This window comes from Dendrobium catenatum, unplaced genomic scaffold (assembly GCF_001605985.2).
Source record: "Dendrobium catenatum unplaced genomic scaffold, ASM160598v2 fragScaff_scaffold_1203, whole genome shotgun sequence".
NCBI classification, from domain to species: Eukaryota; Viridiplantae; Streptophyta; class Magnoliopsida; order Asparagales; family Orchidaceae; genus Dendrobium; species Dendrobium catenatum.
This window is the reverse complement of record NW_021319665.1, coordinates 261,219-333,307: the sequence shown is the minus strand read 5'-3', so window position 1 is coordinate 333,307 and position 72,089 is coordinate 261,219. Positions and strand designations below refer to the sequence as shown.

Genomic DNA, 72,089 nt, shown 5'->3' with positions numbered 1-72,089 from the left:
ATCATCCCGGCCGATAACTTTTTTCGTCCTGGCCGATGCATTTATTGGTAATCATCCATCCGATACACATGTTCATCCTGGATGATACACATGTCAGCACGTTTAAAATCAATAAATTCGCCCGGGACGATCCATTTTTGGACAATCGTCCTGGACGATCCACTATTCATCCTGGATGATATACGTGGCGCATGATTTAAAATGTTTTAAATTCGGCCGGTACGATCCATTATTGAGCATCGTCCTGGACGATCCAAGTAATCGGTCTGGACAATTTGCTTTTCAACGGGCGTCCGCCCTGACTCCTCGGGACAATCACCTGTGTCTAATCGTCCGGCCGATCGGACCGCCTTTTTGACCAATCGGCCAGCCGTAATAATTGCACCGGATCTACCTGGCTGATCCTGCGATCGTCTTGGACGATCCGGCTGATTCTTTAAATTGAGCCCAATTCAGCCATTTTTCTTCACACCTCTCCTTCGCTTTGGCTTTCTACTTCATGTTCATTGCTTTTTCTTGCTAATGGATGGCGATAAGCATTCTTGACACACATCTGGAAGCTCCTCGAGGGGCACGCTGGACCATCATTTTCAGGAAGCAGACGATCAGGCTGCCTATTATCGCTACAAAGAATGCAGCATTACTCTCTCCCGAACAATCAATCCAATCCACCTCTCTTATCCGGTACTCAAACGTTTTACTCACACATCTCTGTGCTTTATTCTCACCCTCGCTGTCCCCTTTAATTCTGAACTTCTTTTTGAATTTTATGCCAACCTCCAAATCAATTCTGCCTACACTACTCTCACATCGTATGTGAATCGATGCCCAGTCGAGATCACATACCAGGATTGTGCAGAATTACTATAGCTTTTCACCATTGGGGATAAGCTGCATACCATTGTTTCTGATCCTGATTTTAACTGGGCTACGACCAATCACTTTCTTCGTCACACCAATGCCCCTTTTCATGTTGGGGAGACTAGCTCTTTACTTAAAGATGCTAGGACGATCCAGCACGTCCTTCGCACCTCTGTGATTTCCAAAGCCGACGTCCGTGTCCATATCACTCGTCTTCTTTCACTCACCACTTTTTACATAATGGTCAATCGTGAATTCAATACAACCGACCTGATTTTTCGCTACATCGAATATTTAACTAAAATTCTAGATTCATGTCATAGAAGGAAGCTCAATCTTGCTCTATGACATATCATTACATATATTCTAGAATCTAAATACAACCTTCAATATCCTGCTCCTCCCGACCTTCAGCTACCCTTCTACTCAAATAGTTCCTTCAACGTCCTTCACAGTACTCATCTCCACCCCGGGGATGAGGAAGCTTAGGTGGCTGAGGAGGAGGAGGCTCCCACTTCTTATCCTGCACTTGTTCCTCTCCGCCAGTACTCTCAGCTGGATCAGTTAGTGGAGAGATTTGATCAGTGGGAGACTTGCTTTGAGGCCTACGTTGTTGTACAGGAGCAGCAACATACTGAGGACATCATCAGCATGTAGCACTAGAACGACCAGGATATGGCCTGGTTCGGATCTCAGTTTGCCACATTGACTAGTTACTTTTCACCACCACCTCCTCCGTCTGAGGATCAGGGTCCCTCATTTCTTTAGTTTTCTTTGTTATGCTATTTTTCTGTAGTTTGTTCTTTCTTATGGTTGTTTTAGTTTTTGTTTTATGTAGTTTGTTTTTCTTATGGTTGTTTCAGATTCTGTTTTTTAAATTTTCTCCTCCTTTTTGTGATGTCAAAAGGGGGAGTAGTCTGATGTATCTTGTAATGTGATTCTTAAACTTAGTGAACTTTTTTTTTTGTCACACTGTTTTTATTAAACTATTGAAACTACTTGAATTTTTCTGATTGTGTTTGTCATCATCAAAAAGGGGGAGATTATTGTGAATATGAGATTATGGATTAGACTTTTGATGATAGCAAACATTCAAGTTTTTCTACGGCAGCCTTTCCTACTAACTTTTTAGGTCCATATGATCGAATGCAACTCAAGCCAGCTCAAGATTGGGTAGATTTAGGTTGAGTCAAGTCTGTAATTTTTCCTTTCTTGAGTCAATTGTAATAATGGTTCCTGATGCTAAGTAACCTTGCACACACACACTTGAGGGATTTTTTGTGTTTTTCTATTTTGAGTACATCGGTCTGAACGATGTTCATATCGGCCAGGACGATCCGACTAAAAATAAAAACCCTAATTAGGGCATCCTAGTTAAGAATCCATTATTAAGCACATCGTCCTGGACGATACTTGTATCGGTCAAGACGATAGGCTCAAATCAGAAAGAATCAGCCGCCATGATCAATTTAGGTATTCTTTATTTTAGGACATCGGCTAGGACGATCTCTAGATCGGTGAGGATGATGCAGCACAATTATGCCTAAATTAATCTGGTAATTATGAAAAGCAATTAAGGATGATTTATATGATCACATCGGCCGGGCCGATCGTAGGATTGGCCGGGACGATGTCCTGGACGATTAACATCGGCCAGACTCCATTCCGGGTGATGTTCAGGACGATTGTACTCGGATTTGAACTAATCGGCCAGGATGATATTGTGTCGGCCTGGACGATGTAACCAATTTTCTTCTGATCATCCCAAATCGTCTCGTCTGATTGAGCTTATTTTGTACTGATTGACCAGGATGATATTCCTATAGTCTTGGACGATAATGTTAGTTCTTGAAATTCTATTTAAAGGATCCGAATTTTCTCATGCAAAGTGACCTTTAGCTTGTTAATGATAGTTGCTATTTACATGTTTTACATTCTTGCAACTTATATAATTTTGATGATTCCAAATATTATTGTTCTTTGTGTAGTTATCTCCTAACAATTTTTAGAAGTTTTGTATTTGCTCTTGTGTGTACTAACATTTCAGGTGAATCAAACTCTCAAACATGAAGAGTTCAAATCAAATTCAGTAAGAAATTCTTTTGAATTTTGAAGTTTAAAAATATCATTTTAATTGAGAGGGAGTGATTGTAATTGAGTGAATAAAAACATACACACACACACATAAGGAGATCATATAAATTTTATACTGATCGTACGGGACGATATAAGTTCGTACAGGACGATCAGACAGTTATCTCCTATTAAGATCACATGGAACGAATAGGAACTTGCTAGAAAAATTTTCTAAGTCCTATTCGTCAAGGACGAAATTAAATATCATCTGGAACGATTTGCTCTCTGTAAGAATTTCATCCAGACGAGATTAATTATCGTTCAGGACGATTTGCTCTCTGTAAGAATTTCGTCCAGACGAACCTATTTTCGTCTAGACGATATAATCGACTTAGGACAATTTTTCTATATTCGTTCTGCAGTTTTTTGAACCAACCTGGTTATAACCGTTCATACCAGACGAACTTCATTCGTACGGGACGATCTGCTTGTACGAAATCATTTCGTACACATATACAAACAGGTTCGGTTCAAGGCTTTTAAGTAAAATCGTCTGGGATGATTTTCAATCGTACGGGTTGATTTTGTACATGATAACTTGAAATTTGCCGTTTTTAGATGGTTTTTCTTGTCTCTTCTATAAATAGGCTATTCTAAACTGTAACTTAATCTTTTTGGTCATTGATCTTCGTGCCTATTCAGAAGAGAGTCAAGGAGAGAGTGTGAGAGAGCAATTGAAGGAGATTTCTTGCCATTGGAGCGTGAAGGTTTCACTTGGTACTTAAGGGTAAGTGTTTCCACTTTCAAGTTTGAGATTAATTCACTCTTCTCTCTTTTCTTTTAGATTGGACTTGTGAAGAAGATCTTGAAAAAAGATCTGGTTCTATGCCGACACTTGGAAAGTGTGAACAGCCGAGGGTTCTCTGCCCACACTAGGAGAGTGTGAAAGGACGAAGGGTTCTCTGCCCACACTAGGAGAGTATGAAAGGACAAAGGGTTATCTGCCTACACTTAAAGGGTGTGAAAGGACGACGGTACTCTGCCAACACTGGGAATAATGTGAAAGGATGAACGGTTCTCTGCCGACATCGTGTGAGTGTGAAAGGACGAACGGTTCTCTGCCGCACCGGGTAGTAGTGAAAAGAGTTTGTAAAGGCTTCTTCGCCTTGCTGTGGGTGCTAAAGGAGAGTCACTATTGGTATTAGTGCAATACTCAGAGGGTGCCTCTGGGGAGTGGATGTAGGTCTGGTTTTGACCGAACCACTATAAATCTGGTGTCATTTATTTTCCGCTGCTTATTTACTTTTTGTGTTTAAAACTTTGTGGTTGAAAAAATTTTCTAGAAAAATTTACAAACTAAAGTTTTGTTTCCATTAAATTTTCAAAGAGGGTTAAAATTTTTAATTACCAATTCACCCCCCCCTCTTGGTTAGCCTTGGGATATGTAATTAGGCTTAACATCCTAATTCTTATTGAACGAGTTCCAACATAGCTGCTGTCTGACCTGAGAGAGCCAAGAGGAGAGGGAGAGAGAGGGAGAGAGGGGGAGGAACTTGTGAGAGGGAGTTTGTGAGAGGGATTCACAAAGGTTGCTCCAAGAAAGGTTCGAAGGCGTATTCTCCAGTCTTCATCCTTCGTCCTTGAGGGCTCAAGGGAGGTAAGCTTCAGCAATTAGTCGAGGTTCTCTGCCTGCTTCAGGAGGGAGCAAAAGGAGTTGGGTTCTCTGCCTGCTTCAAGAGAAAGCAAAAGATGTTGGGTTCTCTGCCTACTTCAGGATGAAGTAAAAGGAGTTGGGTTTTCTGTCTCGTTGGGGTTGGCAGAAAGGAGTTTTTGTTAGGGCTTCTTTGTCTTGCTGTGGGAGCAAAAGGAGAGTCACTTTTATAGTGCAATACTCGAAGAGCGCCTCATGGGAGTGGACGTAGGTCGAGTTGACCGAACCACTATAAATCCGGTGTGATCTTTCTTTGTTTTGATTTCTGCATTTATTTTTCCGCACTTTGATTTTTGTGGTGATTTTGGTTTATGATTGTGCTTTGATTGTAAGAAATTTTTTTTAAAATACTAATTCACCCTCCCCCCCCACCTCTTCGTTAGCCTCAGGCTAAGTTTTTAAGGGCTTAACATCCCTAACGAACTTTCAAAACCCTATCAGCTCGAGTATACATAGTCCTGAAATCATCATGTGTAAGTGGTTAAAGAAGAAGAATGTCTAATGGCCATTAATGATTGAGGGCAAAAGGATTCCACCGAGAGAGCGTCTATCCATGCAGCATAAAGGAAGGAAATAAAGAAGGTTCCACCCAGTGAGCATAGAGGTGTGACACCTGAACTGCGTATTTAAGTATCCACTCCTGAAAGGTCCCAGTGTAAGGGAAAGTAAATCTGGAGGTCGAGGCCTCATGAAGAAGAAAGAAGAAAAAAATTTGATTCGAGCATAATATATGGTGTAACTTTTTGAAGTTCTGCCCCTACCAACAAACAACATCAGAGGTGGGTCCAAAAGAAGGCCCATGATGATGTCTGTCCTGATGTTCGAAACCTTAGAGAATCCTCTAGGGGATCCCGTTATTTGCCAACCCCATCAAAGAAAGACACCAACTTTTACTGTAGCCCACAGGTCAAGAAATCTTCCTACCCAATAATGATTTGGAAATTCAGTGGCGCCGCTGCTCGAAGATTCAAGTGCAAAAAGAAGAGGAAAATAAAGATGATACCATGAATGTTGAAGTAGTCTATATGGTAAGGCATGAACATGATAATGAGGGTGGTGATGAAAATGATCGAATGCTCAAATGGATACAAAGACGCCGCTATGGGTTGTGTCTGTTGCTAGCAGAAGTGGTCACTCTTCGGAAGAAGAGGTTGAGGGGAATCCCCTCCATGTTGAAAATGTCACACTCATCGATATGTAAAGATATATGAGGCAACAAATGAATGCTAATGACAGAAAAATCTCTCAATTGTATGAGAAGATGATTGAAATGATGACCTAAATGGTGAAAATGATGTAGATGATGCAGAGAATTACTGATGCAGATCTCATGACCAATCCTCTGGCCGATCCTCCAAATCTCTAAATGCCTTAAATTTTAGGAATAGGGCGCTCCTGAAGGTGGTTATAAGGTTTACACCGTTACTTGCCAGCCCACTTCGTAAAATATAGTCAGTACCTCTGAGCCTGTGATGGTTACACAGTTGGAGGGGATAATCACCGAGAGAATTAAAGTTATTATAGATGTTGATCATGCGAAAAAATTGGTGGGCAAATGTCGCATGTATCCCGCTGAATACGACCAAGTTCCATATTCAAAAGGGTACTATGTCCCAAAGTTTAACACCTTCAATGGTAATAACAATCTTATACATCACTTGGCGTAATTCAATGCCAGTTACAGGAATATAGTAGGTAATGATGCATTACTATTCCAATAATTCATTAGCAGTTTAACAGCGACTACTTTCGAATGATATGTTGAACTAGCAAATGACTCTGTGAAGACATTCACAGAGTTATAATCAATATTCGTGAATAGATTCGTCATCATGATTGAAAAGATTACAATTGTTGACCTCACCCTAGATAAGAGAAAAAGGGACAAAATAATAGCCAAATATATCAATCGTTGGCTAAATTTAAAAATGAAATGTGAGCATTAGCTTGAAGAACCGGTTACTAATGGGAACCATCAATGACAAGATGTAACCATTCTTATGTATGATCACAATCACCATATTTTAAGACCTGATAGATAGAGTGATAAAGTTTGAGAAACCAAATCTTTCAAAATTAGAAAGTAACTCTTATAAGCCCAAGAAACCTGAGACCTTCAATGTGAAAAATGGTCAAATCTACTCTACATCCTCTCTCGGGCCATATAAGGGAAAGCATGTGGTTTATAACATAGACAAAGTTAAGTAGCTGATGTAATATGAAGCCAAACCAAAACAGGCCTATAACCATAATCCCCAGTCGAAGCTAATACTCAAGGGAAATGATAAGCCACAAACTTTTCAAGGTGGAGGAGATCACCTAAGATAAATAATGAGAACTGGTGATCGAACATTCCCGTCTCTCAAGAACAAAATGAATAAAAAATATGTATTTAAGAGGGCGGGCATCGCCAAGTTATTTCAATGGGCGTTAAAAGTAGGCTTAAAACTGCCTTAATGCAAGAGGCACAAGGAGTCTAAACATTTCTGTGACCTAAAGGATTGGCCATACCATTGAATAATCAGTCATATATTGAAGATTACTACATTTTCAAGGATTGGCTTGAAATAAAGTATAAAAGAGAAGAAGTCACATTGTCAAACAATATGTTAACACACCCAAGAAAAGAACGACTCTTGTGGTCACGTCCTCTTCTTTACCCCCAGTTGAAGAAAGAAAAAATGAAAAAAAAAAAAGTTAGCCCAAGAAGAGCATTGGGAGACTGCTATCTCCAACAAAAGGGTAAAAATGCTAAAACAACTTAAAAGAGTTCCGAGGGTGAAGTTGAAATATCAAATTGAACCATTTCTATATCTGATGGCATTACCTATGGCACTAATGTGTACTTTTGAGTAGCATCCTAACCAAGCTAGTTCTTTGAAGTATAGAAAAGTAAAACCTTCCAAAAGAAATATCAAATTGAAAAATCCTAAGGAGAAGAAGGCAGCAATGCAAAGATCTATTAATAGTTTGGATGAATACTACCAAATTGCGAGACATCCCGTTAAGCTCTCTGATTTTATGATAGAGCTCAAAATTGATGAAGCAGAAGAGGTGTATGAATACTCTCTTCATGTATAAACTTGCTAAGTCATTTCGGTGATGCCAATGGTTCTGACAAAAGAAAATGCGCCAAAGAAATAACTTTTGAATCCTATATGATAGTGTCACCAATGGACTGCAATTTAGAAGAAAATTTATACTTCTCAAATGAAGATGAGTCAGAACACGATATAGCATCGCATATGGGGCATGTGAGATTGGAGGGCGATTTAGAACACGAATATGAGTCTCTGGATGCTATGATGATTAACTCTAGGAAGATGCTCCATCAAATGAGTTTGAGCCAAACGAGACAGCCCAATTGTAATTGATAAGTGACAAGATGTTACCACATTTTCCAAAGGTGAAGGTCCCCAAAAAAGGATAAGGGGAAGGTGATAGTCGTCAATGAAGACATCATTCGCAAAGACCTTCAGCTAAGAGGATAGATAATAGCATCATATCCCATCTAAAGAAGATACCCGCGCAACTCAGCACATAAGACACTCTCATAATGTCCAAAGACCTTCGAGAGACTTTGATCTAGACTCTTAAGGACCCCAAAAGATACGAGGAGTATTTTGTTAAGCGTAATATAACAGTGGTTCTACAAGCTCGGAATGAACTAATCATTACCTTCACCGAAGATGACATGATACTTAGAACAGCAGATCATAACCAATATTTGTACATTACTATAGAGAGTGACGACATTATAACCAGCTGAATCTTAGTTGATCCCGGATCCTCCATAAATCTTATAAGCCTGAAAACACTGAGATCACTATGCCTCAATGTGCAGTATCTCGAACAATATAAAGCAATGGTGCATTGCTTCAATAAGAAAGGGCATAAGACTATGGGATCATTTGTTATCTCCCTTATGTTTGGATAACTTCATAGAAAGGCTAAGTTATATGTGATTAACGTGGACATCTCGTTCAAGGTGCTATCAGGTCACCCTAGCTACATGAATAATGTATTGTTCCATCAATCTTGTACCAATACATGAAGTGCCTTAGGGATGGAGAAGAGTTTAGGATCTTTGTCGACATCTACCCTTTACATTCCATGAAGTAAAAATTTATAAAGATGTCAATTACTTCATTTCAAAAGAGCCCAGGTCATCAAGCTCTCTTGATGCAAAGACATTAAATTTAAAGGGTGTAAAGCGGCCCAAACAAGAAAGTAAGAATCAAGTTGGGAGAAGGAAATCAATACTGATTCTTCCCAAAATAGCTACCACTTCTAAGCAAAGAAGAGATGTGTCTCACCTAGGGAGTGACACAGATGAAGATGATGCCATCCCTTCTAAATCCAAGAAGATATGCCAGTTAATGGTCAAAGGAAAAAAAGAAGATGAAATATTTAGTTCTGATTATGACCATGAGTCTACCTACACAAGTGATGTGCAGTGCATCTTCTAAAGAAGAATGGGTAGCTTGTCAATCTTAGATAGCATATTCATGGTCATGCATCTTCCCCCGTGACACTTTAAAGAAATCTCCCATCGAGACGTGCATAATATTGAAGAGATCAAAACACTTCATATGCCTCCTCTTAGTAAAGAAACTAGGCTAGGAAGTCTACTCTACAAAGTTGGAGAGCGTGAAGAAGAAAATTTTGACTAGCTTATCGAACTCATTAAAGATGGAGAAAGAATGCCTTCAATGATGCCCAGGTATTGCTCCAAAGGTGCTCGAAGAATGATACGGAATTGAGAGCTCATGTAAGCACTATTTAATGATGTGCTTGTTTCCACATCAATGGTACTGAAGAAATCTCCATGCATTATAAAGAAAGGATATTCTTACAAGAAGAGATTTTGGATTCATAGTGCAGAAGTACCCCCAGAAGGAGATTCTCCAAGCAATCACATGCCGGGAAGTCAAATTCGATGACGAGAGCAATGAGGAGATATATAAAGTTGACACTTATGATGATCAATCCATAGAAGCCAAACCTACACCAAAAAAGCTTGAAGATAGTAGACAAGTGGTTACTATGGACGAGATGAAAGATGTCAACTTGGGGACGGAAGAAGATCCTCGCCTGACCTTCATAAGTTCCCTTTTGCTCGAAGTGTCAGTGGAGGAGATAAAAAAGCTCCTCTGTGAATTCAGGGTTTATTTTGTTTGGACATATACTGAGATGTCAGGTCTATCCCATAATGTATCAGTTCATAGATTGGTCATTAAGCCAGACTAAATGCCCATCAAGTAAGTTTGAAGGAGAATGAGATTGATGATTGAAGAATAGGTGCTTGCATAAGAAAAGAAGCTTATATATACATGCTTCGTATGAAAAGAAAAATATGTTGATTTGATCGCCAACATTATTCATATCAAGAAGAAGAACAGTCAGATTTGCATCTACATCGATATTAAGGACCTCAATAAGGCATGTACAAAAGATGAATTTATGCTCCCAATGTCAAAACTCTTAGTTGATAACACATCCAACTGTGACATTTTCTCCTTTATAAATGGATTGTTGGGCTATAACCAAATTAAGATGGCACCCAAAGATGAAAAGCATGCACTGTTCAAAACATCCATCAATATATTCTATTACACGATCATGCCCTTCAGCCTAAAAAATATTAGTGGGTAATGACACATCTTTGATGAGTTAATACATCAAAAGGTCAAGTGTTATGTGGATGACCTCATCATCAAAAGCATGGACTAAAAAGATCACCTAAATGATCTGTGGATCATATTTGAAAGAATCAGAAAAATTGATCTGAAGATGAATCCTCTCAAATGTACTTTTGAGGTCTCTTCGATGGAATTTTTTGGATACATTATTCATTATTGAGGAATAAAAATTGACCCCAATAAGATTAAGGTAATCATAGAAATACCACCGCCAAGAAATCTTTGACAACTCAGCTCATTGCAAGGACAAATGGCTTTTATTCGATAATTCATATCGAATATGTCATGTAGGTGCCAGTCATTCTCAAAGCTAATGAAGAAATATGACTTTTTCAACTGGGACGAAGAGTGTCATGAGGCCTTTGAAAGTATCAAAGGATACTTGTTAAGCCCCCCCATTCTTACAGTACTAATTCTTGGGAAGCCTCTTACCCTGTACATGACAACACTAAAAAAATCCATTAGAGTATTATTAGCCCAGCAGAATGAAGAAGGCAAAGAGAGTGCACTTTACTACATCAATCAGAGGCTGATTGGAGAAAAAGTATGATATTCTCCAATTGAGATGTCTAGCATTGATTTTTGCGGTCCAGAAACTCCACCACTATATGCCCTCCTATAAAATCACGTTGAAATCAAAGATCGATCCGCTGAAGCTCTTGATGACAAGACTAATGTTGATGGGTCACCTAGCCAGGTGGAAAGTGATAGTACTGCAGTTTGATATCACGTACATACCACAAAAGGTTTTGAAGGTGTAAGCCTTAGTAGATTTCTTGCCGCACATCATATTCCTACATATTTATCTCTTAATGATGATCTGACTAACAAGTAGATCATGCATGTTGAAGAGCAAGGGAAGCCTCAAGTCTGAGAGATGTATTTCGATGGAGCTTCTTCGATAAAACATGCTCAGTCACAAAATCTTGCAAGAGCTTGAGCCAACATTAGTCTAATTTTTGTAGTGTTTGAAGGCGATATAATGAGATTTTTGTTCAGATTACCGACCCTTAGACCAACAATGAGGCTGAATATGAGGCTCTAATAATAGGTTTGGAAATCGCTATTTCAGTCAAAATGAAAAACCTCCAAATATTTGGCAATTCTTAGCTTGTGATAAATCAAGTTATAAACATCTATAAGATTTGCAAACTTGAGTTGGCTCATTACAGCCGACGAGCTCTTGACCTTTTGAAACAAGTATCGAATATTAAGATAGCTTGAGTTCCTCAATGTCAAAATAGAAAAATAGATTGCCTGACTAAATTAGCCTAGGAGATGGAGAATACCGACGACGAGGATGCCATAATGATTGGAGTCTACACTCATCAAGTCCTAAATCCAACAATCTTGTAATTCTTGCAAGCATAGGGAATACCAGATTCAAACCAGCATGATACAACTCTGATTAATCCTTAATCTCCAAGACTAATTACTCCTAAAAATTAGTCAGACGAAGATCAAGCAGCTAAAAGAAGGCGCAAAGCTAGCATTGCCTTAAATTATGGTGGCTTTGCTTAGATGTCGCAGAAGAAGATTGGAAGATTGAAGGAACTCATAGCAAACAAATATCTAGCCACGCAAATCTTGAAGAGAGCATTGCGATATTCGTTTATCAACGACACTCTATATCAATGGGCTTTTGATCAAATGTGGCTAAGAAGGGTTGGGAACAAGGAAGCTGATAGAGTTGTAGTAGAGGTCCATGAAGGACTTTACGGCACACATCGAGCAGGTTCCAAGAAGGTTGCTAAAATCATAAGATGGATTATTATTGACCAACAATAGTAAATGATTGTAATGACCACATTAAAAGGTGCCATGAGTGTCAGATTCATGATAATGTCATACATCAACCGCCAAATCCACTACACCCAATACTAACGTCCTGGCCATTCGAATGTTGGGGCACATATATAATTATTTCGATAAATTCGTCGTCATCAATCGGACACTGCTTCATCTTGGCAGCAACCAACTACTTTTCTCAGTGAGCATAAGCATCCATTTAAAAAATTTACATCATAACATGTGATTAACATCTTCACCTACAATGTTATCTACAAATTTGGTGTATAACATCATATAATCTCAAAAAATGACAAAATATTCAAGAGCACTAAAATTTACAAGTTTGTCAATTGACATAACATTGATTAGCGATATTCACCCATATATAATCCAAGGGTGAAATGGTTTGACAGAGGCTTTCAACAAGACGGAACAAGATGGTGAAACTATTAAAAAAGATTCTAACTAAGAATAAAAGAGAGTGGCATACTAAGATGACATAGGCACGATGGTTGTATCGAACTACCTATAAGATATTGACCAAAGCCACTCCTTACGCAATTGTATTTAGGGTTGAAGCAGTGATGCCACTGGAAATCGAGTTACAGCACTTCGCATAGCTAAACAGCACGATCTCACTCAAGAGCAAAATGCTCGTCTTAAAATAAAGGAGCTCGATGCACTCATGAAATCAGAATATAGGCTCAATAAAACTTGGAGATCTATTGAGCAAGAATGGCAAAGACATTTGATCAGATGGTGCGTCCTCAAGCATTTCAAAAAGGAGAATTGGTTCTAGCACTAAAAATGTTAATCATCTCACACCAAAAAATTGATGGAAAATTCATATCTAATTAGGAAGGCCCCATTGTCGTTGAGAAGACATATCAAGGGGGAGCCTATCAACTTATCGAACTGCATGATTAGAAGCCCATGCCATCGATTAACAGTTAATAATTGAAAAAGTACCAAGTATAAATTGACCAAGAAAATATTATGTTTAATGTATTATATATTTGATACAAACTTATTAACATATACATTTTATATTTATAAATTATCTTATTTTTTAAGAATACATTTCAAAAATCTCACAAATCTCCCATAAGACTGGGGGTATTTAAAATATTTATTTATGTTGACATTGCATCGCGTGCCAAAATCTTTAAATAAATATTTAAAATCTCAATATACAATATATATTTAACATCTCCCTGCAAAATAGGACATTTTAAATATTTATTTGGATCAGCATTATGCTACGAGCTAAAATCTCCAAATAAATATTTAAAATCTCATAATATCAAATTTACCCTATATCTTAAATATTTAATTGGGTTAACATTATACTATATATCAAGATCCCTAAATAAATATTTATATTTACCAAGCTTAATATTCCTTCAAATAGGGATACAACAATTTCTGCTATTAATGCATATACATGTGATTTTCCAAAAGTTTGGGATATCACCTTCTCCAGCAAACCAAAATTTTAAATGTCAAGAAAAATATTTTTGTGACAACACACTCCAACAAGTTGAGCCATAATAGTTTAAAGTCTATTAATATCTTGAAGCTTAAAGTTCAAATAGGTTTAAGAGGCCAAATCCAACAAGCCCAAATATTGCTGAATCGCTTGCAGCTCCGTCTACTCAAGAAGCCAGAAGAAAGATAATAGTAGTGGAACCCCCCACTCCGTCAACCCGTTAGTAGGGACTGTAAGAAGCAAGATGGCTTATTTGACTTGACAAGTTCAAATAGTCGTAGTCTACTAAATTCTCCTAAGTAAATGGAGAATCAAAGTTCTACTGGGTAGGATCAGACACAAGTAATTACCGAACGTGCATAGGCTCCAGAATCTTCAACCACAAAGGATGTTTTCAAATCTACCAGATTCGATAGATTCACCATTTAGGGGTGTGTTTCTCATATCTCAAGTCTGAAGCCTAAATGGGTGTAAAATACCGTATCCAACAAGCCTAAATATAATCGGATTATTGGCAACTTCGTTTGCTCAATAAGCCATATGAAAGGTCGCTGTAGATAAACCCTCATTTCAGCAACCAAAGGATAAAGAGCTATCAAATCCTAACACACCTGATCTGATGAACGCAAGTGAATTGGACTTAAGTTTTCTAAACTCATTAAGGATTAAGATACTACCAACATTTGATATTATTGACTAAATCCAAAACCTATAAATCTTCCATCAAGTTAGCTGCATAAGCCAGAAAAAACCAAAGTTCTCAAAGTCTGAGCTAAAGCTGTAACCGCTAACTCTAACTACTGGCTAAAGTGACAATGCTCACAACTGCCCTCAAAGACATGGGCATTTTAAAATATTTATTTAGGTCTGAAAGTGCGTGATACTACTAGAAATTACTCTGATACGAATTAAAATTGCTAGATGCACCAAGAAGGGGGTGAATTGGACTATTAAAAAAAACTTTTTTAATGAAAAGAAATATCCTTTTATAACTTTATGTGGAAGCAAATTTCATTCATAATAAAAAGATAGATTATCAATTTCACCCATATAATTAATCGCAATAAAAATGAATGCGGAAATAAAGTGCGAAAAAATAAAGGAAAGAACACAGCGATTTATAGTGGTTCGATCAAACCATGACCTACGTCCACTCCCCGGAGGCACCCTCCGAGTATTACACTAAACTTTTATTTATTCTCCTTTAGCCCCCACAGCTAGGCGGAGAAGCCCTTACAAAATCACTTCCATCTTCCCAGGTGCGGCAGAGGAGCCGGGTCCTTTGACACCAATGAGATTTTCTTCTTCCCAAAACTTCCTTCAAGACGAACCTTGAATCCGATAGTATTGTGGTGCAAGCTCGCTGGAGCAACCGTGTGAAATCTCCTTCACACTCCCTTTAAACCCCCTCCAAGGATTTTCTCCCTCTCTCAAACTCCACCCTTTCCTCTCTCCCTTTCAAGTCATCTCTTCAAATTTTCTCCAAAATAATGAAGACACAATGGCTGCCAAAAGACTTTTACAAAGTCTTATGAGACTTCTTAAATAGAGGGCTCAAAAAAACCCTAAAAAAACTCAATTTAGCTGTCAAAGATCGTACTGTACGATCGTAAGATCGTCCAGTACTATGTGTAGAAATTGACTTGTTAGTATTGTACGAAAAATTCAATTGTAGTTCGTACTGTACGATGTCTAGTACGATGTTCTGTACAAATAAGTCAATAAAAGTACAGTTCATCCAGGATGAAGCATGGGACGGCCAAAATTGTCTCTGTTGATTGTACAGTACGATCCAGTTCATACAGTACAATCAAAATATCAAAATTAAGCCGTTTTGATTGAATAATCACATGATTAAATTCGGCAATGTTTTAAACATCGTACAGTACAATTAGAACTTTTCAAATTCAAATTTTTGCCTAATTTAATGAACGGCATGCTTTCTAATTATAACAGATCGTACAGTACGATTAGTTACTATCGTACTGTACGATTAGTTATATTTTAAAAATATTTTTTTTAATGAAAAATAAAATTTTTTAATTAATTTTTGTTACACTAGATCGTACAGTACGATGTACAGAAAAATTAAAATATTTAAAGTCATTTTTTGCTCCCTCTCTGTGTGTGCATGGTCAACAAACTAACATACATCATTACAAAACTTGACTCAAGAAATAAAAATTACATACTCATTTAATATAACCAGTTCTACATAATCTTGAGCCTTAAATCTTCAAAGACTAGTGCATGATGTACCTGAAATATTAGTCAACACAAACAAATATGCACTACAAATAATAGGAGAAATAAAAGATTAATCAATTTTATTTTTTATCATCAAAATCATAAAATCGGAAGTCCGAGTCGCAATAGGGTCGACATCGTGCTTCGTACTGAGATTCCCAAATAAATATTTAAACACCATTGAACATATTATATGGGTCTACATCGTGCTACGTACCAAGATTCTCGAATAAATGTTTAAACAACATCGTATATATTATTAGGTTTGACATCGTGCTATACGTCGAGATCCTTAAATAAATATTTAAAAAAAATCAATCATTGAATATGTTATTTAAGGATGTCATCATACTTCATGTTAAGATCCCTAAATAAAAATATCAAGCATATTATTTGGGTATACATCATGCTTCATGCTAAGATCCTTAATTAAATATTTAAAATCATTAAATACGAATATTCCCTCAAGTAAAGAAATATGACAACTTCTCTTTCAAAATATATGTAGGCTATCTTCCAAGAATTCGGGACACCACATTATCCAACGTACAAAGACTTCAAAGGTCAAGAAAGAGATTTTCATAACTACACACTCCAAAAAAATTGAGCAAGAGAAGCTTCAAGGTTTTCAACACCATGAAGCTTAAGGTCTGCATGTATTTAAGAGGCCAAATCTAACAAGCCAAAATATGAATGGATCATTAGCAACTATGTCTACTCAACAAGCCATAATAAAGACCATAGTAGCATAACTCCTATTTCATCAACCCGTTAGTAGGGACTTTTAGAGCACACATGTTTATTTGACTTGACGAGTTCAAGTAGTAGTAGTTCACTAAATTCTTCTAAGTGATTGGAGAGTCAAATTTATAGTGGAAAGGACGAGTCTCAATCAATAGCTACCAAATGTATGCAATATCTAAGATCTCAAACCACAAAGGATGATTTCAAATCAATAAACTTCAGCAAATCTAGCTTGGAGAGCGCATTTCTCCATAGCTCAAGTCAAAAGCCTGAATGGGTGCATGAGGTCAGACTCAACAAGCCAGATGTGATCGAGTTGCTACTAACTCCGTCGACTCAACACGCCATAAGAAAGGTTGCAATAGAAGAACCCTTGTTTCAGCACTCAAAGGACAAAGAGCTGTTAAATTCTAACTCACATAATATGATGAACTCAAGTAACTTAGATTGAAGTATTCTCTACTAGTTAAGGGTCAAGAAAATATCTACATTTGATATTGCCCACAAAACCCAATATCTACAAATCCTTTAACAAATTATGAAGGGAAAAGCGAGGATAAAATAATTTAAAAAAAAAATCCACTAAAGCATAAAGCAAATAACTGAAGAAATTATCCCAAAGTTCACATAAAGCTTAAGGTTGAACTAAGAAGATTTTGTCATCAAAAGATTTATACGCATAAGGCTCTAGGCCAATGACTCATCGCCACCGACCGAATGTAAACCTAAAGAGTTTATGTCACCAGCATCTACTATTTCGTCAAGCCCACCAAAGCAAGAAGCAGAGGGAAGAGGGTATACAAATCTCCTAATAATTTAAAGACAACAAATTAGGCAAGCCCCTTTGTCAAGCTTGCCAAAGATGGATGCGATGCAGAAGGCATATTCACATCTTAACAAGTTAAACAAGATAATTCATGTAAAACTCCTTTAGCAAGTCCGTCGAAGCCCAAAGCTGGACCAGAAGGAACTATCATACTCTATCAAAAGAATTCATCATTACAGTCTATTCAACACAAAACATAAGATTGATGACAGCCTTTATTGACTCAACAAGCTATCATTATCCTATTTAGAAGAGAATCAAATTCAACTTATAATCATTGGGACCATACTAGCTTCTACTCAAGCTTATGAAGATTCGTAAAGTGGAACCCTTAGCTTAACATCTAGAACAAATATTTGGAGATTTGCATGGTCAACCAGGTTGCAACAAATGTGATTCTCTCTAGGCGTGTACCATATTTGTTGGGGGGTATTTGTTGACCTCTATATATGTTTCATGATTACTTGAGTACATTAAGGAAGGCGACTAACATATATGTCGTTTATCAGAGCATCAAGACACCTCGATCACACTAATGCGCTCAAGACTGCTAAGAAAGAGTCATTCGTCTGTAAATCAATTTAAAATGATGATGAAAATGACTATTAGCAAGCACGTTGCTAGAAAAAAATCTTAAATAACCACCGATTATCAAACTGACAGCGCCAATGTGAGCAGAACATCAAATTTACCTAAGAGGGAAACCATTCACAGTTGAATTGGATGAAGGCGGTCAAAAATAACAAACTACGAGTGAAACATTTTATGATGTTGTCCAATCATCGTTAGTTTTTAAAATAGACTTTTTTGTTGTGTCCAAAATGTTGAAATCATATAAAAAGATGTTATAATATTTCCTTTGTCATCAAAGGTAATCAAAATCGATGGAATACGGACGTAATATTTCATGGTGTTGCCCGAATGTTATCCCTTTGTAAAACAGACATTGTCGTTGCATTTACAATGTCAAAAATTCCTAAAATGCTAGTTATATTGTCAGGATTATTGGACAAGAGAAAAGAGTAAAATCGACATAAGTTTTGATGTATGACATTATCCAAACATCATCTATTTATGAAATGGACTTTGTCATTGTGTCTAAATCATCGAGAATATCTATAAATGACTATCATATTGTATGGGTCCTTATTCAAAATGAAGTCATGAATTTCGAGACATAACGACATAAAAATCGAGAGCATGAGAATCAAGAAAATATGTGATGGTCAATTCACATTCTTCTTTTATTATAGGTTAAGTAATTTTTAATAATAAACTAGTTTTAATCATATTAGCATAGGATTTAGACATATAATTAAGTTAGAATAATAACCCAATTATCCCATCACTTTACCCATGCCATAATTCTACTCTAATCTCTGTAAAGATGCCTAAATCCCTGCCAAATCTCTCCAAATAGTAGCTGCCCATCTCCTTATCCTACTGCTCTATCCTGCAGCCAAAAAAGCCTGCTCAAATCCTACACAGCTGCCTATATTCTCTGCCAAATTCTAATCCTACAGACTATCTGTCTCCATCATTTCAAAACAAAGAATTTTAATAATCCTGTCTAAAGTCAACAGAACTCTCATATCATTCTCCCTTCAACAACTTCTACTCCCTCATCTAGCCATAACCACCACTTCAAAATCCAATCTACCTTCCACATTAGAAAGCCACCATCCATCTCCTTCTACATTCTTCCAGAAAATCCTTCCAATTTACACCAGCTCTTCAATTATTCTAGCAACAGCTATCCTCTTAACATCCTCCAAGAAGAAGAACCTCTTCCCTGTCATCTCCCATCCATAAACTTCACTACATACCAACCATTCAGTAATTCTCTTAGCAAACAACAACCAGCCGACCACCCTTAACTGCTGCCCCTCACATCATCCAACCCAAAACAACCCACTACAAACCATCATTTGCAACCCACATACTCCTCTCACCCGTGCATAACAGCAGCATCTGTTTGAACACCAACCACTATAGAACCTACCCTCCACTGTTTGATTCTCCTCCAAAGAACATAAAATAGCACAGCAGCTGCAAGGACTCATCACTTCACCAAACTCTGTCGTGCAACCTCCAGCATCAACCCATGTGAAAACCTCTCATCTACATTAACCTTTCATGTGAACTCCCACTGCCTTCATCACCTTACACAGCTGAAATCCACTGGTAGACGCCTCTCAAACCATAAAAACAACCAACCTGCTGCCTACTTGTGTTCCCTCTCAGTTATCCTATAATCCACTATACTTCACATTACCTATCACCAAATAACCACCTCACAAGCCCTCTACTCACTCTACCAAAGCCAACAACCCCATCTCTTCACTCCAAACACAACAACCCACTTAACAACCCATCTTCACACTGAAAATAGCAAGCTCCAACCGAGCAAATAGCTCACTTCAACTCTACTGGTTGAACCCCACCTCCCTATAGTAAGCTCCCCACTACATAAACACCTTACTATCCTCAACTACAGCTGCTCAACATCAACTCCATTTCACTCTACTTATCATCCTTTCCCTTCACTAATAGCAGCCATCAACCCAACACAAGCCATACCACCAATAGCACTTCCCTTCTTCCATATTCAACCAAACTCCACCTAATTATAGCTCCATTCCTCCACACCAAACAACCCACCTGCAGATCATTCCACCTTCAAATTTTAGCACAATCTTCCACTTTTTCCTCACAACATGCAACCCAAATCTCATCCTGCCAACAGCCCTCCAACCCACAAATTCGATCCAAATAGCCTACCAGCAACCCACAACTCCACATACAACAATCCCACTCAACACACCAAATTAGTCCCCATATAAAACAAACTCTTACACCCAAACAACCACCCAAACCATAACATCAACCCACTAAATACACCTCTCCAAGGCCAAAACAACAAACCTTCATCTCTATTCCTTCCCCTATTCAAATCCCAACAACAACAACTTACTTATAGACTATTTCAACTCCAAATTTCATCCCATGTATAACAACCCAATCCACCTCTCAAGTCACACCTACGTCTCTACGAAAGCCCACATCTAAGCCCAAACAAGCAAGCCCATTTTCCTACATTAAATCAGTATACTCCAAACACTTAAAATTCAAATCTCTCCCAAAGCACATTCCACCCAAATGTTAATAACAGCCTACTCAACAGTGATAAAGAGAAAAGTTATTTTTCAGTTCCTTATCATTTTTTTTAAAGAAAATACAAAAAAAGAGAAGAAAAAATAGTTAAAATACAAATAAAAAGAGAGAGGGAGAAAGGGATTTTGTGCACCTTCATCCCCGTCGACACCAGTCCTCGCACTGGTATAACATTCCGAAAATCTGAACCTCGCACTCGATGTTTGCGGCATATTGGAAAGCCGCCTATACACGCTTTTCTCAAGCGTGATGGGAAGGGAACCTAGTGCAACGACTATGACAAGGTGGGTAGGCCATATACACATTTTTCTCTAGCATAGTGGGGATGAACATAAGTACTCGTAGGAGCTCCGGTGCCTACAGAGAAATAATTGTGTTTTCAAATAGGTACCTCGAAGACCCATACACGCCTTTCTCTAGCATGGTGGGATTGAAGATTTACGGCCGTGGTATCACCCGACACCTACCGTATAGACTTTTATCTAGCATAGCGGGAGGCCCAAACTCTTGAAATTTCCACTAAACATGGGAGACACCGAGAGGCTGTCAAAATTCAGAGCAAATAAGGGATGATTTGAACTAAAATGAACTAAGTGTAGGGGACTTGAATTTAACCAAGAATAACAGGGAACATGAACTTTATTTGAATCAAATGACAAGAACTTGAACTGAATTTGCACAACAGGGAATTGGACATTAATTTGGAAGATGCACAATCATATCAAAGAAATACGAACACTAATTGAACTTATAATGATCATTCAAATGATCAATCGAGAACATGCAAAGGATGAAGAACTTCAAGTACAACTCACTTGCAAATAAAAATCAAAATGAAAAATGTGGTGATACACCACAAAAAATGATATAAAACTAAAAATGGGCATAAAAAATTTTCATGATTGATAGAAGTACAAGTAGCAATGAACAAAATCATTATGCAAATTACAAAACTTATTTCAAAGATAGTGAAGGGTTAGTGATTACCAACTTACAAGTAATGAAGTTGAGGGAAATGAGTAATCTGATTGCAAGCAAGCATGCAAACTCCTTGGCGTACTAAAAACTGCCTTTAGATCATAAGAATTAATGCGTAGCACTCACATTAATCATGCAAGCAAATACATCTATCCTCTACAAGCAGAGGGATTTGGCATGCAAGTGAATATAACAATCTACCATTCAGTGTGCATAAAGAAAATATGCAAATGAATGCATCAACATCTCTGCCATCAACCACTAAAGGTGCTTAATGAGGACATTTTAGGTGCAATGGGCATCATCATTGAAGGGGACAATAAATCAAACATGGAGTGGCTACAAAAGAACGTTCAGTTCGGCAAGTGGAGGTGCAACTCATTGGATTTTGATCATTCATTTGTTAACGATTTTAATCATGTAATTTTCAACTATATGCCTAGAAGATTTAATAGGGCTGCTGATTTCTGTGCTAAGCTTGTTCTTTCATCCTCTTTTTTATGGAGGCAAGAGCAAGATTTTAACTCCTTAGATGTTTTTGTTAATATACTTAAGGAGGATGCTTTTATACCTCCTTAGGATAGAATTTGTATTTTTTCCTCTTTAGTTAATAAATGCCTTTTCATGGCTTTTGTTCAAAAAAAAAAAAAAAAAAAAAACACTCAATGTTAAATCCAATACACTTGTCCTCCACATATAAAGAGATTAGACATGCGATGATTTCAAAGACGCCCTCACAATTAATGCCAATCAAATATCTACAAATACTTAAAGCTCCCTGCAAGTGAAGGAAGTTGATAGGCAACAGATGTAATGAGTTGCTCGAGATAAGGTGCAGTTCATAGGAAATCAATGATAAAAGAGTTGTTGTGTATACAACAATCTGTTTACAAGAAGGGATAGCATACCTGTAATGCATGTAACATCTAGCCTACGAGCGAAAAGGGAGGTTTGTAACAATTATAAGGAAAATGCAGTGGATATTATAATAACCATATGATCATTAATAGTCAGTTCATAGATGAGCACATCTAATAAGGAGAAAATGAATACAATTGTGTGTTCATGAATATAGTATGAAAGGTGCACAATGAGTGTAGTGATACCCCTATAATTGGCATTGAGCAATATGCAAGCACACATACTAATCTCCTATAGATGCAAGAAATCATTATATAAGCTAGCGAACGTAGCAATTTTCCAACTAGTATATATAAAGAAATTGATAATGAAAGTAACCCAGCCTGCAATCAGCAACAAGAAACAAATGAATACACTACATTGTCTGTGAATGATAATGTCAAATATGTTACATGTATGACAGTTACCCATTAACGTATTTAAGATGAATGCAACAACATCTTGACGTCAGTGTCAACAAATGAACGAGCTCATTGAACCTCACAAACAGTTAAGCTCCTTGTAAACATACACAATGCAATATGTGATCAATACAAACACTTGCTAGCAATGATAGAGGATTCGCCATATGCATAATAATCCTATGAGTGCTAATTAGAAATTTGTAATGGATGTTATAGTACACTTATAGTCAAGGAGCACGTAATGGCAGACAAATGTACTAGTCATCTACATGCTAAAACAAAATAGGGTGTCACTCATCCAAATGATAGTTTCCTACAAAATTGATCAGCATTAAGCATTCTAAAATGTCCACATACATGCACTACAATATATACACGCAAACACAGAAATGAATATGCAATCAAATACTTATATAGGCCCCGACAAGCAAGTTATGGGTACGCACGTAATGTCTAGGGATGCTGCATGGGTCAATAAATGAATTTAAGTTTGAAATCAATATTTCTATGCAAGCAGATAGAGGTTAACACGACTCAAACCATCAAATAAATTTACGGTCACTACATCGACTATGATATTTGTTTCAATACGTTCATGTTAGGCCTTAAAGGCCTGTAACCAAGAAACTTCATTGACAAAGACCTAAAGCCAATAAAGAACCTGATCCTCTGTCAGCAGTTATATAATTATAAAAAATATCCCCACACACGCATTATATATTTGTATACCACAAATACACAAAAATGCATATGTAATCATACACATGTATGAGCCCCAGCCAGTATGGTTATGAGCACACACGTGATGTCTAGGGATGTTGTGTGAGTCAAACAATAAATCTAAGTTCGAGTGTAATCCTTCTATGCTAGTAGATAGAAGTTGACACGTCTTGGACCATCAAACAAATATACGATCGTGGTATGAACCATAATATTTAATTTATAGTTCATATTAGGCCTTCAAGGTCTATAATAATAAAAATTCACTAATAAGAGCATACAAAAGACAATAAATATGATCCTTTGTTAGCAAGTTGACAGAATTGACAAAGTTCAATCAATAAAATAAAATTCTTCATAAATACCCCGATGATGGACGTGTTGAACGCAGATCTCAATCAGAGGAGTTTATTCTAAATATTCAAAATGTCATTTAAAGGCCTACAAAAATTCAAATATCAAAAGCTATCAAAACCCAAAATATTTAAAATGGAAATTTAATATCAACACTCAAAGAAAATACCCATCCACCCTCCACAATAATTTGTCGTGGACAAATTTAAATATCACTTTAACTTACAAAGAGCTAATGTCTGATCGAGAATATTACTAGGATTCATACTCAAATAATCTCTTGCCAGCAAGGACATGGAACATGTCCACTAATGAATGGTTTTGTCTCCAAAAGGCACAACAGGTAAATGGTTATGACCGAGGCCATCTAAACCAGGTAGTTTACCACCAAATGACAACACTAAATTACGGTCATAGTCAAAGCCCGTAAGCTCCCCAATAGCACTAAATCCTTGAGATGTGAATCAATATGATATAAATAATATGGCACAAATCCCTCTGTTAATTAACGTAGATTCAAATTAATCCCGTTAGATAAATAGACACCCTGGTCTACAAGGTACCCTTGGATGAGGCGACTCATGGCTACCAACAAGGATCATTTTGTCAGGTTGTGTCAACTACATCCTCTGACTGAGTAGCCCAGGGACAACGATGACCTGGGACAACATAACCATGGGATCGTGATTGGGCTCATCACCATTCCCATATCATATGCTTTAAGTGCAAGATTGTGAAAAATATCTAATTTTAAATATCAAATCTTCAAACACCTAAACACATGTTGCTACTATATGATAGATATCACATATTCCTACATATCTGTTTGACGACTAACCTTAATCGAATGTTCTCTCTCATTATCGGGAGTGATAATTAACTATAGGGGGCTTACGCTTATAGGAAACCAGAACTCATATCATAAAGTCTTTGTAAAATAAGGGTGAAATCTCTATGTAGCGTCTTATCTTCAAAAACAATCTGTCATCTAAAAATTTATCTCGAAACTTAATCCATTAAAACTACCCCGAAAGCAGAGGGGGGGTCGAGGCGCGAATTTTTGGAGCCCACAATATTAATAAATGAAACTTACCTAATATATCAACAAGTCTTCAAATGCCTTGAAATGATCAAAATGGTTTTTATTAGATAATCTACACAAACTAAATAAACCATGATGTTATGAGTACTAAATCAATAAACTTCTAAAGGCAAAAACCCTAGAACATATAGATGAATGAGTTTTTTTATTACTATTCCTTGCTATTAAAGATGTAATGAGCTTGGTCAATAATTTATTATACACATTGCTTTCCTCAAGTAGAGTGCCATATGTTAACCTAAGCTTAGCTTGTTTTAAAGTATTCCCTTAAGCAAGGTGTAAAATGCGTAAGAGGCACATTGGCCAAAATCACTCTACTAATGGGAAGATTGAGACTTCCAATTTACATGCAAAGTAGCCAAGGGCTACCTTACAACTATTATTATCAAATCAGGTTATGAAAGTAAATTGTGTCCTCAATGCAATCAAAATCCAAAAGGCTAAGTCATATTGTCGGTCATGTTATAGTGGTTGAATGAAGCTTGATCGTTAGCATAATCAATCAACTTATTATCCTTAATAAAGAGTGGCATTGGCATCAAAGCTAATATAAAAAACCCTATATCGTTGAGCTCGTGCGCATTTGTTCTTAAGAGTGTCATCATGCTTAAAACCAGTTGAAGCCTTCCGTTAAGGATATCATCTATCGTACTAAAGTACATCTAAAATATGAAATCCATCGCTTAGTATTCAGAAGTAAAAGAGTGAAGTTGTGGACCATATTCAAAACGTTTCTTTCTTAGCTGCTTTGCCCTTACTATCAATTACGATTATTATGTGTTGTTAGTGTGATCATAGAATATAATTCAAATAATGATAAGTACATTTACAAGGGCATCTGCTGTACAACAAATTCCAGCTTCTCTCTCTAAAAAGAAGAGTTGTGCTCTCCCCTTTAAGAAAAATAAACAAATTGCGAGTCTCCTTACAAAAAAGATGAATGTTGTGCACCTTGAAAAAGTTTTGGGTCGCTAAAAAAACTTCCAATTATATTTATTAATAAATTTAAAATTCAATTGGTGCAGTGTACATCATATTTCTTTGAGAAATGAAATAAACGAGAATACAAATTGTCATGCCTGAATTGGGGCAAATTATTAGGTTCGGTCACCTAATTCAAAAATACATCCAGATTTTTCTCTATTTACAGTAAAACGCAATTACTATAGCAACTGCACTTTTACTGTAGACAGAGAGAAATCCGGATGTCTCTCTCTGTCAGATGACCGGACCTAATAATTTGCCCTGAATTGGTGCCGTTCAAGTCTATCCATGTCTCTAACACAATTCCTGACTCGATATAATATCGTAGAACTAAAATATGGTAAAATCGTAAATCATTATTACCCTAAGACTAACATACATAGAGCAATATTACTAACAGTTTCCATGAAGAAACAACAAAATTCAAATATAGAGCACCACCGATATGTCAATGCAAAGAATCGGAAACTATCCATATGTTCTATACATATTTTGTACCACACGATTGAGTTGCAACTTTGGCATAAAACACCAAAAGTGAAGGTTCAACAATCTCCACAAAAGCAACGCTTTTTGGAAAATAAACCAACTGAATTTCCCTGCAATTACCAAATCAAGTCTCCAACGAGATTTTATAGTCGTTACATAAATAAAGTAGCCTGGCATCTTAAAGATACATAGAACATAATCAAAATCCTACAGAAGGATTAACTTAAGCACTAACTTGAGAAGTTTGAACGCAGGTCATAGTAGCACTAATAGAAATCGGATCAAAAACCATGAAAATTGATAGTCGTCAAAGGTAGCTTACTAGCCACATCTCTCATTTGAATCATCCATACAAAACGAGCCAACCAGAGAATGACGGGGAATAATCAAATACACGCAACGGCTAAATACCATTAAGGAGTAAATGTTTCATCAGCAAATAACGCCAAGTACCACTTCTGTTCATCAAGAAAATTAACGCCTACTACGAGGCCCAGCAGAAGAACGTGGACCAGGAAAGCGAGCGAACTGCAGCCTCAAACGGGCTGACTCTCGATCATGCTCATCAAAACAATAACCTGCAAAAGCTAAATTGTGACTATCTTCGACCGTGCATGCTTTCTATGGACATAAGAGGATCCATATAGCAAATCATTCTGCATTTTGACATGTCACAATACAACATCAAAAATTTGCACTCAAATTGAACGCCATGAAGATAATTTACAATAAGATCTTAGTAAATACCCACAAAAACCCGGGAAATGCCTTCTTTTTTTTTTTTAATATCAGATAGTGAGACCGTTCAACAACAATACGCAAGGAAAAAAGCCCCAATGGCATCCCTGCCACGGGTAATCAAGGAAAGCTAACATACAAGATCCATTTATGAACTTGTCTGCATAGTCCCAAAAAAAACTGCACACGAAAACACTTTATGTACCAAACTGATGAAACATAAGTTCTATGGTCAAGAAGGAGAACATTAGGAAGGCAATAAGATACTTCCTTTCAATAAACATAAACCAACACCAACATAATGAAACTTAACAATAAACATATATAAATAAATGATTAGAAAATTTTATAAAGAAACAAACTAAAACTTAAAATTAACCACTCTCAGAACAACCTATAAAGGTCACCTTACATGTAAATCACGAAAATAGAAAACGGTGCTCAAAAGAAAAAATCAAACTAGTGATATGCCACGGAAATTATGATCAGTTCAAGTTGGGGCTCCTCTAGCAAATACCAACAAACAGGGCACAACAATACCTTACACTCACAATATTTGGAGAATAAAGATACAGTGGAAGGAAAACTGTCGAGAAAAGAAATAGATAGAAGACCGAGAAGAAGAAATAGGTGTAGGAAGAAGATAGTTTTCAAGCTAAGAAGAAAAACCTCAGATTTAGATTCCTTTTCAACAACAACCACCACCATCCAGCAGTAAATCAGCCATATTTTATAGGAGGTCTTAATAGCTCACATAAATGTGCCACCCAACTAGCCAATAGAAACCAATCAATACAACCACTTTTTGAGACCATAAAACACTATTCTAGGAATCAGCATGGAGGAAAATGAACGGCCAGCAGCAGGGAAACCAAAGCCTACTTGGAAAACCAACAACCAACCAACATGGGAATTTGAATTCAGCATGGGCAACCAACATCAGGTAAATCTGAAATCAGCTTGGAAAACCAACAGCTGACAAACATGGGAAGAGATGGCCAAGCCCAACAAGAAAAAAACATCCCAAAGATTAAATACCCCCACCAAGGAGCAAGGAAATAAATTCAACATAAGTGGAAAGCCAATTGAGAGAAATTATCTAAAAACATCAAACCCAAGCATGATCATGGGTTGATTTTCATCATAAGACACATAAAAAAACATAGTCCAAAACTATATAGCATCTAAAACATAAGAAAATAAAATACAAAATATAAAATGATAATCCTTGATTGCATCAATTCTCCCCAAGTGGAAGAATCTCATCTCCTGATGAGAATACCTCAATAACATGCTGATAGATATCAGGACGACGAATCTATAATTCCTTTGCTTCAATCCAAGAGCAGTTATAGTCAAGGGATGTCCAATCTATTTAACCAGAAACCGTCTATACACTCCACGCTTTGTCTGGGCAGTTCGGATGTCCAAAACATCATTAATGCGATCATCTTTGGTATGAACTGGAATAGTAAAGGGCATAGTTTCTACGTCTACTGAATAAGTTGATTTTCCTTCATATATAGTAAGATAAGCAAGATTAAACAGTGGAAGTTCCAACAAAAAGGTGGAAGATCCAGCAGGTAAGCATTTATTCCCAATCTTCGTAGTATCCGGAAAGGACCAAGTTTCTTTCGACTTAGTTTGCCAAATGTACTAATGCGAAAGCGTTGTTGTTGAAAGTAAGTCATAACTAAATCTCCCCCATAAAAATAACATACTATCCGATGTTTGTCAGCAACTGTTTTGTATTTAGCAATTGCCATAATTTCTCTAGGACCTGATGTTGGACCGATTGAACATAATTAACAATTTCTATAGCTTCAACACTGATTCTACTAAGCATGAATATTGAAGTTTAGTCTAAGATGTGGGGAATAGGTTAGTCATAAATAATTTCAAACATACTCTCCGATGTTTGGTCTAAAGATGTGGGGAATAGGTTAAGGGAATTGTTATAAGCAAATTCGGCTTCGGGTAAAATCAAATCCCATTGAGAAAGTCTTTCACCATATGGACACCTAAGCAAATTTCCTAAACTTTAGTTTACTGCTTCAGTTTGTCCATCCGTTTGAGGATGATATGCATTGCTGAATTAGAGAGTAGTCCCTAATTTTGACTAAAGTGTTATCCAAAAATGACTAAAGAACCTAATATCCCTATCAAGGGTAAAAAGTTCTATATATGTCATGCAATCTTATAATTTTTTTTAAAAAATAAATCAACGACAAGAGATGCATCAGAGGTTTTCTTACATGGCATGAAATGTGTCATTTTGCTAAATCGGTCAACAACAACAAACACAATCAAACTTTTGGTTGTTAAAGCTAATCCCAAAATGAAGTTCATGGAGATATATTCCCAATATTTATTTGAAACTGGAAGTGGAGTGTATAGACCAGTGTTTTGAGTAGTTCTTTTGAATGATTGACAGGTTTTACATTGTTTTAAAAACTTCATTATATGTTTTCACGTGTGTGGCAAATAATATCGTTCTTCAACTAACTTTGTAGTCTTTCCTTGATTAAAATATCCTCCCAAACCTCCACCATGAAGTTCTTGGATGAATTTTTCACGTAAAGAGCTTTGGGTGATACAAAGTCTAGTTCCCTTAAATAGAAATCATTGTTGGATGATAAATTGAGCAAAAGGGTCAATTCCAGAAGTACAACATGATTCTCAAATAGTTTTAAAGTATGGGTTAGTGGCATAGCTATCTTTAAAAAAATCAAGGAAAATCACAGTTGGGTGGATAGTTACCAATAAATGGCTTCATCTGCTTAAGGCATCAGCAACTTTATTCAAAATTTCAGCTTTGTGTTTAAAATGAAATGTATATTCTTGTAAGAAAGATGTCCACTTAGCATGTCTTTAATTCAAATTTTTTTGAGATCCTAAGTATCGTAGTGCTTCATGAACAGAATTTAGCATAAATTCTCTTTGAAAAAGATAGTCTCCTAAATTTTAGGGCCTCGACAATCGCATAGAACTCAACATCGTAAGTTGAATATCGAGATCGGGTATCATTGAGTTTTTCGTTAAAGAAAGCAACAAGTCGACCCTTTCGAATAAGGACAGCTCCTATCGTTATATGGGATGCATCACAGCCTACTTCAAACATCTTGTCAAAATTAAGTAACCTACGAATAGGTGCTTGGCTCATTTTTGTTTTAATCAGATAAAAAACTTCTTCAACTAAAGGGGCCCACCTGAAAGTTCCCTTTTTAAGACGATCAGTGATGGGTGAAATCAAATTACTAAATTTTTTCTTGAATCATTGGTAAAAGAGACTATTTCATGAAATCTTCTAAGTTCACTAATAGTTTTTGGAGTCAGCTAGCTTTGAATTGCTTCAATTTTAATGGAATCCACTTTAATACCATGATCAGAGACTATATCAAAGAAAAGTCAAGCTATGAGTCATGAAAGTGTACTTTTTTAAGTTGATGTATAAGCTTTGTTCTCTTAATGTTTGAACGCCTTGTTTCACATGTTCAAGATGATCATTGGGACAAGTGTTATAAATCAGGATATAATCAAAGTAAACAAAACAAAATTTCCAATAAAGAGACGTAGGACATGATTCATGTTTCGCATAAATGTGCTAGAAGCATTTGATAGTCCAAAGGGCATGACTAGCCATTTGTAAAGTTCTTCCTTAGTTTTAAAAGCTGCTTTTTACTCATCACCGGGTCGTATTCCGATTTGGTCAAATCGACTTCTCAAGTCAATCTTCGAGAAAATTTGGGCACCACTAAGCATATCTAGCATATCGTCAAGTTTTGGGATTGAAAACCTATACTTGATGGTTATATTCTTTATAGCCCGACTGTCAACACACATTTTTCAAGTTCCATCTTTTTTAGGGGTAAGCAGTGTTGGGACAGCACATGGACTCATGCTTTCTCTGATTAATCTTTTAGTTATGAGTTTAGTTACTTGCTTGCGGAGTTCTTTATGTTCAGTAAGACTCATACGATAGTGAGGCGGGTGGGGTAAATTTGCTCCGTGTACAAGCTCAATATGATGTTGAATAACTTTTAGTGGAGGCAAGGAATCAAGTAGTTCTTCAGGAGTTATATCTTCATATTCGTTGATAAGAAGTTGAATTTCTTCAGGAATTTTTTTGTTTACTTCAATCTCTTTTCCTTCCAGAAGATAAATCACTTTGAGGATATAGGGTGACTCCTAGTTGTCTTGAGCCATGGTATAAGTGTTTTTCTCTCCATTGTGAATGATCTTATGGTCATATTGTCAAGGCTAACCTAGTAGAATATGACATACTTCGAATGTCATGATGTCACATAACACTTGGTCATTGTAAAATTTCCCAATTGAAAGGTTGACAAGGCATTGCTGATTAATTGGTACCTCTCCTCCTTCCTTAAACCATGATATTTTGTAAGGTTTGGCAAGAGGTTTTGGTTTTAATTTTAGTTTATCCACCATGCATTGCAATACAAAATTTTCAGAGCAACCATTATCAATCATGAGGGTACATAATTTTCCTTCTACAATTGAAAAACATTTCTTCTAAGCCATTTATCTCCAACATCTGATTTGGTGGTCAAGACCCTACAGATAACTAAATAATAATCTCCTTGGTCAAGTTCAACATCACTTGATTTTATCTCTTTCTCGTTTTCTTCTTCAAATTCATCTTCCTTTGAATTTTCATGGTTTTCCTCTTGTTCAATGTAGTTGGTTTTAGATGGGTTATTTTTCTACATGCTACTGAAAGATGACCATACAAGCCACATTTATAATATGGTCCAATTGGTTTTGCTCATATCACCCCTTTTCCTTTTTCATTTACTTGAGTTTCATTAGGCTTTGTTCATAGATTTGAATTTGAAGAAGTTGAACCAACGATTGTTTGTAAATTTTGAACTTTACTTCTAACAGATTGCCTAAGTTTGGTTGAATCAAATTTTTTATTGTTGTTTCTTTGATTGTTGTTTTTAAATTTTCAAAGCCATACGATAGGCCTTCTAGAATTTAATAACATGATGAAGATTTAATTGATCTTGGATTGACCACATTAATCCATTGATGTATTGTGTTATAGTCCACTCTTCAGTTTCATTTCAATCATTTCTGGATTATAGTTTTTAGAAATCTTCAATGCATTCATCTATGGATTGATTTCCTTGGCGAATGTTATTGTATTCTTGGAATAGAGTTCGGTAATGATCAGAAGGCAATAATTTTCCTAACAGTTTTTCTTTCATTCTTTCCCATGTTTGAATTTTCCCTTTCCCTTTCCTTATTCTGTTATTTTAAAGATTTTTCCACCAGGTTAATGCAGGACCTATCAGCTTTAAGCTAGCAAACCTAACTTTTTTCCTTATTGGAATTTCTTTCCATTAAAAATATTCATCCATCTCCATTCAAGGAATTGTTCAGGTTATAGTTTGTCTTCAAATTCACAAACATCAATTTTAATCCCATGATCTCATCGCCTATTTTTTTTATTTTGGATTCATGGTGCTTTATCTTCACTTTCATTGTTTTGAGCATGAGAGTTGTTTAGATTTAGGGTAGCCAGAGCATTAGCCATTATTTTCATTTGTTATTGTAGGTTAGTCATTTGTTGCATAATCATTCATTGTTAATCCACTCATTGATTATTTTGATTATTCTTTTTTTTTTTCCTTTTTTAAAAAAGAAAGAAAGACTCACACGACAATCTAGTCATTGATACAAAATTGATGAAACTTAAGTTCTATAACCAAGTAAGAGAACATTAGGAATGCAACAAGATATTTCCTTTCAATAAACATAAACCAACACCAAAAGAATGAAACTTAATAGTAAACATATATAAGTAATATACATATATAAGCAAGGCTGTGAAAACCGAACCGGACAACGAACCGAAAGAAGAAGAGGTTCAAGGTTCGACCGGTCAAACCGAGGTCGAACCGGATGATGTAATAAATAGTAATATTATTAAAAATTTATAACACTAATAGAAAATTACGAGAATCTAACCTCAAACAATATAATTCTAAGAATTTAAACTATATAATTTTAATAGATTATCTCTCAATATAATTAAATTAAATTGAAATGATGAATATATTATAATATAATTATAATTTATAAAACATATAATTTAATTATTATATTTATGAATATATAATAATTTAATTATAATTAATTTTTACATTTAATTATAATTATAGGTAGAATAATAACATCAATGTCTTCTTCTCCACATCAAGCCCTTACCAACATAGCAAGCAAATGTATTCTCTCTCAATCATTAATATAGTTAAAGTGGTATCTCTATTATTATCTTCAACTTTAAATAGAGATAAATTGTTGATTTTTATTTTTTTTTTAAGTTTAGTGGAATATTTGATCTTTTTGTGGTAGTGGATGAAGGTAGATCTCACCAAACTATGTAAATTTGTGTGTATTATATTTGAAATCCCTAGCGTGTCTATTACTTTGGCTTCATTTTATTTTTAATCATAGTTTTATTACTTTTTTTAACTATTGGTGTTAAAGCTTGGTCTAAAAAACCTTTCAAATTCAAGCATTGACAACAGGAAGATCATGTTGACCAGCTCTACCGAAAAAAAAAAAAAGATAGCAAAATCCTTCGTACCTGTCGTCGCCATCCCGAGCACGATCGAACGTCGCACGTCTTCACACGACTTGGCGTCATTAAAAGGAGGGGGAGGCAAAGCATTCAGGTCGGCTCCCTCTCATCGGCTCTCTCTTCTCAATCCCAACTCTCTCTCTCTCGATCTCTCTACCTCTCACGCGTTTCTTCTGCTCTTTAGTGCTGTTCGGCTTCGTTCTTCGACGACTTTCCATCTAGTCAGATCGGAGGTTCGACATTTTGATCGGAAGAAGGAATGGGAGCCGCAAGCTGTGAGGGTAACTTCTTCCTTTTCGCGTGTTTTCGCCGGCACGTTCGTGGCTAGTCGACTTCGCTCCCTTCGACGACTTCCCTCCCTGAACGGATCGGAAGTTGCGGCATTTTGATCAGAGCCAACAACGGGAGTCGCCCGCAGTGAAGGAAACTTTCTCCCTTTCATGCCTCCTTCGTGGCCGCGCAACGTCGCTCCTCCCACGACGTTCCTTTCTATTGGATCGAAGTTGCGACATTTTGAGCGGAGCAACAATGGGAGCTTGCCAGCGTGAAGGTAACTTGCTACCTTTCGTGAGCTTGTCCGGCCAAATCCCGTGAATCCGCCGCACCAAAGGATTTTAATTTTTTTTTAATTGTAATTATTTTAATTAGTTTTAATTAATTACAGTTATTATTTTTAATTAATTAAAATTATTATAATTAATTATATTTAGTTTTAATTAAATTATTATAATTAATTTTAATTAAAACTAATTTTAATTAATTATAATCTACAAAATTAATTATCATTAATTAATTCTACTTAATTATAATTTATTAAAAGTTAATTAATATCAATTAATTATAATTAATTATAGATTAATTATAATTAATGATTTTAATTAATTTTAATAAACTTTAATTAATCATATTAATTAATTAAAAATAATGTTTAATTAATTATAATTAATTAATATTAATTATAATTAATTCAAAAAAAAGAAAAGAGGAAAAAGAGAAAAATGCTTGCTCTCTCTTTGCCTAGATCCACGAGCCACCTCCGCCGGTCTTCAAAGTATAAATTTCTAACTTAAATCCCGCCCTCGACGTGCTTGATGCACTGGTGGACCTCTCATACGCGCTCTTGTAGCACGGTGAAGGGAAATCCAGTGCAACAAGTACGACGAGGCGGGTAAGCCCTATACACGCTCTTGTAGCGTGGTGGGGACAGTCCTCGACCTCGACATCGGCGCCAACGACTGCTACGCAAATGTATAATGTTCCAAATCCTATTCTCGACGTTTGCAGTGGACCGGAGAACCACCTATACGCGCTCTTGTAGCACGGTAGGAGGGAGCCCGGTGCGAAGCATACGGCGATGTGGGTAAGCCCTATACACGCTCTTGTAGCGTGGTGGGATGAAATTTGTACGTTCGCGGTGTCTAAGGACACCTATCATACACGCTCGAGTAGCGTGGTGAAAAGGCCCAGCTCCCCTATTTTCCCCCAAATGGGGGATATGCCGGGGTGCCGCCGAAATTTTCACTGAAATGTACAAATATTTGAACAATTTGAAGACCTTCTTGGGCAATAATATAGAAGACCTGTACACAAACAAAAAATACACAGAAATTGAACTAAATGAGCAGAGGACTTGTACGAAGAACAGAGGACTTGTGGACCTAAATCTGAACAAAATTCTAAATGATTTTTAAAGGTCAAAATCAAATGAAATAAAATCAGATTGGAATTAAATTCAAATCATTTGAATACAAGATTGCACTTGCAAAGATTCCAGAAGACTTTGAACAAGCACTTGAACTTGTTCTTGGAACTCCAACTGTGCAACATCAGGGGACCCGAACATAGAACTCAAACTCGAGTGAACTCAGACTTGAACTCAATTTGAAGACATGAATTAAACAAGATCACTTGAACTTATACTCTAAACTCAAGCTAAATCCAAGTTTGACATGAACAATAAGGAGCCTGAACTTTCAAGGACAACAGGGCAGACTCAAGCATGAGTGGAACTTTGAATTCTGATCCGATTGAATACATAAGACTGGGACTTTGGATGAACGAACCAATCAAAGTCTAAGTGCACAGTCGTCCAAGCTAACAACAAGTTGCAAGTGGGAAATGATTTCCTAATGCTCACGAAAGAAGAATGCAGTGAACTCCTACGACAATCCCTATAAATGCCTGTTGATTGAGATGGCAATACTGAAGACCAGCAATCAAAGACCTGTCCTCTACAAACAAGAACAATCAACAACCCACCTGAGATTGGTGAAAGGTGGGTGAGATGCAAGAGCAATGACTCTCCTACGAATACTTCTAAGAAGTCATAACGGATGCAACGGGTCCTTGTAAATAAATACAACCTGCTTGTGGATAACAACAGAGTGTATTGTAAGTACAATGAACCACTGTGGACACAAGTACGGATATCACCTACGATAACGGTGATTAAGATCTACAAGCACGTCGGATACAAGAATAACCCGATGTACGAAGGACCGTCCCCTGTAAACAAGTACAATTAGCAAAACCGCCTGAGATTGGTGAAAGGTGGATATGGTACTGATGTTAATGGGTCTTCTACAAATACCTTCAGGAGGTCGTAGTGGATACAATGATGCCTTGCAAATGAACACTTGTGGATAACAACAGTGGATATGTCGTAGGTACAACGAACCACTATGGGCACAAGTACAAGCATCACCTACGACAGTGGTGATCAAAGTGCTGTCAGTATACCAGGTACAAAGACAACCCGATGTACGAAAAAGAACACCCCCTGGCAGAAGAGAGAAGATGTTTGAACAAATTAGAACAAAAATTCCTGGTGTTCCAAAGTTTCTTCCTGGTCCCATCCTTAGGAAGAAAACAGTTCTGATGTCTACAAACACCGGAAATAACAAGTCCTCTACACCAAAGATCCTAAAAGGAGTTCTTTCCAGATCAGCGGTCATTGACCCCAAAATCCAGAAAATACCCTCCCCAATGATTGAGAAAGGGGAGTCAATGTTAAGATGAGGATAACCATGCCACCGGATCAATAACACTCGTATTAGCGAACATAAGGCGTGTATAAGCTCTCAAATGAAAAGTTGTTTGCATCCAAACGATAGTTATCTACACAACTACAAATATTTCAAAGTACCCCTGCACCTGCACCATAGTTTGTATACACAGGTACACAATGGGGTACGTCTAAATAAATATAAAAATCACACGCATGGGCCCCGGCGAGCGTGTTATTGGTACACACGTGACGCCTAGGGATGCTGCGCGGGTCGATAAGTGAATTCTAGCTCGAACATAATCCTTCTATACGGATCAATAGAAGTCAACAGGGTTTGAACCTTTAAACGAATACACGGTTATGGCGACCAGTGTATTTGTTTCAATACATTCATATTAGGCGTTCAAAGCCTACAATCAAAAGAATTCACTAAACAAATGCATGAAGCTTATGAAACCCGATCCTCCTAAGCAGATAAATAGGAGTAGACAGGGTTCGAACTCTCGGATAAATATGCAGTCATGAAGTTGACTGGAATATTTATTTTATACATTCATATTCGGCCTTCAAGGCTTTCAACAAAGAAAATTCATAAACAAATGCATAAAGCTTACGAGAAACCCGATCCTCGAACAATAGTTTGGTCGAGTTGACAGGGTTCAATCAACCAAAGAAAAATGACCCCAAACAACCCGATGATGACCGTGTTGAATGTTGATCTTAACCGGAGGGGTTAATTTCAGGCATTTTCAAATGCTTCCCAAAAGTTCACGCAAATTCTAAACTCCAGAAAATCCCAAAATTTCCAAGATATTTAAATTGAAATAAATCCATCAATGCTTAAAGTAAAATCCATCCGCACTCCGCAATAGTTTGTCGGGATGGATAAATTAAAAACTACTTTAGCTCACAAAGAGCCAAATGCCTAGTCGAAAATATCACTATGATTCATTCCCAAACCAATCTCCTACTAGTAAGGACGTGGTACGTATCCTCTAATCGGCGATTTTGCCGCTAAATGGCACCGCAGGATAAACGGTTATGACCCGAGGCCCTCTGAACCGAGTGATTTTGCCGCCAAATGGCACCACGAAATATTGGTTATGGCCAAAGCCAATACGTTCCTTATTGGCATCAAATTCTTGATATATGAATCAATAGGATATGATTGATAGGGCACAAAGCTCTCTGCAAGCTAAGGTGGATTCAAATTGTCCCCTTAGGCAAATATCCAATCCAGGTCTACAAGGTCCCCTTGGACGAAGCAACCCATGGCTGCCGACAAGGATCCTTCTGTCAGGTTGAGTCGACTACCTCATCTGACTAAGTAGAACAGGGACCACGATGGCCCGGGACGACGGAACCATGGAATCTTAATCGGGCCCATCATCCATTCCCACACCATCCACTTTAAGTGAAAGATGGTGAAATTTATATTTTAAATATTAATCTTTCCAAATATACAAACTTCCCAAATTCACAAATCCAAATCCAGTTCTCAAATTTCATATCCATGCTGCTACTATATGCCAGATAACACGTATTCTATACGTATCTGATTGACGCCTAGCCTTAATCGAAAGTTCTCTCTCGTGATCGGGAGGGTAATTAACTATAGGGGCTTGCGCTTATAGGAAACCAGAACTCAGATCATAAAGTCCTCTCAAAATGAGGGCGAAATCTCTGGGTAGTGTCTTATCTAAAAACCCATCTGCCTTCCAAAATTTACCCCGGAACTTAGTTCGTTAAAACTCCCTCGCTCAAGCAAAAGCAAATAATCAATCAGCGCGGCGGGGAGGCCGGGGCCGAATTTTCGGAGCCCACACACATCATGAAGGAGTATGAGATAGTTGGCTTTTAGCTCTTTATATAGTTCCTTTTTTTCTAACAAAACTTATTTCATGAGATGGCATTCATATATTATAGCATTAAAAATCTCATTAATTAATAAAAATTTTATTTTTAAAAAATGTAATAAATTAAAATATATTTTTTATATTTTATTTAACATAAAAAAAAATTTAAAACCGGCCGATTCTTTCGAACTGGACCGGTTCGCTGGTTCACCGGTTGAACCGCCGGTTCAGTCCGATTTAGGGCAATTCTCTGCGAAGCCGGTTTTTTGAACTGGACTAGATCAGACAACTGGCCGGTTCACAGTTGAACCGGCTAGTCCGGTCCGATTTTTAAAACCGTGTATATAGGAAAATGATTAAAAAAATTTTGTAGAGAAACAAACTAAAACTTAAAAATAACTACCCTCAAAATAACCTAGAAATGTCACCTCATATGCAAATCACGAAAATAAAGAATGGCGCTCAAAAGAAAAAAAAAACAAACCAATGGTTTGCTACAGATTTAATGATCCAGCTCAAGTCGGGGCTCCTCTGGCAAATATCAACAAACGGGACACAAAAACACCTTACACTCACAATATTTGGAGAAGAAAGATACAAGTTGAAGGGAAACTATAGAGAGCAGATATAGATAGAAGACCGAGAAAAAGAAATAGTTGTAGGAAGAAGATAGATCTCAAGCTAGGAAGAAAACTCTCAGGTTTCGATTCGTTTTCACCAAAAATCACCACCATCCAGCAGCAAATCAACCAAATAGCCCACATAAATGTGCCACCGAACTAGCCAATATAAGCCAATCAATACAACCACTTTTTGATATATATATATATATATATATATATATTTATAGTCCAAAATTACATTGCATCCAAAATATAAGAAAGTAAAATACAAAATATAAGATAATAATCCTTGATTGCATCAAAAACTCATAAGACAAATTTGGCAACAGCTTTACGACACATAGAATGATGTTGGAATACAACATCAAGCCTTCATCCCATTATGAGGGGTCGGCTACATGAATCCTTCGAAATGGAACATAAAATTAGATGATAGTCAGAGGATAATAAGAGGCACTAGCAACAAACTAATGTGATTAAGGGAAGTGTTGATCATATCACTGACACAAATAAGAAACTACAGCATTTATTTGTGTTTTTATTCACAACCAAATCCAAAACAAGAGTATATAGCATGACTAACAATTATAATGCTAAAATTTCACAAGTATCTCTTAATCTACTAAATCTAGAGAAGATGAACATAGAAAATTTCTTTATGTTAATGAATATACAATGGAAAACTAGCATCTGAAAATGCACATTTATGTGCCTTTACATATCATATAAGTAATACCATATAAACAAGAGCATCCAGCTGCATTGAAAGTATCACTATATATGGAGAAAAAAAACTAAGGAAATTGAACAGGTTATAAATTAAGCATAACATCATGCCAAACAATAGAGCGTGCTGCCACAGTTATGAGCACTGGTCAGGGAAAAAATTTCATGAATGATAATATTTCTGGTTGCACGGTCAGTATGAGTGAGGAAAAGCATTAAGAGAAGCATATCATGAATGCAAAAACAATAAAATTTTAAGAACAATTATAACAATTCATAGCAAATTATTTTTACCTCGCAAAGCATCCAATGCTACTGCAGCCTGGCTAGGTCTAGTAAAATCAACGAAGCACAGCACAAATGCATCTCGTCCAGGCTAAAGGAAAGGTGGTTTTATAAATAAGGGGAAAAAACAGAAAATAGGACACTTGTTCAAAGCAAAATGTATACTCACTTGTCTGGAATCCTTGGTCACAAGTCTCACCTCCTGGAAACCTACAAAAGGGCGAAAGATATCTTTGGAAAAAGTAAAGGAACTGCATCAAAAGTGATAAATGACGAACAGTAACAAGCATATGAAGTAATGGGAAATAATCAAATGATGTGATAGAAAGATTCAAGGATACGAGACACTTCTCTGCGTGTACAGTCAGCGGGGAGACCTTCCACAAACAAAGTGTTTGATGCTTCTGGAGGAAGAGGTGCTTCTATCCTCCCACTACTGTATCCAATTACCCGGCTATCCATCCCTGCATGACCTGGCACACGTGGATCATCAACTGGACGGCCACTTACTCCTCCACCAATGGACCTTCCAGCATCAGCAGCAACATAAGAAGACAACTGAAAGAGTCAAAATGATCTCAGTAGGTTCTAGGTTATAAAGAAAATTTCAACCGAGTACAGGACAAACAATGAGAATACCCCATTCCGTAAATAGGGATCATAAGATGAATTTATGGGCCCTGCATCCCTAATGATACCAAGAGCTGTCCTATCTTCATTCCGAGGATGGTAACCAAGCATCTCTGGAGCACCCGGCATATCTTCAAAAAATAGGTTTAATACATGGGTAAGTCTACATTTTTGCAAAAAAGCAAACGTAAGAAACATCAAACAAAGAGATGGACACAAAATTCCAACATTTACAAAGCAAGTTGAAGTTTTATTGATAATTAAACAGGTCATAAAAACTATAACAAAAGTATCCTTTTTGCCTCCTGTTTTGTACATTTTCAAAAACAAAGAATAACACGAAATGTTGAAGGAATTTTGATAAAAACAAAATTTATACACTAAATTAGAATTATAAACATAACACATGTAATCAAATGATTTACTAAAAATCAAAGATATATGGGAAGAATTTAAAGTTACAGACCTACGATTAACATTGAGAAGGCTTTCTGCATAAATAAGAACGTTTCTTGACTGCTGTAAACATATTTCAGGGTTTACTTTAAGGAATCTTAAAACAAAATAAAAAAGCTGTCAGTGTCACTATTTCATAAATATTAATCAAATATTTGAAGAAAGTTGTGCTGCGTACTAGTCAAAGAACTTGCTTTCATGGGCACAAATTTCCTTCAGATCGAAAAGAAATCTTCGGATAGGTTTGTACCATTGTAACCAATCATTCCAAAAAACAATTAATAAAAGAAATTGAATATTTAGCACATCCCTCTACAATTCCACCTGCACACTTAGCCTATTTACATAAAATCATATGCAGACTGTGGATCAAAGCAATAAGAGCTGAATAAGGCGAGGATAGCTTGACATAGTAGATATCAATTGCTGTACATAGTAAATATCAGTCGCATGCAAATCACTCCACATTTGTATGGTAGCAGATTAAGGTGATAAATCTTTCTAGCGGTAAAAACAAATGGGTATACAATACAGCTAGAAATAGACTTATGAGAGTGAGTAGCACTAGGTTCATAAGCACATCATGTCCAAGATAACTCATCATTATTAGAACACTACACACGACTACAGATGCAAGCCTCCATAGCTAACACCATCCATGAAGAGAAAAGAAGAATAGGGGCGGTGGGAGAGATGGCAATCAAAATCTTGTATTTCTAGGTCTTAAAAGGTTTAGGGAACATCAAATAAAATTCTCATTTAAATCTAATGAAGAAAAGTCAATTCTATTATTTTCTAACAATTTTTTTTTTAGGTTGCCCCCTATCTTTTTTGACATAAGCCAAATCTAAAACATTTACTTTCCTCACCGGGTCATCGGAAGGCGGTTGTTTTATGTGACCAAATGTTAGACCGGTCCTTAGTGGATCGGTCCTATAGGCCCCTTCTATGGGGCCGATTTGGGCTTACAGCAAGAAGGGGGCGGCGGCAAAGGAGAGAGAGAAGGGTGAGGTCCATTTGATATTCAAATTCATATTTGGAGACAAAGGAAGGGGCGGCATGGGCTTTTTGATCTTTTGGCTCTATTATTTAATTGCATGCCTCAATGTTTAAAATTGCGTATTCAGGTATTGAGGCGTTTTTCATTCGTGAGGCGAGGCGTAAGCCTCAAGACGTTTTGAGGCGTAAGCCTCAAGACGTTTTGAGGCGTAAGCCTCAAGACGTTTTGAGGCGTAAGCCTCAAGACGTTTTGAGGCGTAAGCCTCAAAATCAAAAGATTGCATAAATATAAAATGATAAATTTTTTATATACTAATGAAAAAAGCATAAGATATGAAGTGAAATCAAAATATCTCAATAATAAGACAACATGAAATATAGCTCAAGTCAAAATTCTATCTTTCTGAAATCGCACTATTCTTTTCATTAACACATAATTCCAATTTCCAAAAATAAATAGCAATGACATATCACATAAGAACTCATAAGTCATCAGCACTGTCATCACTAAGGGTTCTTCAATTGAATCATTATTATGGTGAACTACTCTCTCCCCTTCCTCCTCTCCTATAGAGTCCAATGTCGGACATTTACTTCAAGATTTATGTAAGTTTTAATATATATAACGTGAGGTGTAAGCCTCATGACAGTGAGGCGAGGCGGGCCTCAATGCGGGCCTTAACCAAGTTGAGGCGCAAGCCTCATAAAAAAAACTCGAGGCGTAAACATCGAGGCGTTTTTTACTGGAATTGCGCAAAGGCGAGCCTCATATTGCGCAATTTTAAACCATGACATGCCTTAAGTATGATGAAAATTAGAGTTAGGGTTATGTTTTGATTATTTTGTTCTTGTGGAGGTTTTCTTCTTGGTGTCTTGGGCCTTAAGTTTGGGCTAAGGATTGGGAGAGAACGATCCTCATGTCAAATCGAGGATCAATTATATCTTGTTGCTCTTTGTTCCATGATTTCTTCTATAAAATTACTGTTTTTGGTGTGATTTCCCATCAGATTTTGTGAGTTCATCCGCTGATTTCGTCTCTCTTGATAGGAATACTTAAGATCTACAAGTATTTCCTATCAAATTGGAATCAAAGCAAGTCTTGGGACCGTTAGTGGGATGTTTCTTGCAAATTTCAGTGGTTGTTTTTGGGGCCAACGACAAAGGAAGTTGCTATTTTTGTGATCCAAATCCAGGTTTTTGAATCTACAAAAATCTGAGTAATGGCGGCCAAGAAAGTGGATGCGCTCGAGGAAAGTCATGAAGGGGAGATGAACCAAATCAAGTCAATGATAGAGGAAATAATTTCCTTCATGGAAGGTCAAGTAGCTGACCTGCGGTACATGATGAAGAAGATGTTAGAGTTCCAAACGCAAACGGAAGCTTCCGAGGCGAGAGGGCCAAAAGGAAATAATACAAATTTTGAAATTCGTAGGGAAGAAGATGAGGTGGAGATCGTAAGGGGGAAAAGAGAAGACCCCATCTGGAGCCTTTCCAGAGAGAGGATAGAGGAGGTAGGTATGGGGAAAGGTATGGGTATGGGCGGCAGGAGTAAAGGGATTTTGATTGGGAATGTAAGGAGGGATATTATGGCTATCGAGGTGCTGATTTTGAAGTAAGGAGAGAGGAACCCGATGGAGGCTTTAGTTATGATAGAACAAGGTAGGACTGAGAGACTTTGGGAGGGCCAAGAACTTGGGAAAGAGGAAGCTATGGAGGAATAAGAGGAAATGGGGGGGATCAGAAGGCGAGGAAGCTGAAGATGTCCATTTTTGAAGGGGAGGACACACATGGATGGATTTACAAGATGGAGAGGTACTTCGCCGTCAAAGTGCTAACATAGGAAGAGAAACTGACAGCAGCATGCTTATGTTTGGAGGGGAAAGCGCTGTCATGGTACCAGTGGAGAGACTAGAGGAGACCCATCCAAAGCTGGAGAGAATTCAAGGATTGTTTATTAGAACGCGTTTCCAAACCGACAAGGGAGGAGACTTCTATGAGCAATTTTTTTTCTTTGGGGCGGGATGGATCGGTGGCTAACTACCGTGAGCGGTTTGAGCACCTGGCCAGTGGGGTGGAACGATTATTAGAGACTGTATTGGAGGGGAACTTTATGCAAGGGATCAAATCAGAGATTAGAGCTGCTCTGAAGGTATTGAGACGTCGTGATTTGGGAGAGGCCATGGAGTTGGCACAGTTGGTGGAAAATCAGAGATATCATGAGAGGGGAGCCAGGATCAATCACTAAGGAGGCTCTTATAGGACGACGACCACCCTTTTAGCACCCAAGGGCTCAGCAGCAAAGGGATTTCGTGAGACCACTAAGGAGAGGCTAGTAAGAGGAAGAAATGGGGAAAATTTCAAAAGACTAACAGAGAAAGAGATGCAGGAAAAGAGGGCAAAGGGGTTATGTTTGAAATGTGATGAGAAGTAAACCCCATGGCATAGGTGTAGGAACCAAACTCTTCAGGTTCTCACCATCTATGATGACAAGGAAATTGAGGGAGGTGAAGTAGAGGAATAGTAAGAGGGAGAAATGGATGAGAAGCTGCATTTGGATTTGGAAGAGGTTTCCTTAAACTCTGTGGTATGATTCACTATGAATCATATCATGAAGGTGAGGGGGAAAATAGAGGACATGGAGGTAGTGGTATTGATCGACAGTGGGGCTACCCACAATTTCATTTCTAATAAGATCATCGACCAACTGGGAGTGAAATTGGTAAGATACTGACTATTATGAGGTGATGATGGGTACGGGGCAGGTGAAAAAAGGCCAAGAGTATTTGTAGAGGATTGGTGTTGACCATACAAGGGATTCAGGAGAGGGAGGATTTTCTCCCATTGGAGTTAGGCAGTACCGATATTATCCTGGGGATGAAGTGGTTGCAGACTTTGGGGGACACCAATGTCAACTAGGGAGCACTCACAATGGAGTTTAGGGTGGATGGGAGGAAGGTGGTGATAAGGGGTGATGTAGGGCTATCCAAAACCATGGTGTCTCTCAAAACCATGATGAGTATACAAGAGGTGGGTGAAGGCTTTCTAGTAGAGCTGCACATATTGGAGGAGAGGACATACCCCTCTCAGTACATCCATTGATCCAGCAATTCCAAGAAGTTTTTCAGCCACCGTAGAGATTGTCACCACCCAAGGAGCAGGAGCACGCTATCACCTTGAGGGAAGGTGTGATACCCATCAGCGTCTTTCAGAATGATGAGATTGAGAAGTTGATAAGAGAGATGCTGGAGGCAGGGATTATCAAACACAGTGTTTTTTTTCCTTCTCTAGTCCAATCCTACTGGTGTAGAATTGGAGATTTTGTGTGGACTACATGTCGGTTAACAAGGAAACTGTGACAGACAAGTTTTCCATACCAGTGATTGATGAGTTGTTGGATGAGCTAAGTGGGACAGTGATCTTCACCAAGATAGATCTGAAGTCAGGATATCATCAAATCAGAATGAAGGAAGATGTGTCACAAACTGGTTTCAAAAACCATGAGGGGCATTATGAGTTCTTATTTATGCCTTTTAGCCTTACCAATGCCCAGCCACTTTCCAATCACTCATGAATAAAGTCTTCAAACCCTATCTCAGGTAATTTGTCTTGCTATTCTTTGATTATATCTTAATTTATAGCAGAACAGAAGAGGAGCACTAGAGGCATTTGAGGACGGTGTTAGAGGTGTTGCAGAAGCACCAGTTGAGAGCCAACATAAAGAAATGTTGTTTTTCACATATCAATGTAGAGTACTTGAGCCACATTGTATCCAAAGAAGGGGTGGCAGCAAATCAGTCAAAAATTAAGGCTATGTTGAGGTGGCTACCACTTAAGAATCTGAAGGAGTTGAGGGAATTCTTAGGACTAATAGGATACTACAGTAGGTTCGTGAAGGGATGCAGCACCATAGCATGGCCAATCACAGAACAGTTGAAGGACGGATTCCTATGGGGGGAGGCAGCTACAGCAGCTTTTGAGAGCTTGAAGAAGGCTATGACTATGGTATCGATCTTAGATTTGTCAGACTTCTTTAGGTCTTCATAGTGGAGACAGATGCCTTATGATATGAATTGGGTGCAATGCTCATGCAGAGTCATCAGCCTAATGCCTATTTCAACAAGGAGTTGACAATTAGAGCCAGCTAAAATCAGCCAATGAGCGGGAGTTGATGGCCATCTTCTTAGCCATCCAAAAGTGGCGGCCCTACTTACTGGGTAAGCACTTCATTGTCAAAACAGACCAGAAAAGCTTGAAGTACTTGTTGGAGCAACGGATGGTGATAGAGGAGCATCAGAGGTGGCTATCCAAATTGCTGAGGTATGATTTTAAAATCTAGTACAGGCCATGAGTGGAGAACAAGGCGACAGATACCTTGTCCAGATGCATGGAGAGTTGCATGTGATGGCAATGTCGACCCCATCGATGTTAGATTAGGAGGCCATCAAGGAGAAGAGTGCTAGGGATGAGAAGTTGGAAAAGATCAGGGCCTACTCACTGAGGGAAGGGAATGGGAGTAGCCACCCGGGGTACTCCTTGGGGGGGAGAGACTTCTGTACTAGAGAAGGTTTGTGATGCCCAGGACGTCGGTCCACATTCCACACTTACTTCAGAAGTTCCATGGGAGCGCTATTGGGGGTCACTTAGGAGTGCAGAAGACCTACAGGAGGCTAGTTTCAAAGCTGTACTAGAAGGGGATGCATAAAAAAGTGGAGGAGATGATAGCCAAATGCAAGGTCTGTCAGAGGAACAAGTATTTAGGCATATCGCTGGGAGGACTACTACAGCCGTTGGCTTTACCAGGTCGGGTATGGGAGGAGGTATTTATGGACTTCATAGAGGAGCTACCCAGTTCAGAAGGTGTCCCTGCGATCTTGGTAGTGGTGGACAAATTGAGTAAGTATGTTCATTTCATTCTCATACGACATCCATACACTGCAGTGAAGTGCTATCAGCTTTCATCAAAGAGGTAATCAGACTATATGTAATACCAGAGGCGATAGTATTCGATAGGGACAAGGTGTTCCTCAATCATTTTTAGAGAGAGTTGTTCAGATTACATGAGACAATTTTGAAAAGGAGTATCGCCTATCACCTACAGATGGATGGTCAAACAAAAGTGGTCAACATAAGCTTAGAGACTTACCTCAGCTTTGTATCGAAGACATCCAAATTATGGGTCAGGTGGTTAGCATGGACTGAGTATTTATACAACACATCTTATCACTTTGCTTCTCAAATAACACCATTCAAGGTGTTGTACGGAAAGGACTCGGCTCACTTAGTTTACTTTGGCTATAACAGCACTCCAGTTTCTTCAGTGGAGGAGTATTTGGGGGAGAGGGGCAGGGTGTTGTAAGAATTAAAGAGGCATCTACTGAGAGCTCAACATATTATAAAGAAACAGGAAGATGGGCATAGGAAGAACATCAAATTTGAGGAAGGAGAGGGGATGTTCTTGAAGTTCCGACCTTACAGACAAAAGACTGTCGCCAATAGGAGAAACGAGAAGCTTGCCCCAAGATGCTTTGGGCTTATGAGGTTTTGGACATGATTGGAACTATGGCATATCGATTGAAGCTACCACCAACGGCAACTATTCACCCAATGTTCCATGTATCTCAGTTGAGAAGGGCAATTGGAGATTATACAGCCAGCTCTGAGTTACCTAGGATGCTCACTGATGATTTGGAGGTGATTTTGGAACCCTTGAAATTGATGGGAATTCGCCTGAGAGAAGATGGAGCAAAGGTAGTACTGATCAAGTGGAAGAGCCCCCCGGACTACGACGCCATATGGAAATCATATGAGAGGGTGAAACATCAGTTTCTAAGTTTTCACCTTGAGGACAAGGTGATTCTTTGGGAGGGCGGTAGTGTTAAGCCGATCCTTGGTGGACCAGTCCAGCCGGTCCCTTCTATGGCGTCAGTTCGGGTTTCCAGCAGGAAGGGAGCGGCAGTAAAGGAGAGAGAGAGAGAGAAGGGTGGGGTCCATTTGATATTCAAATTTAAATTTGGGGCCAAAGTAGGGGACGACATGGGCTTTTTGGTCTTTTGGCTCTATTGTTTAATTGCATTCCTTAAGTATGATGAAAATTAGGGTTAGGGTTATGTTTTGATTATTTCGTTCTTGGGGAGGTTTTCTTCTTGGTGTCTTGGGCCTTATTTAGACTACGGATTTGGAGAGAACGATCTTCCTCTCGAATAGAAGATCAATTGTATCTTGTTGCTCTTTGTTCCATGATTTCTTCAAAAAAACTACTGTTTTTGGTGTGATTTCCCATCAAATGTAATGAGTTTATCATCTCTCTTGATAGGAATACTTGAGATCTACAAGTATTTTCTATCACCAAACCATCTATGGAGATTCTCTCTAGTCTTATCTTTCACTGAAGCTACTCCAACCTTTTCACAAATATGCTCATTTCATTTCCTGTCTCTAAAAGTAAAACAGCTCATCCACTTGAGCATCCTCATCTCTGCAATACTAAACACTATGCTTCTCTTAAAATATTCTTTAATTCCAAAAAAAAAATAATTGTGACCACTTTAACTTAAAAAGAGAGAATAATATGTATTTGCTTAAATTTGGTCTTGTAGTATAAAACTTTGAAACCTTTTATCAATATTTTTAGAGGGTTTGATATCACTAGCAAGTTATGGAAGTAAATCTAGAAACGGCGTGTTCCCTCTCAAAATGCAACATACAACAATTTTCATCTTTTTTCTTCCACGACTAACACCCAGCAACTTCCATCTATTCCCTCGAAAATATAACAATTAGGGAAATTTTCACTATATTATGTAAGAATTGTAGCATGCGGGTAATGCCTTCTTATTGTAGCCTATGATGCATCGACACTTCTTCTAAGAGAGGCGTGCAGTGTCCAGCATGTATCCGACACAACATGCGTCCAACACTTTGATACTTGTCGGGCACACCGAAAATGAGTCCGATTAAAAAAATATTAAATACAAATTGGGCACGTATGTCCGACACACATGTATTAAATATTTTATAATTTTAAAATATAAATAATTGCATTTAAATTTTTTATTTGTTTAAAATAAAAAATTTAAATTTCTTATTTCTTTTCCACAACGTCAAATCAAACGTTCGCGCTCAATACCCCATTCATGAAATATTATTATTTTTATTTCACTTTGGTGTGTTGCAACTTTAGTTTTCTAACAATGCCCGATGCCATATCAACGTCAACATCTATCGTTGTTACAACATCGGCAATTCAAAACCATTTCCACATCAAAGTCTGACAATGTCTTGACAATGATGCTTGATAATAGAAATTTCTACACCCACAACTTAACAACTCATCTTTGTTTGACATCTTAACATCGACGACCAACACCCTCTCAATATCAATGATAGACGCCCTCTTGACATTGACGTCTGATACTTACTGCATAACATCGATGCCCACTCTCAACAGCATTGTTGTCTCCTCTCTCGATGCTTGATATACGGCATCGACGTTCGACTCTCGACATCCTAATATTAATCATTTTAAGTACACATTCTAGTAAAATGACTTATTATTTATAAATTATTTTTAATATTATACTTATTCAATTTTTAAATATTTTTAAAATATAAAAATTATAATATTGTGTCCAACCCATGTCCGTGTCCTCTATTTTCAATAATTGACGTGTCCCGTATCCGTGTCATGTCGTATCCGTGTCATTGTGTCAGTGTCTAAGCATCATAGATTACATCTCTTTCTAACATGATATTTGTAATTTACAAAAGAATTGAGACCTATTTTTGGCAAGGAAATTTTGATAACTTGTTAAAATCCAAATCCAAGTATGAAAATTAGAATTTGTTGTATTTTGGCAGCTCCAATGGATTATGCAAAGTTATTGTATTAGAATCATGGGCCCTTGAAGCATTTAAATTATAATTAATAAAATATCAAAATTTCTCATTTCTTGTGTGTTCATTTATTTGAATAAGTAATTTCCCAGCCCTTTTGCAAGTTTTGATGACTAATTTCGACAACAACTCTACTTATGCTGGCATGAGTCATATAACTTAATTTGAACATTTTTTATCTTTATTATTGTTATTAATTTGTATAATGATTATGCACATACGTGATTGAAGTTTTATCCAGTGAGACATCAAATACTATTGCAACGTTATTTCTTGATTGCTGCTAAAATTTTATATTTGTTCACAAACTTTTCTTATCAAATTTCAGATTTTGATGGCTCTTAAATTTTTTTTTGGAATGAAAAAAAAATTATTTATCTTCATTAGAACAAATTTTGTTAAAGTTATTAACAACCTAGGATAATATTATTGTATGTCATTATGCACATAATCCTAAATTAGATTAGTAAACCCTGGACTTCAACCATTCTACACTAAATTGGAATCAAAGGCTATGGTTGCATCATCATGTTAACTAAAAGAATATTAGAAAAACATAAAATGCAACATAAACAAAATCGAGAAAGCCATGATTCTAAATGAGCATTATATAATTATCACGAGAATCTAAATTACGTTCCTACAAGTGAGGGTAGTATTTAACACCGTCGTTGTCAGGTCCCAAGTCCTGGATAAGAAAAGTGGAGGGTTGCGTTAAGTAGTCGACAGCCAGTGTAAAACTTGTCAAATAATAATGACATGAATCCTTTAAGAAATTGTGTTAATGCTAGAGTGTCACCTGGAAGCGACGTGTTGTATGGCCTGAATACAATGAAAAGTATGCAAGGGCCGATGCACCGGCGCCCGGGTGAATGTCAAATAGGAAAGGGTTCCCACATCAAGGACGGATGTGGGCAAAGAAGCTAGCCCATGAAACTAAAATTAGGATAGGAACTTGAAATATTAGTTCCCTTACAGGAAAATTAATAGAATTAATAGATATTATGCATTCAGGAAACTAAATGGGTTGGAGAGAAGGCTAAGGAGATTGGTAGTTTAGGTTTTAAACTTTGGTATTCGGGTAGGAGTCGTACTAGAAATGGTGTATGTGTGATTATAGATAAGAGTTTGAAGGATAATGTTATAAAAATTAATAAAATTTGAGATAGAATTATAGCTTTAAATATTGTTGTTGATGCTAAAATTGCTAATATTATAAGTGCTTATGCTCCTAAAGTAGGTTTGGATATGAGTTCAAAATTAAATTTTTGAAATGAATTAGAATAATTAATACAAAAGATACCTCTTGAAGTAAGGATTTTTTTTTTAGAATATTTAAATGGACATGTTGGTAGAGATGTAGATTTTAAAAACATTAATTGTGGTCATGGGTTTGAAACGACAAATGAATGTGGAAACACCATATTAGTTTTTTTGTTTAGCTTATGATTTTTTAATTGCTAATGCATTGTTTAAGAAAATGAATGAGCATCTCATCACTTATAAAAATGGATATAATACAATTCAAATTGACTGCTTCCTCATAAGAAAATTAGATTGTTTAGATTACAAATATTATAAAATTATTTCGAGTGAAAATTTATGTACCCAACATCGATTATTAGTTTTTGACATTAAGATAAAGGGCCAGAAAATAAAAAATAAAGTAAAAATATATTTTAGGATTAAATGGGGGCATTTAAAGAATATTAACAAAAATATTTTTGAGAATAAGATTTTAGATCTTAAGATTTTGTTTGTGCATGAGAATGCTAATGCTATATGGGAAAAAGTGACTAGTGATATTAAGAATATTGCAAAAGATGTGCTTGGAGTTTTAAAGAAAAAAGCTCCTAATAGTGAAAATAGTTGGTGGTAGAATACAATTGTACAATATAAGATTAAAAATAAGAAAATTTGTTATAAAAATTGGTTTAATTGTAAAAACTCTGATAATTAGGAAAGATATAAAGAGGAACGAATGGAATCTAAGAAATCAATATGCGATGCAAAGACCTTAGCTTTTACTGATTAATATAATATATTAGATACTAAGGAGAGATAAAGATATATGTATAAGTTAGCCAAACAAAGATATATGAGTATTATGGATTTAGTTCAAGTGAAGTGTATTAAGGATGAAGATCAAAAAGTACTTTTCTTAGAAAATAATATTTAATAAAGGTGTATGAGATATTTTGCTAAATTTTTTAATAAAGAATGTGAAAATACAATTGACTGTAGTGACCTAAGCACCCTAATGAAAAATAAAGATTTTTATTTTTATCAACGTATTAGTAAAATCTATGTTAGAGAGGCTTTAAAGAAAATGAAGTGTGGAAAAACTGTTGGATCTGATGATATTCTAATAGAGGTGTGGAAATGCTTAGGTGATGAAGGAATTTTTTGGCTTACTAAACTTTTTAATACTGTTTTGAAGACTAAAAAGATGTCAAATGAGTGGAGAATAAGTGTGTTAATTCCTATTTTTAAGAATAAAGGTGATGCATAAGATTGTGCGAATTATAGAGGAATTAAGTTAAAGTATCATACTTTAAAACTATGGGAGCGAGTTATGGAGCATAGGTTGCGGCGTGATACTAATATTTCTCAAAATCAATTTGGATTCATGTCGGGTAGGTCAACTATGGAAGCCATAAATTTATTAAGAGGTTTGATGAAGAAATATGGAAAAAATAAAGAGGATCTACATATGATATTTATTGATTTAGAAAAAGCATATGATAAAGTTCCAAGAGAAGTGCTATGGAGAGTTCTGGAAAAGAAAGGAGTTAATAATGCTTATATTCAAATCATTAAAAATATGTATGCAGGAGCTATTACTTGTGTTCAAACACAAGGTGGTTTGACTAAGTATTTCCCTATTTTGGTTGGGTTACATCAAGGATCAGCTTTAAGCCTAAATCTTTTTGCTTTAGTCATGAATGTTCTCACTAGACATTTGCAAGAGGATGTACCTTGGTGTATACTTTTTGCTGATGATATTCTTCTTGTTGATAAGACTAGAGAGGGAGTTGAATGTAAACATGAATTATGGAGGTCAACCTTAGAGTCTAAAGGTTTTCGCTTGAGTAGATCTAAAATGGAATATATGGAGTGTAATTTTAGTAGTAATAGACCTAGTGAGGGGATTGTGACTTTAGGCGATCAAGTCATTAACAAGAGTACATGTTTTAGATATCTTAGATCTATTGTTCAGAGTGATAGTGAAATAAATGGGGATATTATCAGCAGAATTCAAGTTGGATGGTTGAAGTGGAGGAATGCATCGAGTTTGTTGTGTGATAAAAAAGTGCACCTCAAACTTAAGGGAAAATTCTATAAGATGGTGGTGAGGCCTACAATGCTTTATGGTGCCGAATGTTGGCCATTAAAAGAGAAGCATAATACTAAGTTGAGAAGCATAATACTAAGTTAAGTGTGTCAAAGATGAAGATGCTTAGGTGGATGAGTTGCTTTACCCTTAAAGATAGGATACGAAATGAGCATATACGTGAAAATGTTGGAGTAGCTCTAATAGAAGATAAGATTAGAGAGAGTCGCCTTAGATGGTTTGATCACATAAAACAGCGGCCTTACGATGACCCGATTAAGAAAGTATAGGTATTAGATTTGACTTATGTTAAGAAAAGTAGAGGCAGACCTAAAATACTTGGTTTGAAAATATTAGAAATGATCTTTCTTTATTAGATTTAAACTAGAATTTGACATTTAATAGGACACAATGGAGAAAAAGGATTCATGTAGCCGACCCTACGTAGTGGGATAAAGGCTTGATGTTATTGTTGTTGTTGTTGCTGTAAGTGAATTAAAAGCTATATGTATTCGTCTAAAACAGTAATTTAAAAGAACAATGTCATTCAAAGAATATAGAGAACAATTGAATAATCACTTGAAGTGTTGCAGATAGTGTAGTGCAAGTGCATTTGCTATTATGATAGAATTATCAAACTTGAAATCAAGCAGGATTTGCCTCAAAACTACATTGTAACATTATCCTTCTATTATAAAAAAAAAAAAACATAAGCAAGTAATAAGGGCTCACATAGCTACAATTTATAAAGAATGTAAAACGAGGACTTAACCAGGTCAATTATTATTGTGACAAAGTACAAATGATTAATATCATACATATATATAATTAAAATCCCTAAAAAGGTCTTTACATTCCCCTCTCTAATCTGTCAAACATACACCAACACAAATATTATGCATGATAAAACCTAAATTTATTAAAGAATTTATACTTTATGAATACCCTTTTGAACATGAATTAAATGAAGACATCAAGTTATATTTATCTTTTTATTTATTTTGTGGAGTCTACATCTCCACCAATATTAGCACATATTCTTAAATCTACATATAAACAGGAGTTAAATTGGAAAATTTAAAATTGAGCATAAGTCTAGCCTCCATTAGAAACTGAACCTTGAAATCAAACCTACAATCATTCATGAACCTGAATATAATATTTATTTTGAATTTGAGCTTTTATGAGAAACTAAATATAATCATAAATATGAAACTTCTTCTCTTGAATATAATCCTGAACTACTAAAAGATATTGAATCAATTCATGGGGATGGAAACAATACATGTTGCAGTTAATGAGTTTAATGAGCAAGTTGAGAAAGTAAATATAGATTATAAAAGTACATAAAAGAAGAAGAAAATTTAGTCATTTCAATTAAAGTTGATAATACAATTGAACAAGTTGATTTAATTCCTGATTAAAATTCTAATCAAGAAAAGTTACTTTTGTTTTTTTTTTTTTTTAATTATTGGCTTCTCGACATACAAATTCCAGAAGATAAACTTAAAGATAGCAAGAAATTGCATTACTATTTAAACAAAATTTTAAATGTCATTTTTTTCCAAATATCCAACTTTAAATTTCTTCTATTTGAAGAATCTAAAAATACATAAATTATCATATCTAGCTTTTAAGCCATTCCGGTTAGCTTTCATCAATAAATTTGTTAATCCATGTGAACTTCTATATTTGTGGGTGTTCATGTTTTAAATTTTTTATAGTTATATCACATAGGACTAATTTATAAATCATTATTAATTTCCCTTCAAATGCACACATTGGAATTCTAGTAATTTCATTACTAGTTTCATATCATTTCTATGAATTGCATATATAGCCTAAGTGGCATGAAGATTCCCTCAAAAAATATTAAATGTTCATTTTGGTAATTATGAGCCCATTGCATTGTTTAAAATTGCGCAACATGAGACTCGCCATGAGACCCGCCTCAATGCAATTCCAGTAAAAAAAAGCCTTGAGCTTTTATTATGAGGCTTACGTCTCATCCTATGATGCACAGACACGGACACGGCGACACGGATACGACACAACACGGACACAGGACACATCAGTTATTAAAAATATAGGACACGGACACGAGTTGGACACGGTATTATAGTTTTTATATTTAAAAAATAGTTAATAAAAATTAAATAAGTATAATTTTAAAAATAATTTGAAAATAATAAGTCATTTAACTACAATTTGTGCTTAAAATGATTAGTATTAGGATGTCGAGAGTCAGGCGTCGATGTCATTTATCAATCACCGAGAGAGGAGATGAAAATACCTTCACTGTCAAAAAGAAATGAAAAAGAGAATATTTGATCATTGGGTATTAAGTGCGGACGTTGATCTGGTGTTGTGGATATGAAAAAAGAAATTTAGTTTAAATGCCGCCAAATACAATAAATTATATTTAAAAAAATTCATAAAATATTTAAGATACGCGTGTCAAACACGCGGGTCCAATTTTTATTTAATATTTTTTAATCGGACATGTTTTCGACGTGTCCGACCCATTTTGGAGGAGTGTCGGACGAGTGTCGTGTTGGATACGGTGTCGGACGCTGCAAGCCTTTTTGAGGAGAAGTGTCGGTGCATCATAGGTCTCATCTTGGATGAGGCTTGCCTTGAGGCGCACCTTGCCTCGCTGGCATGAGGTGTACACCTCACTTTATTTATGTCTTTTTTATTTAAAACTTAACACAAATCATATACAAAAGCCCAAAAAAAATCATGTCTTGCACTCCCAAAACACAGCAACTTCCTCTCAATTATCTTGACCTCTAGCTCGTCGCCTTCACTATAGTCACCACCGTCATAGGTGCTGCAGGGGATTACTAAAAAGCCACACGACACCATCATCTCCTCTTAAAATTTTGGAGTATTATTTTTATGCTGATGACAAATATTTATAAAAGATGATGATGATTGAGATAAATGAAAAAGAAGCAAATCGAGTAGTATTGGACCCTACAGAATGAGACTGGGAAGAGACCAATTTGTTATGACAGTGACTCAAAAAAAAATCCCCTTAGTAATGATAGTACAGATGATTTATAAGTTGTTACCAAATATTTCAGCTTTCTTTAAGAATTAAAAGTAGAAGAGTAAGCAACTAAGAAAGAAAAAAATAGAGATGAACTTGATATTATATGATACTTTTATGCAATTCATATATTTTATGTTGTTTTGTTCCTGTAATATTTTGATTTAAATTCTATTTCATATAATTAATTACTTAACACTTTACATCTTATACAATTTTTTGATTTCATATGTATGTAAATTTATTATTTCATAGTTCAATAAAAATTTAATATGTCATCCTTTAACATATTATTTGGATATTGTATAAAAAATACTTTTAACTTTTATTTTGACTTTGCGCAATTTTTAGATTTTGAGGCTTAGCCTCAAAACGTTTTGAGTCTTACACCTTAACTCACGAGCGAAAAACGCCTCAATATCCAAATGCGCAATTTTAAACCTTGACCCATTGTTCATATAAAGATATAAAATTCAAATCAAATAATAAGGTAATGGTATGTATGAATCCTAAAAGGCTTAATACAAAATATTTAAGAATTTGAGGTAACCTTCAAAACAACAAATTTTGCAGTCAAGCGAGCTTGCTTGCAGTGTAAATGGCTCTTGCTCAAAATTGGGCGAGTTTAATTTACCTCAAAATGAACTAAAATAATTTACACTACATTTAATTTATTTTACATTCCTTTTTCATCCAACCAAACAATAATATTTTCAAAACCCATGCATTTGGAATACTTTACACCCACTTTACTTCCAACAAAAAAGCCCCTAAATGTAAAGCATTGAAATTAGAAAAAATCTCATTAAAATCTATAATCAATAGCATGCTAAAGCAAAATAAAAAATGGATGAACTACTAAATAATTGCAATTAAATTACATGAAACAAATAACATTAATTTGAGTTGGGCAATGAAATAAAATTAATGATCACATTTCACAGTCTTTTATCAATTTTACGAATAAAAAATAAGATGCCTCAAAAAACAAACACACGTTCCAATGAAAAAATGAAATAGTTCATCAACTTCAAACCAAAATAAATCACATCTTCATCTAAAAAAGTCGATAAAAATTAATAAAGTAATCAATAAATTACAAATTAGAGGCCAAGTTAATCAAAAGATTATGTGCCCAAGCTTTTTATAGGAGAGAATCAATTGTTTGATTTATTAAGAATATGAAGGTATCAGTTAAAAAAAACCTCTATATAAATTTTAAATCAAATGATGCAAAAAAAGATCTTATTATAACAAAAAAGTTAGAAGATGATCGAACCAATTAAATCTAGCAACCAAAGCCATTCTAAGTTACATAGGTCAACTACATTTAACTAAATAATAACAATAAACAAAGAGTGGGAGGCTTTGGGGTCCAATTACAAAAGGATAAGCAGAGCAGCATGTCATCATTATTACAACTCGTTTGAAATTCCACGTCCTTACATCATTGTCATTAGCTTTCTCCAGCAATTATGGATCGGGTTACCCAATTTCCCACTATTTATGTTGAGTTTTTGAATGAGTTTTTTATATAAAAGCACAGTTAGTTATATAAAAGCACAGTTAGTTATATCATAATTCAAATATTTGATGCATTTACATAAAAGTAATGTGAGACCTCAAATAAATAGTATTCAATATTACTTTATAAAAATTTAAAAAAAAATGTGAGACCTCAAATAAAAGCACAGTTAGTTTACAAAAAACAAATCACATGTAACTAGCATCATATGGCAACATATAAGAAAACCAACTACAATAATATCAAGTAACAATTAATCATGATATTAAGATAAATGAAAGTGGGAGCGTATGTACATTGGAGATCAAAAGAAAAAAAAGCATTCGGATTTCAAAGAAAGCTACCACATACAATGTATAAAAAAGAAGTATTCTTAATATGATAAATTCAACGATCAACAAGAAAAGCTAGAAAAACCAATTGTGCCTATGCAAAAACAAAATTAGTGTCATAATAAATTCAAGGCCTAGCTGAAACAAAATCAGTATCCTTGCGGGAAAATTCAGTAGCCAACAAAGGAAAATACATCACGCATACATCTACAGAATTCTTTTAATTCGATAGTATGAGCAATAATGAACAAGTTTAAAAATAACTAAGATACGCAATCCACAATTATTTCAAAGCATAGTATTGAATGTTCATGTTTCTATACAAACATGTAAACAAGGAAACCAAACAAGTGAAGATAAATCAGATAATGATTGCAATTACTTTTTGATTAATAATAATAAAAAGGTCAAAAAAATATAAAGATGGAAGTGTCACAACTAATTGCAGGAATCAATAAGGCTCAAACATGACATTAGGAAACTCATGAGCATGTGAATGTTTGCCCCCAGATTTTAATATTAATGAAACATAAAGCGGGAAGGGAAAGAGAATAAGCAAGGCAACCCAGATTAAAACTTTAATTCGCATAACAAAATCCAACATTGATTAACTAGTATCTACACAGCTGTTTTGCAGGTGCAGGAGTGGAAGAAATAACAGGGTTTCCCAACAAGATTTAGAAATCAACGCCCGAACCCCACACCAGCAGATAAAAGGTTTACGATAGAACAAGATCTATGAAATCTTGGACAAAAAAAGCAGATAAACATCATTTTCTCTCCATACAGAAAGCTGGCTATTTATTTTCCCTAAATCAGATCGTTCACAGCCACTAGACATGAAAAGGAATAACAAACTATTACCGCCAAACATGAAATTTACTGTTAATAAAGATTACTATAGTTGTTCCATCTGATGACAAAAAAAACCTAGTATTACATTCCCAGATAACCCATGTTGCGCATAACCAAGAAATCCAAATAATAAAGAAAAACAATGATAGGTGTAACAAAAAAACATGTTCAAGGGAGCAGTCGAATCACACCCATGTAAAAAAAGGGGAAAAAAGCATACCGCCATACTCGGGGCGAGGGCGCTTCAACGAAGCGGGTGTTGGAGCCTCCGCCAACTGCTGGCGCGGGTCCGCGTACCTCCAATACCCATCCGCCATTTTTCCTCGAGCCGAGCAGAATGAAAAAAAAAAAACTAGGGTTTTTCTAGTTTCTTCTCTGTCGCGAGGACGAAGAAAATACAAATGTTATAGTCAGTAAAGAGCGCCAAGCCCTAATAATTGATAAAAACAAGCACAGACCAGTCTGTGTTTTAGAATTTTAGGTCCTCAAATATCAAGATCCGTCAATGGCTGTCAATGTAATGAAGGTGGAAGCAAGAAACGGCGGATCTCAAGTTCCCCATATAAATTTCTCTCTCATTGAAAAAATTTATATGATCCATATGCATTGGAATTTATCTCTCACATTCAAAATTTAATATTTACTTAATATCGCCTCTAAAACTTCTATTAACATCTTAAATCCAATTCTCCTTACTTTTTCACCGCTTAGATCATCTTCAACCCTTCAACAAATAACCGAATGGTGGCCCTCATGAGTCGCAATCGAACATCTTTTCCTCCGCTATTTGATCACGGATGAACAGTGCGACGTCAATATTGGTGTTGCACTGTTCATCTGCGCCATTTTTTTGATCTCTACCGAACTTGCGGAAGAAATGTGCGAAAGAAAAGAGCGACGGTTAGTGGGTAAAATGGTGTTCGATTGGAGATGAATCACGACACTTTTTGGTTTCACTGGATTTTGCAGTGAAAAATGAGATTTTTCGGTTGGAGATGCACTTAAGGCTGTCAGGAAGTAAATTGTAACATATTATAAACATTAGGGTTTTTAAAGTATTAGCATTTGATTTAAAATATTAAAAATACGGAGTAAAATTTAAAATATTAAGAATTCATATTCTAGTTCTATTTTGATGTTTTTAAAAGTCATTTAAAAAAGCTGCCCTTGCTTGCCGCCTCCACCACTCCTGCCAACAGCCCCATCTATCACTGGCTACTGACCCGACCTGCTGATGTTGCCACCTCCATCATCGACACCAGCATCGTCAGAAGATTTGGCTACTACCACATTTTTCATGGGCTACCAATAACCATCGATGCTAAGATTTAGGCTTAGTTTGGGACGGCTTTTTTATTGCTTCTTAAAGCAACTTTTTAGTTTAAGGCTTCGTTTGGGACGGCTTTTTTATTGCTTTCTAAAACGGAGTTTTAGTACAAAAATAAAAAAATTTGTATTAAAACTCCGTTTTAGAAAGCAATAAAAAAGCCGTCCCAAACGAAGCCTTAATATTAAAATTTTTATACTAGAAAACTGTTTTAAGAAGCAATAAGAAAGCCGTCACAAATAAAGCCTTAGATTGCATTCATTTTATTTAATGATAAATAAGTTAATTACATTTATTTAACATTCATTTAAATAATTTTGAAAAATTTCAAATATATTAGTTTTTTACACAATACTATTGTAAATAATAGTTCTTTTTTTTTTTTTATCAGCCTACCAAATAGCTGCACAACTCAAATATACCATCAAATCCAAGGCAGATTATCCCACCACCGCCGTCATCCACCACCACTCAACCACGGCCATCATTATCGCCACCCGCTAGCCATCATCATCTTTGTACTTAACACTACATTCATTTTATTTCAAATCAAATAAATAAAAAAAATTATTTACATGCATTTTTTTACACTCATCTAAATAATTCCAAAGTATTAATTTTCTACTATATTCATTTTACATTGCATTTCTTTTATATATATTTTTTTTCTTTTTTAGCCAATCAAACAATCTTATGAAATAGCAAAACGTGTGCACAATTAAACTGTTGATATTTACCTGAAAATTTTCGAGCTAGAAGGAATCTTGGAAGATAAAAATTTTGTTCTTTTCTTCTTAAAAATAAAAACGTCACTTCACTTAATTAAGTTATTTTTTAACATTCCAATTATAATATTATATTTAACATAAAAGTGTGTCCACTTTGGTCCACCGCATAAAAACCGACGCATAGATTTGATTGGTCTTCTCCAATTATAATATTATATTCACTTACTTTAACAAAATTATAATATCATCCAAGTGGATTTTTTCTTATCATGCTAATTATAGTGAATTAAGTTTAAAGTAAGTCGATGGATAAAATGTCAATCCTCAATGATGTGAGTTGTGGAGTAAACCTTTTAATTGTATTAAAATATAGTGCTTTATCACTCCTAAATAATGTTTAATTTTTCTTTGATATAAAAATAACAAACCTCACTTAATATACTCAAGCATACGTGCCGAATCAAATAATAAAATAATACAGCAGAGTATCGAATATACGATGAAGTATGCTTACTTGCAACAAACTATTAATATTTACTCTAATTGAAATAATTATCCTATAGAAATAAAAATATTATTTTTGGAGATTCGATCACTGAATAAAATAGTTAAAATATTAGATATAATATTTAATTAAAGTATTTTGGATAGATGAATTTAAATTGTATATTTTTTTTTCTAATGAGACTATTTATGGTGATATAATTAAGAGCATATGCATCCCTAGATATTTGTCGAATTTGTAGGGATGAAAATGATATATTCTGGCCTCCTATAGTTATAGTATTTCCTTAAAAACTGAGAATATTTTACATCATATGTCTAGACATGTAAATATTATATCTCAATACTCTTGGGTGTTCTTGCATTCCTTAGTCAAGATTATACATCATATTAAATTTTAATTGTATATATGGTCACTATGTGCATTAAATAAAGAACAGGATAATATTTTGAAAAAATCTTTTAACAATTATAGAACAAGAGTCTTTATTAGTACTTAAAAATGTATTTTACTTCTTTAATCCAAAATAAGAAAATTAATTAGACATAGATGAATAACAAGCAAACTTACTTTCGTTAAAATCATGAAAAAATAAAAATAAAAGAGGATGATAATACTAAGAATGGTCAAAGTATCTCCTCTACACTCTTTCTCCTTCTAATTTATAGAGTTGCTTCAAGAAACACAGGCTAAAAACTCCAGATTATTGTATCTTGTATTTTCCTAACCTCTCTTAGATTTTACTCTAAGAGGGAACTAAGAAGTACTCTAGAAAGTATTGAATTTTATACAAGTGACTGAAGTCCCATTCAAACATAACATTACAACTATTTATAAGGAAACGTAAAATGTTTTTGGCACTACGATGCTTGAAAGAATAGCGTCGCAGCACCCTTGAAGTGAATTAGCACTTCGACGCTAAAGCTTATGCACCTTCGTGGTGCTTGTTAATGTGGATTGTTTACTTGGTGAACATACGTGTCTCTTGTCTCTTTACTAATAGAATATGACTCTTGAAAGTTACAACTGTAACGTCGCAGCACAGTAGACATTTGAGCACTATAGTGCCCAAGTACAAAAATGGTGCCAAGGCATGAAAAGTTGTAGCACCGCAGCATTTAAAACAAAGAATCTGGTGTTGCGAACATGGATTTAATTATTATAATTTTGATGATAGCAACAATTTCTGGCATTTATGTTCTTCTACTATTGTCATGTCTACTAACATTTCAGGTCCACAAGGTCAATTGCAAATCAAGCATACTCAAGATTGGGTAGATTAGGACTGAGTCAATCTGTAAGTATACTTCAAGTATTTCTACCATTTCTTGAATCAAATGTAATAAAGTGGGTCATGATGCTAAGTAACTGGTGGGAAAAATTATGTATCACCACGCAGATTTTGATTTCTCCTATTTTGTAATCGAATACTGCATTGAGAATAAAGTACGATCTCGAGAGGCCGACATAATATTCTACAATGGATTCAATATCAAAATAGGGTTTTGAAAATTGATATTTCTATAATCAAACATAGTTCAAAGAATAACATATCATCTCAAAAGATGAACATGAAATCCTATAGAATATGTTTAAAAATAGAAATACGTTTTTGAAAAAGTTTATTCATTCTTTTATTTAGATATGGCAAGAAGAATATTATATCATCTTAAAAGACGAACATAACATTCTTCAAGATATCCAAAAGCGAGAATGAGTTTTATAAAATTCATCATTTATAAATTTGAATATAACAAATATAATATTATATTATCTAAAAAGATAATAATAACATTCTATAAGTCTATTCAAAATTAGAAATGAGATTTTAAAAATATCTACATTCCTAAATATTCTTCCCTTGTTTTATACGAATAAAACAAGGTTTATTTTAGTCTGGGGTTCTCAAATTCCTATAGAGGCAAGCCCCTATAGTTAATTACATCCTAGGAGAGAAGCTCCTAAGAAAACTCTCGATTAAAGCAGTGATTTCATACCCTTTTGAGTACAAAGTAAAAGACAAGGAAACAGAAATAGGAATTTTTCAAGGAGAAAGCTCAATGTTGAACATTTATTAACGGGTCAAAGGACGAGGGTAATTAAATTGAAGTTACTACAGGGACCTAAAAAGGAAGGGTTTGCGCACACCACATCAAGGGGTCCCTAAAGGTTTTCTAAGTTTAGAAATACTTACAGTCACCGGGGGCTACGACCCGGTGGTTCCGCCCGTAGCACCTCTACCCGGTTGGATAGAGGCGACTGACGTCATTAGCTCCTTATACATTTGTTCCCTCGACCGGTACCGTTCATCGTAGTTCATGCCAATAAAAAAAGAAAACAGGGATTAGAAAGCACATTTATTAATTAATAATAAATTAATTGAAATTTACTGAAAATAAAAGACGTACCTTTCTTCGGGCTTGAACACCGGTTCTGTTGCTTTCTTTTTGGAACCTTTTCTTTCAGAAGTATACTTTATATCTTTCCAACATTCACTTACTTTTTTTTTTTCAAACTTATACAATTTTCATAAAATAAACACTTTACCTTTCACATTTGTATATTTTACCATTCCCAAAATCATACTCTATACTCTTCCTTTTCAAAATACTTTCATACACTTCGATATTCAAAACACCTTTCAACACACAAATTCCACTTTCAAGACATAAATCTTTCACCTTTCTAAATCACAGAAATTCCACTTTCAAAACAAAACAATTTACTTCAATACTTCATACACTTTACTATTCGGCATTTACACATACAACACACAAGTTTCACATTTTCGAATCCACAAACCCCACTTATTATTTCTCATATGTATCACCTTTTCAAAATATGATACTTTTCATTTTCCAACAATCAAGTTTCACTTTACCATTCACAAATCATACACTAAACTTTTCATTTAAACAAAACACCTTTCACTTTCATAATTCTTTTCTACACATACCTTTTACCTTTCAAAATAATATACATTTTTACCCTTCCAAACTTACATATTTCAAAAAAAAATTACATTTCACATATACGTGTGGCTTCCATAACCAAGATTGACTAAACATACATATAAACTTTTCTTTTCTAAATATACAATTTCTACTCTCCCAACTCACACAAGTTCTAACACGTATCCACTTTTTCAAGAAATATACAATTTTCATTCTTTCAAAACACATACGATTTTTATATTTACAAAAACACAACATTAACTTTACTTTTTCTTATTTTTAAGAAAATGACCCAACATCACAATGCAACGTTGAATTAATTCTATAGAAAAGTCATATATATATATATATTATTATTATTACTTCCCAACATAAAGCTCACAATCCTCTCCAAATTCTACATTTCTCTTTTCCACTACAACTTTTCTTTCAATTAGTTAAATAAGAAATCTACTTTATTGACTTGAGCGGACTACATTATTTTTATAATAACTAATGTGAATTTATTATTTAATGAGACAATAGAAAGCATTATGATGATGTTCTTGTTTTCATTATTATTTAAATCCAATCAAATAGGAAAGCATATATTAAATGACAGACAATCTTAAATTTACTAATAGAATTAACATTTAATATGTAGTGCTTTAAAGTTACAGGTTTTTAGAAAAATATCTGCTTATTCTTATCTCTAATTATATTAAATATTCATAAAAGAAAATCATAAAAAAAGTACATAAAGGTAAGAAAAGTCAAAATTGTAATGATTAAATTAATAATGGATATAAAATTCATCTACACATTTTATTCATACCTTTTTTTTATCACAAATTTGCTGTTCTCAAACGACTTCTGCTGGAGTCTATGGGAGATCGGACAGGTTTTAGAGCCGCAGAAGGCAAGGTGGTCGGAGCTGATTTCTCACGCAAGAAAGGGTTCTCTTATGGGCTTCTTCCGAATTGCTTTTTGCGAATGAAAGTGTCTGAGAGACGATTTCGTTCTGTCTTCTTATGGGCTGGGAGAGGAAGTTCGTTCTCTGCATGCGAATGAGAGAATCAGAGTTGTCAACTGCTCCGGAGGAGCGGTTTTCGAACTGTAAAGAATGGGGAGGTGGTTTCGCCAATAGGAAAGGAGCGATGGGCTGTGCGAACTGCAAGGAGGAGTTCGGGCAGTAGGTTTGTGCAATTTTGAGAGAGAGTAACAGTGTGGGTGTTATGAACTTCGTGCGATTGGAGAGGCGACGGGATGGAGCAATTTCGAACTGCAGGGGAGATTTCACCAACTGTTTAAGAGACAGGATAAGCTTGCGAACTGGAGGGGATGTTCGGGGGTTGAGGGTCTCATTCTGTGCGAAAATGAGAGAGTGGGGAGTCCTGTGAACTGCCGAGAGAGAGAGATTTTTGGTCTAAACCGGTTCTAATCAAATCTAATAACTGTTTATTTAAAATTGATTTTAAATTTATGATTCTATCCTCTCATCAATGGTTCTGATTAATCCATATTTTAAAAGATATTTAAGGAATGATTTTGGGTTTGATTAAAAATTAAAGTAGGCTTTACTAGATATAATTTGGGGCTTGATTAATGAGTTGATTTGAGTATAAAGATAAATCAATTTGATCAAAAATAAATTAGATCAAATTAAATTAAGTCGATCGACATCGACAAATCATAAATCGAGCTTGATTTGAGTTCATTTTGGAGTTGAATTGAAACTAGATTGAATTGACTTTGATTTGAATTGAATGGTAGGTTTTAGTCGACGCTACGTCAATGGGTATCCACCTAAGAGAAATCCTATGGGGGTGACGTCTACACTAGGTTACGAATACCTAGGTGCTAGAATCGATTTCGGGGAAATTGACCTCGAATAATCAGGTCAACAGTAACCTTGCACACACACACTTAGGAGGAGAAATTCTATAGGCTTAAGAGTTTTTCTATTTTGATCACATAGTACAGAACGATCCAAAATTGTCCTGGAAATCAGTTAAAAATAGAAACCCTAATTAGTGCATCCTAGTTAATGTAGCCAAATTAAATAAATCATCATGGACGATATTAACATCGTCCTAGGCGATATGCTTAAATCAGAAATAATCAGCAGCCAACCCTTTTACGTGTATTATTATTTTTAGTCATCATTTAGGATATCGTACTAGACGATGCATTACAATTATGCCTAAATTAGTCTGATAATTAAGGAAAGCAATAAATATTTGATTGATCGATCATATCGTCCTGGATAATTATAGGATCATTTTGAACGATCAGTTAAAAAACCTTAAATTTCTTCCTAAATTATCCTAGAAAAATAGGGCGATATATTGGATGATATTTATTGTTTTGAACTAATCGTATAGGAATATCCAAGAATTGGCCTCGATGATAAGTTATTTTTTTTCATCTTCCAATATATAAAGTCTGGCCAAATAGAGCGATTCTTTGGACGACACTTGATATTTTGAACTAATCGTACAGAGTGATGTACTCATCATCATGTACGATCATAATAAATAAATCTTCTAATTATCCATCCCCTCCCATATCATCTTGACTAAAAGGGCTAAAAATGTACTGATCATACATGACGATATGTCGATTGTCCTGGATGATCTTTATTAGTTAGTTGCAATTTAGGGCAAATTTGAAGCTCTTATATATAAGATCTCTTATTTACTTAAGATTAGATCTTTTGCTGTTGTCCTGACCTGAGAGAGCCAAGAGAAGAGGGAGAGCTTGGGAGAGAGAGGATCTTATGAGGGGGAATTTGTGAGGGTTTCACAAAGGTTACTCCAAGCAAGGATCCGAGTCGTCTTCTCTAGTCGTTGTCCCTAGTTCCTTTGAGGTTCTAGAGAGATATACTTCAATGATTGATCGATATTCTTTACATGCTTCAGGAGGAAGCAAAAGGAACCAGGTTATCTACCTACTTCAGGAGGAAGCAAAAGGAGTTGAGTTCTCTGCCTCACCGGCATCGATGGAAAGGAGTTTTTTACAGGCTTCTCCACCTTGCTGTGGGAGCAAAAAGAGAGTCACTGAATTTAGTATAATACCTAGAGGAGAGGCTCCGGGGAGTGGACGTAGGTTAAGTTGACCAAACCACTATAAAATTATGGTGTGCTCTTTCTTATTACATTTCTGTATTTTTAATTTTTGCACTTTATTTTCTGATAAATGATTGTACGATTTGATGTTTTAAAATATTTCAAAAGATTGTGATGTAGTCTTATGAACTTTCAAGTGGTATCAGAGCGGGATTCATAAAATCTAGTTTTTGAAAACTTTTGAATTTAGATACATGGCTAACTTTGATAAACAAAATACTGTGGAAGGGTATTCTTTTACCCGACCACCATTGTTTGATAATATACCTTTGGTTTTTAAAAAAACTTATATGGACATATTTTTACGATTAATTGACTATCGCATGTGGATGCTTGTTAAAGAAGGTTATTCACCACCATCACGTGAAATCAATGACATAAAAATTGAACTTCTATTTGCTGAATAGACTTTTGATGATATGGATCTAGCACAACTTAATGCAAAATTCTTAAACTTTTTTTTTGTACTTTAAAATTAGAAGATTATATATGTGTCTCAACTTGTGATACTGGTAAAGAAATATGAGATAGATTATATATCACTTATGAAGGCACAAGCAAAATTAAACAATCTAGGTTGAATATTTTGCTTCATGACTATGAACTATTTTGCATGAAACCTAGGGAAATGATATCTGAAATATATATTAGGTTTATACAAATTATTACCTCCTTACATGACTTAGGAAGAAAACTCACTAACTATGAAAAAGTTAATAAAATTTTGTGATGTTTACATTCTTTTTATGATTCTAATATAATTGCTATCATTAAATCCAAGGATTTGAATACTTATTCTATTGACAACTTACTTGGATCACTTATTGCTTACGAGCAAGGAGTGAACCAAAGATAACTTTATGTAGGTGAGAAAAAAAGGAGAAAACTATGGCGTTAAAGGCTAACAATACGAATACTGATTCTTTTGGGTCCGAAAGTGATAATGTTGCCTTAATCACTGGGTAATTCAAAAGCTTTTTAAGGAAGAAACAAAATTACCATTTGAAGTAAAATAAAAATAATAATAGTAAGAGTTTTAAAGTTCTTTTGGTATGATTTATTTTTAATACAAGAAGCCGGGACATTTTAAAGTTGATTATCCTACACTTAAGACTCACCCAAGCAGGGAGAAGGGTGAGGAGAAACCAAAGTTCAGAAATGACAAGACGTGGTTTCAAAAGGTGTTTTGGGCAAATTTTGCATCTAACTCCTCTGAGACTGAAGTCGAGGAGGAGACAATAAACATGTGTTTGATGGTGGACGATCATCTTGGTCAGTATGTCTAAGAAGAGGTATGTGAACTAACATGCGATCAATTACTTGAAATTTTTGAGAAAATTCATGCATCATATAAAAAACTTAAGAAATTGCATGCTAGCCTGAAATTAGAATTTTTAAATTTACAAAAAGTGCATGAAGTTCTGCTTAAAGATCACTCTATACGTAATAGAAATTACATGTCATTACTTGATGAGTTTAATGAGTTAAATAAAAAGCCTTATGAGCTTGTCATTGAGCACGATTTATTGAAAGCATCTTACACTGCACTTAAAAATAATTTTAAAATATATATTGATGTATTTGAGAGTACGGAGGACTATTTAAAAGTTGATAATGCTGATTTAGAAAGTGCTAACTCATTTTTTAAAGTTGAATTGAAAGCACTTGAGGAAAATATAATTCCACTCACACCTGAACAATTTTTCAATCATAATCTAAGCCAAAAGTTTAGTAACCTAAGAAGAGGCACTATAACTCGAATATATTAGTAAATTATTTTTCTGGTGTTAGATGTTTTTCATGTGTCATGCTATGACACATCTTCCATACTTGCACTATTCACCATAGTACACATTAGATGAGGAGACCCAAATTAAATGATTCATAATATAACATATATGCATTGTATTTTTATTTCCATAATAAGGGACCCAAACTTGTTTGGGTTCATAAATATGATGTTTAATGATCTTGTAAGTGTGCTCTCACCAAAGACATCGTGAGAGTATATGGTACCTGGATAGTGGATGCTCACGACACGTGACTAGAGATGCCAATCAATTCATTTCATTGGATAGTGGATGCTCACGACACGTGACTAGAGATGCCAATCAATTCATTTCATTGGAGGACAAGGCAGAAGGTAAGGTCACTCTTGGAGATAACACCATCAGGAAAGTGATGGGTGCAGGTATAATTAAAAACTCCAAGAACCTTTTGATTGGAAATATTTTACTTGTTAATAGCTTGAAACATAATTTTCTCAGCATCAGTCAGCTTTGTGACAATGGCTTTATTATAAAATTTTTGGCAAATACATTCATTATTAGCTGAAATAACAATACTATTTTGTAGGAAAAAAGATTAATAATGTTTACATGCTTGATTTAAATAACATCGAATGTGTTATTTTATTTTGCTTAAAAATTACTGTTGATGAGTCTTGGTTGTGCCACAGGAGGTTATATCATGTCAGCATAAAAACACTTAGAGGAGTAACCCAAAAAGACCAAATTAGAGATGTCCCCAAACTTAAGTTTACTAAGGACCACCTATATGATGCATGTCAACTAGGAAAATTAGTTCAATCTTCTTTCCATTCCAGTAAAGATATTAGCATATCTAGACCTTTAGAAGTCCTTCACATGAATTTATTTGGACCCATTAGCACTGCCAGCTTAGGGGGAAAGTTTATGGATTTATGATTGTAGATGACTACTCGAGATTCAATTAGATTTAATTTCTATCTTTTGATGAATTTAGATCATTATCCACTTGGATTCAGAAAAGCTAGGTTGTGAGATCTTGACCATCCATAGTGACCATAGTGGATAGTTTGAAAATGAGAGTTTTGGAGACTTTTGTGAGGATCAAGGGATTAGTCACAACTTCTCAGCACCTAGGACCCCTCAGCAGAACGGGGAAGATGAAAGGAAGAATATGATCTTAGTCGAAGCCACTAGAGCCATGCTTATTAAGTATTCATTTCTAAGATACTTTTGGGCTGAAGCGATAAACACAGCTTATTATGTGTTGATAGGGTGAATATTAGATCCAAACTAAATAAGATACCCTATGAGATTATTAATGGTAGGACATCCAACCTTTCCCACCTCCATATCTTTGGTTGTAAGGTTTTAATCTGATGAAGGAGTATTGTTGGGATATTTAAGTGTGGGTGATGACCTCCCTTTTGTTTGAACCCTTGGGTCAAAGGGTTGACTTGGTCAAATTGACCAAGCCAGGCCTAATATCATCCCCCTTTTACTCAGTGGATCAAACCAAGTATGTTGAGCCCTGACCTAGTCCCTAAGTCAACCTGGTTGACAAGGTCAACCTGGGCTGACCCAAATTAACCCATACCCTTTCCACTTGATTTCAAAGCAAATCTAGAGCTCTTTTGGCTCAAATCCCTCTTCCTTTGTTCTTAGTGAGTTAGACCCAACCCATTCGGCCTAGACCCATGCCCTAGGTCAACTTAGTCCAATCAACCTTAATGGGTCATTTCAAGTCTTAACCCAATTCAATCCTTCTTTTGGCTCAACCCCCTACCTCCTTTGACCTAATTGACTAAGTTAACCAAGTCAAGCTTTGACTTGGTCAACCTAAGTCCCATTAGATTAATTTGACCCTTTTAAAGTTAAATCTACCTTATTTAATGCACTAACTTCTTTTCTAATGATTCCTATAGCCAAATCCCATGTTAATATCCTCCCCTCCCTCCTAATTAACCCCAAAGATGATCTAGGCCATCCATTGAGTGCTTGGGTCTATAAATACCCTCTTTAGGGTTCTAATTAGGGGACTTTTGACTTTTGATCTCTCACCAAGCATCCACAACCCTTGAGAATTTCTGCGAGAGCTCTCCCTACCTTCCCTCACTTTTCTCAAGTCATACCCACCGCCAAGACCTCGTCGGTGATGAGATCTCTGGCGAATTGAAGAGAAACAACTTCTAAGGTGATTTCCCA

The 72,089-nt window shown here is 35.8% G+C and overlaps 1 protein-coding gene across 5 annotated transcripts; it reads right to left on the bottom strand.

Moving 5' to 3' along the window:
* Positions 1-26,530: 26,530 nt before the first annotated feature.
* LOC110100823 (protein MATERNALLY EXPRESSED GENE 5) lies at positions 26,531-60,532 on the bottom strand. Of its 5 annotated transcripts, XM_020828504.2 has the most exons (7): positions 59,956-60,133; positions 59,718-59,872; positions 41,058-41,179; positions 40,760-40,976; positions 40,588-40,649; positions 40,428-40,509; positions 26,531-27,151 (listed from the first exon to the last, which is right to left on the bottom strand). In XM_020828504.2, the coding sequence occupies exons 2-7, from the start codon at positions 59,812-59,814 to the stop codon at positions 27,048-27,050; spliced, it is 684 nt and encodes a 227-aa protein (XP_020684163.1). In that variant the 5' UTR covers positions 59,815-59,872; positions 59,956-60,133; the 3' UTR covers positions 26,531-27,047. The 5 variants fall into 5 exon arrangements, with proteins under 5 accessions (XP_020684163.1, XP_020684164.1, XP_020684162.1 ...); XM_020828505.2 differs by having other exon boundaries at positions 40,588-40,628; positions 59,718-60,357; XM_020828503.2 differs by having other exon boundaries at positions 59,718-60,130.
* Positions 60,533-72,089: the final 11,557 nt, after the last annotated feature.

What these genes read in the sequence shown, in the direction of transcription:
- LOC110100823 (XM_020828504.2), bottom strand. Translation starts at nt 59,814, where the DNA reads ATGGCGGATGGGTATTGGAGGTACGCGGACCCGCGCCAGCAGTTGGCG. An exon ending in TACACGCAGAGAAGTGTCTC is followed by an intron (nt 40,650 to 40,759) that starts GTATCCTTGAAT and finishes CTTTTTCCAAAG; the next exon opens with ATATCTTTCGCCCTTTTGTA. An exon ending in AGCATTGGATGCTTTGCGAG is followed by an intron (nt 27,152 to 40,427) that starts GTAAAAATAATT and finishes TAGCTTTTGCAG; the next exon opens with GTTATTGTTTTGATGAGCAT.